The sequence below is a fragment of the Chelon labrosus genome (assembly GCF_963514085.1).
Source record: "Chelon labrosus genome assembly, chromosome: 8".
Taxonomy (NCBI): domain Eukaryota; kingdom Metazoa; phylum Chordata; class Actinopteri; order Mugiliformes; family Mugilidae; genus Chelon; species Chelon labrosus.
Genome location: NC_140358.1, coordinates 30,353,204 through 30,425,292, shown reverse-complemented (window position 1 = coordinate 30,425,292; position 72,089 = coordinate 30,353,204). Strand labels below are relative to the sequence as shown.

The 72,089-nt window shown below is 42.7% G+C and overlaps 2 protein-coding genes across 6 annotated transcripts in view; one reads left to right on the top strand and one right to left on the bottom strand.

The window, feature by feature from the left end:
* The window catches only part of tbc1d2 (TBC1 domain family, member 2), a 13,020-nt gene extending 3,877 nt beyond the window's left edge, over positions 1–9,143 (bottom strand). For 2 of the 5 annotated variants that reach the window (XM_084550603.1, XM_084550607.1), the window contains exons 1-12: positions 8,923–9,143; positions 7,338–8,286; positions 7,120–7,234; positions 4,228–4,348; positions 3,982–4,157; positions 3,654–3,889; positions 3,314–3,583; positions 933–1,061; positions 687–797; positions 373–542; positions 185–296; positions 1–107 (exon numbers count right to left, since the gene is read on the bottom strand). The exon at positions 1–107 is cut by the window's left edge and continues 94 nt beyond it. In XM_084550603.1, the coding sequence (XP_084406729.1) occupies positions 1–107; positions 185–296; positions 373–542; positions 687–797; positions 933–1,061; positions 3,314–3,583; positions 3,654–3,889; positions 3,982–4,157; positions 4,228–4,348; positions 7,120–7,234; positions 7,338–8,282 (2,492 nt within the window). In that variant the 5' untranslated portion in view covers positions 8,283–8,286; positions 8,923–9,143. The remainder of the gene's footprint in view (positions 108–184; positions 297–372; positions 543–686; positions 798–932; positions 1,062–3,313; positions 3,584–3,653; positions 3,890–3,981; positions 4,158–4,227; positions 4,349–7,119; positions 7,235–7,337; positions 8,287–8,922) is intronic. The other 3 variants (XM_084550604.1, XM_084550605.1, XM_084550606.1) reach the window with 3 other exon arrangements.
* A 7,174-nt stretch (positions 9,144–16,317) lies between these two features.
* On the top strand, positions 16,318–32,298 carry LOC311491856 (NACHT, LRR and PYD domains-containing protein 3-like). Its single transcript, XM_084549895.1, has 12 exons — positions 16,318–16,427; positions 16,480–16,670; positions 20,525–20,550; positions 21,043–21,108; positions 21,254–21,482; positions 21,645–23,074; positions 23,382–23,743; positions 23,850–24,023; positions 29,937–30,110; positions 30,390–30,563; positions 30,718–30,764; positions 30,938–32,298. Exons 1-12 carry the CDS (start codon positions 16,342–16,344, stop codon positions 31,483–31,485), a joined length of 3,507 nt encoding a protein of 1,168 aa, XP_084406021.1. The 5' UTR covers positions 16,318–16,341; the 3' UTR covers positions 31,486–32,298.
* The last annotated feature ends 39,791 nt before the right edge of the window (positions 32,299–72,089 follow it).

Sequence of the window (72,089 nt, the reverse complement as noted above, 5' to 3'; positions counted from 1 at the left end):
CCACCGCGCACCAGACCTTTCAGCTCCGGGGAAGGACAGAGATCATGGTCCGACCTGCCGGCCAGGTACTGAGCCCAGCGGGTCAGCAGGGGGCGCTCCAGCCCCTCCTGCAGGACAACAAGGAGAGGAAAGGTTACAGGTGTGTGGTCGGTGTCTGCAGGTAGAAGCAGCGGAGGGTCCAGACCTGGTGCAGCAGGTTGTGGGAACGGATCTCCAGCGCCTGGATCTTTGCCAGCAGCTTCATGTCCTCCACCTCGTAGTCCGGGATGATCTTAAAGCCGTACTCGTCGTGATCCCTGCAGACACAGCGAAGGGTTTACTGGTCCCAACATAACATTAGTTAGGTGTGTCCTTCTCCTCAGGTGTCCTTACCTGTCCACGTTGAGTTTGAGGCTCTTCAGTTCTCCTCTTAGAGCATCCTCAATCATCTTCTGCACGGCCTCCCGCTGGACCGGATCCAAAGATTTGGTCTCCTGCAGCTTCCGCAGGACGCCCAGGTAACGGCTCTCCACCTGACAGTTCGCGGCCTCCAGGTAGGCACACTGCAGCCAATCAGAGAGCAGGACACAGAGACACCTTTAATGTGAACATGTGTCTTCCTGTCTGCTGGAGACAATTAAAATGTTGTCATCGCTAAGAGATCTGACTGTACCTGGACCTGGTTCTAGACCTAGACCTGGACCCACCTTCACCATGAGGCTCTTCTCCTGCTCTGAGCTCTTCCTCCACAGTTTAGTCAGCTGGTAGATCTCAGAGTTCAGGAACTTGTTCTGAGTCTTGTAGGCCTCGATGTCGTCCTGAAGAACACAAACGCAGTCAGGTCTCAGCAGAACCAGCAACACCAGAACCGACATGTCTACTTGCTCCTGTTGTGTTATAAATAAAGTCTGAACTCCTCCTGAACTTCATCAGCATCTGAGACCACACTTCACCTTTAGGTTCTCCACCTCCTGTTGAAGCTTGTTGAAGGTCTGAGAGTCCAGACCTCCACCAGACGATGAGCTGGAGGACCGGGTGTCAGACAGACGGGAAGTCACCTGATCAGACAGCTTCATGATCACCTGACAGGAAACACAAAGGGAGCACAGCTATAGACTTTTGGACTAGACTCAATCAAAGTACTCTTAGCCATCTCTACCTCTCCAGGGATGTCCCGATCAAGTTTTTTTGCCCTCAGATCTGATGCTGATATTTAAATATTGATTTAAACAGTTGGTCTCCTGTAGCTTCCTAAAGTCTGTCCTTGTCTTCATTGTCTTCTCCTAGAGTTGGTCTCCTGTAGCTTCCTAAAGTCTGTCCTTGTCTTCATTGTCTTCTCCTAGAGTTGGTCTCCTGTGTCTTCCTAAAGTCTGTCCTTGTCTTCCTTGTCTTCTCCTAGAGTTGGTCTCCTGTAGCTTCCTAAAGTCTGTCCTTGTCTTCCTTGTCTTCTCCTAGAGTTGGTCTCCTGTAGCTCCCTAAAGTCTGTCCTTGTCTTCCTTGTCTTCTCCTAGAGTTGGTCTCCTGTAGCTTCCTAAAGTGTGTCCTTGTCTTCCTTGTATTCTCCTAGAGTTGGTCTCCTGTAGCTTCCTAAAGTCTGTCCTTGTCTTCCTTGTCTTCTCCTAGAGTTGGTCTCCTGTAGCTTCCTAAAGTCTGTCCTTGTCTTCCTTGTCTTCTCCTAGAGTTGGTCTCCTGTAGCTTCCTAAAGTGTGTCCTTTTCTTCCTTGTCTTCTCCTAGAGTTGGTCTCCTGTAGCTTCCTAACGTCTGTCCTTGTCTTCCTTGTCTTCTCCTAGAGTTGGTCTCCTGTAGCTTCCTAAAGTGTGTCCTTTTCTTCCTTGTCTTCTCCTAGAGTTGGTCTCCTGTAGCTTCCTAACGTCTGTCCTTGTCTTCCTTGTCTTCTCCTAGAGTTGGTCTCCTGTAGCTTCCTAAAGTGTGTCCTTGTCTTCCTTGTCTTCTCCTAGAGTTGGTCTCCTGTAGCTTCCTAAAGTCTGTCCTTGTCTTCCTTGTCTTCTCCTAGAGTTGGTCTCCTGTAGCTTCCTAAAGTCTGTCCTTGTCTTCCTTGTCTTCTCCTAGAGTTGGTCTCCTGTAGCTTCCTAAAGTCTGTCCTTGTCTTCCTTGTCTTCTCCTAGAGTTGGTCTCCTGTGTCTTCCTAAAGTCTGTCCTTGTCTGTCCTTGTCTTCTCCTAGAGTTGGTCTCCTGTAGCGTCCTAAAGTCTGTCCTTGTCTTCCTTGTCTTCTCCTAGAGTTGGTCTCCTGTGTCTTCCTAAAGTCTGTCCTTGTCTTCTTTGTCTTCTCCTAGAGTTGGTCTCCTGTGTCTTCCTAAAGTCTGTCCTTGTCTTCCTTGTCTTCTCCTAGAGTTGGTCTCCTGTAGCTTCCTAAAGTCTGTCCTTGTCTTCCTTGTCTTCTCCTAGAGTTGGTCTCCTGTAGCTTCCTAAAGTGTGTCCTTGTCTTCCTTGTCTTCTCCTAGAGTTGGTCTCCTGTAGCTTCCTAAAGTGTGTCCTTGTCTTCCTTGTCTTCTCCTAGAGTTGGTCTCCTGTAGCTTCCTAAAGTCTGTCCTTGTCTTCCTTGTCTTCTCCTAGAGTTGGTCTCCTGTAGCTTCCTAAAGTCTGTCCTTGTCTTCCTTGTCTTCTCCTAGAGTTGGTCTCCTGTGTCTTCCTAAAGTCTGTCCTTGTCTTCCTTGTCTTCTCCTAGAGTTGGTCTCCTGTAGCTTCCTAAAGTCTGTCCTTGTCTTCCTTGTCTTCTCCTAGAGTTGGTCTCCTGTAGCTTCCTAAAGTCTATCCTTGTCTTCCTTGTCTTCTCCTAGAGTTGGTCTCCTGTGTCTTCCTAAAGTCTGTCCTTGTCTTCCTTGTCTTCTCCTAGAGTGGACTGGATTCAGTCCAATAAATCTTTCAGTCAAAGTTAATGTAGTGTGGAGAGGGTAGCTGGTACCTTGTGTTCTCTACTCCAGAAATGTTCTGGTCATCCAACGCTGCCATAAACTCCCTAACCCTCTCTGGAAGATGTTTCTCCTTGACGCTGTCTCCAGGAAACTTTTCTCTTCTTTTAAACGTTCAGTGTTTGTTGTTGTTGTTTGGGTGCAGCCTTTGACTGAGTGGACTCCATGGATTCTGTTTAGATGATCAACTACTACCACCTCACCTCACATCCACATTACACTAGTCACTGACTAACAGAGGACTACCTTCATTTACACACTGGGTTCTAGTTCTTCTTCTTCTTTGATTTTTGGTAGCATTGACGCCAGTCAACCACTGTTAAAACAGAAGACGACGATGTTGCGACGCAACAGGGACGTGGTTTTGGTTTACGTCCCTACTGGAGACCCAACTGTCCTCACCTCCTTCTTGGCGTTGTTCTTCTCCATCAGCATCCCGACTTTCTCCTGCAGCTCGGCCAACTGTCCGTCCCTCTGAGCCAGACTCTTCCTCGCCTCCTCTACCTCCATCTTGGCGTCCTCCAGCTGCCGCCGCAGGTCGGCCGCCTGGCGCTCGCGATGTCGCAGCAACTCCAGACGCTCCTGCTCGTCCTTCTCGGCCAGAAACTCAGCACAGGTGCGCTTCTCCAGCTGAGCTGCCTCCAGGGCTTTGTGGAGGATCCAGACCAGCTCCTGGACATGGCCACAGTACCGTTAATACATGAACACAACCTGGACCCGTCTGATCTGACTCCCTGATCACCTTCTGAGTCTTGACCTCCTCCATCAGCATCTGTTTCTCCTGCTGTAGGCGGGACGTCCGGTCTGAGGACGAGGATGCTGCGTCTCTGTGGAGGACCGGTGGCAGGGTGGACGAGCTGCGAGTCTTTGTCTTCCTGCTGAGAGTCTCAAACAGCGACGGTGATGCTCTGCCTTCAGCCGGAGACACCTGACCTGCTGGATCAGCCAATGGGAAGGTAGAAGGCGGAGTCCTGAGGGCTGAGGAGACATGTGACAGGAAGTGGTTAAAGAATACTACTGTGGTGGTGTAGTTACTACAGCACTGTGTGGTGATGTAGTACTGTGTGTACAGGAGGAGCTGGTGGTGGAGCTGGTGGTGGAGCTGGTGGAGGAGCTGGTGGAGGAGCTGGTGGTGGAGCTGGTGGCGTCTCCAGAGGTCGGAGGAATCCACGGTGGAGCTTCCACGTGAAAGTTGCTGTGGCTCCAGTCCTGAGACGACCTCTTGAGGAGACTATGGACAGAGTTCCTGTTCACGGAGACAACAAACATGACGACAACGTAACGACAAACTCTGTCAACGTGCCGACGGCTCTCACTGTATCTCGATGAGCGGATGTTTGATCGACATGTTGGTGAGCGGTGTTCGTTGGGACGACGCGTTAGCTGCCTCCTCTCCGACCAGACCCAGCGGGCTCTGCAGCACCGGCAGGAAGTCGTCTGCACAAACACGAAACAAAATTCAAATTGAAACAACACAAAACGCCACAATCATTTCTGAGGAACACACATTTTTACATTTCTTCATAAAAATGACACAAATCCTGAAAGTGGACAAAGAGAACCCAGCCAAACACATGAAACAGAAATATAGGACTAAAGTGAGCCAATATTACATATCAGAGAGGAGCTCCTCTAGGATTAAATCAGAGTCCATGTGTTTAGAAGTGTTTCCATCAATGTAATGAGACTCAGGTGTGGTTCAGTTCCTGGTTTAGTTTCAATCAATCAGGGATTTGTCTCAGTCTGATCTTCACAACACATGTTTGTGGACAAAGGAGCTTTCTGAGGAGCTCAGAGAAAGAGTTGTTGTTGCTCATCAGGCTGGAAAAGGTTCCAGAACCATCTCTAAAGAGTTTGGAACCCACGAATAATCCACAGTCAGACAGATTGAGAGCAAATATGTCAGTTGGATTTGTGTCACATCTCTTTGATTTGGGAGTAATGGCAGAGAAATTATTTATAACAATCACACTGACTTCACAGCAGAGATATCTGAAGTAGGCTTCTCCTTCCTCTGAGCTAAAGCAGATAATCAATGGCCTTAGAACCTGAACGCCTCGCTGAACAAGTCAGGACACGAGCAGCATACCTGAGACCTGTGTGAGCTGCAGCACTCTGCTGATTAATGATCAACACCAACAATCATAAATAGAGAAGTAGGGCGTAGTAAGTCATTTGAGCAAATCAGGGTTGACTTTAATATTCCTCGCTAAGATTTTTATAAGTATCTATAAATTCGTCACTTTATCGGGTCTCTCTTGAGGACAGGCGGGATCCACATGAGACTGTCAGAGCTGGAAAACGCTATAGTTCTGGCCAAATCTCCCAAAAGGACTGATTTCCTGATTTCATCCAGGAGGTCAAACAGTTTTTGCTGACTCCTTCTTTCTGTTTACTCTACTTTGCTCCAGACACCAAATCTCTGTTGATAATTCTTTTGTTTCTGGCTAAAAAATGTATCTTGCTGTGGTGGTCAGCTCCCCAGGTCCCTACAGTCGACATGTGGGTACCGTAGATTTCTGCTCTTACTCCTCTCGAGAAGTTGACTCATGAACTTAATCCCAATTTGGAAAAGTTTTGGAAGATCTGGATTGTCATCTGTTCATTGGTTCATGCGTAACAACACCAAAGCAAATTCCTTGTATGTACAAACATGCTTGGCAATAAAGTATTTTCTGATTCTGATTCTGATTCTGATTGGTTCATTTATCTCATTTATGTGCTTCTCGTTAACCTGTCTCCTGTCGCCTTTTTATTTATTTATTTTATGTATATATAGATATGTATAGTGCAGCGCTCACTGTTAGTTTAGGTTCGGACTTTTTTGTTTTGTATGTTGTGTTGTTTGCTTTGTTGTTTTTAATGTTTGTGTTCATAAAATTGAAAATAAAAATAAGTTCACCAGCGATCAGGACGTTCAACCACACAACAACCGACTCATGTAACTGAAGCCTCAATGTGGACGTGGAGCAGAGTCACTGAGCCATGAAGTCAGGGCAACAACAGGAAATGCTCCACAGAGCATTCTGACGCATCACTTCCTGTTTCCTGTTGCCCCGCCCCTCATTAGACACGCTGAAGGAACCGGTTCTTTGCCTCCAATCACATTACGTCCGCTGTTTCCTCTGAACACGTTCCTCCACTGACGCCATGTTTGTTTACTACTGTAACCATGGAAACGCTGGTCTGTATCACCTCCACCAGCACTAACGAATAAAAATACTCTCATCCTTTGGCTGAACGAAAAGCTGATCTCACCAAACTCTAATCAGGAGTTTTTTCATAGAAAAGTGAGTCAGGCTGAACCGCTCCCTCGTCTGGAGGAAGATTTGTTAGGGTTGTTAAGGACACGCCCCCTTCATGAACATGCAGGGTCGCCATAAGGTGACACACCTGGATCAGCTTCAAACTGCTTTCAGGTAAACTCACAGATAAAGAGCTGAAGGGACAGGGTCTGCCTCCACAGACCAGAGACCAGAGACAAGAGCTGCCTACAGAGACCAGAGACCAGAGACCAGAGCTGCCTCCAGAGACCAGAGACCAGAGACCAGAGCTGCCTCCAGAGACTAGAGACCAGAGCTGCCTCCACAGACCAGAGACCAGAGACAAGAGCTGCCTACAGAGACCAGAGACCAGAGACCAGAGCTGCCTCCAGAGACCAGAGACCAGAGACCAGAGCTGCCTCCAGAGACCAGAGACCAGAGCTGCCTCCAGAGACTAGAGACCAGAGCTACCTCCAGAGACCAGAGACCGGAGCTGCCTCCAGAGACCAGAGACCAGAGACCAGAGCTGCTTCCAGAGACTAGAGACCAGAGCTGCTTCCAGAGACCAGAGACCAGAGTTGCCTCCAGAGACCAGAGACCAGAGCTGCCTCCAGAGACCAGAGCTGCTTCCAGAGACTAGAGACCAGAGCTGCCTCCAGAGACCAGAGGCCAGAGCTGCCTCCAGAGACCAGAGACCAGAGATGCCTCCAGAGACCAGAGACCAGAGCTGTCTCCAGAGACCAGAGCTGCCTCCAGAGACCAGAGACCAGAGCTGCTTCCAGAGACCAGAGACCAGAGCTGTCTCCAGAGACCAGAGCTGCCTCCAGAGACCAGAGACCAGAGCTGCTTCCAGAGACCAGAGACCAGAGCTTCCTCCAGAGACCAGAGCTGCTTCCAGAGACTAGAGACCAGAGCTTCCTCCAGAGACCAGAGTCTGCTCCTCACCTGTCGTGTTGTTGTTGTTGTTTGTCTGCTCTAAACAGCTGGACATCCGTCTGTGCTGCCAGCGCTTCACCTGCAGCTGCTGGAGCCAATAGAGCATCAGCTCCTGGGTCACGGCCTGTGGAGGAGTGGGTGCAGGTAAACTGGAAGTTATAGACTAGACACAGAAGACCCAGGCTGGGCCTGGCCCGGGCCAGGCTGGGCCGTATGTGGCCTCCTACCTTGAGTATGAAGGTGCGTTCAGGTGTCTTGATGTGGAACGTGCCCTTCTCAGCCTTCAGCGGGTAGGAGAGGGTGGCGCTGCTTAGCTCCACCCGGCCCAGCGGCGTCACATCCTGTGGCGTGCGGTAGTAGAACAGCTGGTTCTTCTTCTCCTCGTAGGTGAACCAGCGCTGCTTCCAGGCCCTCAGAGGCCCTCCCTGCTTCTGCAGGAAGCCACACAGTTTGGGCTCACCTGAAGAAGAATCCGCCGGGCAGGGTCCAACCTGGTCACAGAACGACTCAATGGTGAGGGGCGGAGCTAGCGGAGCCAGGTGTGACGCTACAGGTGGCGAGCACAGGTTGTTCAGGTGAGAGGGGGGAGGAGTCTGTTGTGAGTCCAGGGGAGAAGGGGGAGGAGCCTGCTGGGGGTTCAGGTGAGGATCTTGGGGGTCCTCAGGTGTGGTTGTAGGGAGTTTCTCTGGACCCTGGTTGTCGTGCTGGTCTGTGGATCCAGAGACGTGGATCTGGTTCTGTGTTGAACTGAGAACAGTCAAATCCTTCTGAGTTCCCTGGTTTGTAAGACCTAAATCCTTCATGTTGAGGGGGTCCTGGGACTCCTCTGGTTCTTCTCTGGGATCTCCTGGTTTTCTCTGATCTGTACAAAGTGGATCTGGTTCTGGTTCATCTGCTGGAACAGGAGGTTGCTGTACAGCAAGAGGTTCTAGTTTATGTGGAGAGAGGCTTTCTGCTTCTGGTGGTTCTGGATCATCTTTTGAAGAAGCTGAACCTTCAGGTTTCTGGTCTGGGCCCGTCTGCTGGCTCTCCGCTGGACTCTGGAGCGACTGGTCTTCCTCCTGAGGCTCTGAGATCTGGTGGTCTGGTTGCGGCGTCCCCTCGTCATCATGGGCAGGAAGTGAGCGAGACGAGGCAGCGCTGGGATTTCCTGCCGCGCTGCTTTCATCCATCCTGCTAAAAAAAGAAAGAGGGAGAGAGAACAGGAAGAAACAGGAAGAGGAGAGAGAGACGAACTGAGACCTGACCTGAAAACGTTCAAACCTGCAGCTGATCAGGTGACATGGATAGGGAACAGCTGACGGCTCCAGAAAAGCTGCTTATGAACACAAATACACACAGATACACACAGATATACACAAATACACACAAATACACAGATATACACATAGATATAAACAAATACACACAGATATACACAAATACACACAGACACACACAAATACACACAAATACACAGAAATACACAGAAATACACACAGATACACACAAATACACACAGATACACACAAATACACACAGATCTACACAAATACACACAGACACAAACGGATATACTCATAAATACACATAAATACACACGAATACTCCCAAATACTCATGAATACATATGAGTACTAAGTATAAATACAAATATTTAAATATTTACGAATTTAAAAGTGTACTTTTACTGCTGACACTAGTGTACTTTTACCACTGATACTAGTATAATATAGGCAGTGGGCTACTGTACTTTGATGAAAGTATTTGTTGTACTCACTCCTTCACAGTACATGCAGACATAAGTGTGGTTGTTTTCTAACGTCCGTTTACCTGAAGGGGCGTGGCCGAACACACCTGGTGGGGTTTGATAGTTTTTAACTGACAGTTGAATCAGTTGAAGAAAACGAACTAACCCCCAGAGTTCTTCTTCTTCTTCTTCTTCTTCTTCTTCTTCTTCTTCTTCTTCTTCTCTGGATCGTGTCTCGCTCTCTCCAGGTTTCTCTTCCTGATCCGTCTCTCCTCCGACCGCACTCCCTTCTTCTTCTTCTCAGAACTCAACAAGACGTCGTGACAACACGCGTAATTTCCGGTTCTTCTTTCAAAATAAGAGCAGGGTTTTATGGTTATGTCTTCAAAATAAAAGCATATTTTTCCGTGTTTAAGCTGAACTAAATAAAAAGCTGCAAACAAACTGTTTACTGAACACATCATTATTCAATAACTTATATCTTATACATCTCACTATATACTTTACACAACATACAGCTATACTAGTATCTATACTTTCATATCCACATCCATCTATCTATCTATCTATCTATCTATCTATCCATCTATCTATCTATCTATCTATCCATCTATCCATCTATCTATCTATCTATCTATCTATCTATCCATCTATCTATCTATCTATCTATCTATCTATCTATCTATCTATCCATCCATCCATCCATCCATCCATCTAGTAGAGGACAGGAGCTCAGACCATCAGCCCTCAGGCCCATAGCAGCATCACTAAGGGATGGTTCAGTCTAACTATACCTCCGTGAAGACCAGACCCTCAATGAAGACCAGAACCTCCATGAAGACCAGACCCTCAATGAAGACCAGAACCTCCATGAAGACCAGTTTTAGAGCAGGACTGGTTTATTGGTAGTTTACAACTGCTGCTCTGTTGCACACTACTTTTCTCTCTATAATGTATTTAACCCTGTTGTGTCTTATTTTTGTACATACTTTAGTATTTGTGTATTTATATCTTATGTAATGACTTAACATTGGCCCTATGTCTGATAGTAGATGGGCCCTATGTCTGACAGAAGATGGGCCTATGTCTGATAAAAGATGGGCCCTATGTCTGACAGAAGATGGGCCTATGTCTGATAAAAGATGGGCCCTATGTCTGATAGAAGATGGGCCCTATGTCTGACAGAAGATGGGCCCTATGTCTGACAGAAGATGGGCCCTATGTCTGATAGAAGATGGGCCCTATGTCTGATAGAAGATGGGCCTATGTCTGATAAAAGATGGGCCCTATGTCTGACAGAAGATGGGCCCTATGTCTGATAGTAGATGGGCCCTATGTCTGACAGAAGATGGGCCTATGTCTGATAAAAGATGGGCCCTATGTCTGACAGAAGATGGGCCTATGTCTGATAAAAGATGGGCCCTATGTCTGATAGAAGATGGGCCCTATGTCTGACAGAAGATGGGCCCTATGTCTGACAGAAGATGGGCCCTATGTCTGACAGAAGATGGGCCCTATGTCTGATAGAAGATGGGCCCTATGTCTGATAGAAGATGGGCCCTGTGGTTGTGCCAAATACAAAACAAAGCTAAAGACCTGACATATCTAAGAAAAGACATTTTAAAAACACAGAAGACAAACTCAAGTACGTTACCATGGTAACACTGGACATCCTGTTGTTCCATGTTTGAAGAGAATAATGTGAGTCTGGTGTTTGTTGAGAGAATGAAGAAGAAAAATGTTCAGGTAAATGTAGACTGTAGGAAATCATTTCATTCATAAACTCCACTAAACTCTGAAAAATCACCTGGTGCATGTGAGTGTGATTGGTTGTCTGTCTCTCTGTGTTAGCCCTGCGATGGACTGGCGACCTGTCCAGGGTGGACCCCGCCTCTTGCCCAATGACAGCTGAGATAGACTCCAGCAGACCCCGCGACCCTTAACAGGAATAAGTGGCTACAGAAGATGAAGAAAAATCACCTGAAGAAAAAGACCTTTAACAGTACATGGACCTGGGTCTGGACCTCTAACAGTACCTGGACCTGGACCCAGCTGTGTGTCCATGAAGACTGACCAGTCAAAGGATCTTTTTGTTCATATCAGTCAATCTGCTGATGGAAGGTCAGAGCTTCAAACTGACAGAAAGTTAGTTGTTGTGTTCATTCACAGCTTGAAGATACTTTTCATCAGTTTTTATCCAACATGTACATTTATCTGTTCTGGTTTAGTTCCAGGATCTAGCAGCAGAGACCAGAGCCTCCTGAACCAAGCCGTCTGTCCTTCAGGAGTGACCAGTCCAACCCAAGAATCATTAACTTTAAAGGAGGACGTCCATCAGCTGATCAGATGTAAGCTGTAACTGACAGTCAGAGTAGAGTTATTCTAGAAGAGAACCAGTTTGTACGATGTGTTGACCTGGTGATGAGAGCTAATTGTTGATGATTGGTCCACAGAGTCCACCAGCAGAGCTCAGAGGTTCTCAGTGGTCAGTCTGCCCAGCAGCATCAGACACACCTGGACTCCATCTTTCTGGTCTGTACATGTACAACAACTACTTTCTATCATCTCCATGCTGTACTTTGTAGACCAGTGGATTGTCAGTGTGTCCAACATGGATCTGATGTTTGTCTCCATGATTTCAGTCTGCTCGTGTCATTCATATGGTATTCTGTTCCAGCTGCTGGAGGACAACATCATCACTTTTGTGAAGAACGAGCTGAAGAAGATCCAGAAGGTTCTGAGTCCAGATTACCCAGAATGCTCAGAGAGTCAGAGGGAGGATGAGGAGGTGTACGTGTGGTTTTCATTTGATTCATGGGAACAAAGCAGCACACATAGATGAGTCAATACATGAACACATGATGGATCAGAAGAAGACTAATATGAAATAGCTTCATGGAAAATGTAATATTTCTTCAGCACTGCAGTGATTTCTGGTCCAGCCTGATAAAATTAAAGTACTCTCCTCTCCACACCTTGTCACAGGTGAGCTGTTTCCTAGAATGACTCAATGAAGCTGCAGCAACTCTAAGAACTTGTCCTGTTTTCTTGACTCGACTTCTCATGTCTAGTTTTTATTCTTTATTCCTATTTCCACTCGTATTCATATTCCAGCCTTAATGATTCAATTATTCTTAGTTCTTCATGATTTATGTGTTTTTTATTCTGCTGTAACACCAGAAGATGAACTCCTCTGGTCTGTTTCATCTTCACATGGATGGAAGTAAACTCTAAGAGTGACAGACATGATCACTGCCCTCCAGTGGTCACTGTCAGTACCTACAGCTCTCCACATGCATCACTGACAGCATGAGAGGTTTGAAGGCATCAGTCGTAAACCAATTACTAAGTTGTACTTAACAACTACATATGTGAAATCTGAATTTCTTTAAACTGAGTTACTCCATGTTTCGAATGTCTGACATATAAATGCTCCTATAAAATGCCTTGTTTAAAATCAGCTGATGTTTGGACTCATTTTATGTAGAAATGTAGAAATGTAGTAAAATAATCACAGAGTGGGCTGGCACAGAGGAGATCAGGTGGACCGAGCCCGTCCAAGACCATACCTGTCTGAAAACATGGTTCATATTCACTCTGGGGCGTTGAAATAGTTTTTCTGGGTACATGGCTGCAGGCAGGTACCTGTGGTGTGGTAGGGAGCAGTGGGTGTTGGATGATCAGGTGCTAAATCAGCTCGTAGTGCTTCTTCCTGTGGTACTTGATAGTTATTGAGGAGAAACTCTCACCACATGAGAATGGATTAGGGGTTAGGGTTACCTGTTTTGTGATGAACTTCAGACACTTGAAGCAGCATTTATTCTATTCACTGGATGATCAGAGACAAAGGAAGCCTTCTGATTGGCTGGGCCCAAGAGCCAAGTGTCTGAGGCCAAGCCCACCTAGACCCACCCACAGCTATGCAGCACACTGAGTAGTTTCATGTAGTGTAGGTACGCCTGTATACGTTAAAGGGCACATACAGTAGAGTCCTAAAGTTCAGGTCAGATGGTATGAATTCATTGTGATCCAACAGAGCGGTGCATTATTTAGGAGAACAGTAACGTCCTGGAACCTTCTTAGAAATCACACACAAACAGTCAGAGGCCTGAGTCTGTTATTGGTTCATAACAATGTCAGTGTCAGAAGCGAGTACATTTACTGAGGAACAGCTGATCATTCTCTGGAGGTTCATCCTGAACATTAAACTTCACACATGCTGACTGGAGCTGCTGTCATTCTGATTCAGCTTTAAAATCATCATCAACGACACCGGATGAATGTCTGGTTAATGTTTTGGTGCAAAGAGACAAAGTCCAGACAAACATGATCTGAGCGGTAGCATTCCAGGAAGCAGCTCACCTGTCACAAAGGTGTGGAGAGTTTCTGACTTCAACACGTTGGACTGTAAATCAGCTGTAAGTTTTCTTTTCTTTCATATTCATACTGACTGAAAACCTTCTAAACTATCCAGGAAATGACTGAACTCAGTGTTGATGTGAAACTCCAACTCTTTCATGTGACAGTTTGCTGATGGATGATAACTTGAATGTGTTTGAATGATTTGGAGGTTTGGACTGTTGGTCAGAATCAAAGTCTGAGTCACCGTGGGCTCTGGATGTTAGAACAGTCTGGACTGCTGTGGTGAGAAAATGCTGGATTCATTCCACGTGTTGAAAACCATCAGACAGCTTCACCTTCAGCTGAAGCAGTTTGTTCATCCATCTGTGACTCAATGGTTCAAAGAAGAAGTCAGATGGGTAAAAAGCAGTCTGGCATTAGAAACAGGACTTTACGAGTGGAATTATAAAAGATCAGTGAAGGTTGTTAAAGAGAAGCAGCGACGTCATCTGCCCCCATGGTTTTGTTAATGTGTATAATTTTAAGATAAGATGGACTTTTATTGTTGCCTCGGTGAAGTTCAATGTTACTCTCCTCCTCTCTCATCCTCTCTCCTCCTCTCTCCTCCTCTCTGTCCCCCTCCCTCCTCCTCTCTCCTCCTCTGTCCTCCTCCCTCCTCCTCTCTCCTCCTCTCTCCTCCTCTGTCCTCCTCTCTCCTCCTCTCTCCTCCTCTCTCCTCCTCTGTCTTCCTCTGTCCTCCTCTCTCTATGGAGAGATGTCTCCCTCCATATGAGCTGGATCTGCTGGTTTCTTCCTGTTGGAAGGAGTTTTTCTTGTCACTGTCGTCTTAGTGCTGCTCTGGAGGTTTCAGACTCTGGGTTCTGTTCATGAAAACATCCAGAGGTGTGGAATACTGTCTCTCCTGGTCCCACAGGGCTACATATATGCAGACATGACATAGACAGTAACTACTTCTACACAAACAACAAGAACACACACTGAGAAACACCAAACAATGCAGACTGAGAACTCCCAGGGCAGATAGTATGGCCTCATCCCGATGGGCAGCCATTCAACATCAGGACTGGAGGCTTTTGTCTTCATGGGGACATCCAAAAACATTTAAGAAAGGCAAACGAACTTGTAGAGTTTCATCCAAGTAGCTTCTCCAGTTCTAAGGGACTGGTGGGATGTTGAGGTTTAAATAGGAAACTCTGTGAGTGTAGCCCATCAGGAAGTTGCCTGACTTAGTTTGGGGGGGGCATGTCCTGGGTTTTACCATTTGGAGAGAACAAAGACAACAAGTCCTGTCTTTCTTACTGCTCTTTTTCTCCATGCCGCGACCCTTAACAGGAATAAGCGGGTACAGAAGATGAATGAATGAATGAATGTTTCTCCATGTCTGCTAGAAACCAGAGCAGTCTATTTTCCTGTCATATCTCAGTCAGACTTACGCACTAACCAGGACCGTCAGCTCCTCCATGTTGTTCCTCACTGAGTGTCCATCTCCATAGCAACAGATGGTTTCAGTGTCCATTTCTTCTCCATCTTCAGTTCCTCTGTTTCCTTCACTCCTCTGGAAGGACCTTGGTAACGGGACATGAAGACACGAAGCTTCAGTCATATCCAGATTCATTCATTAATTTCAAAGCTCATATGAAACGATCCTTGGGCTTCTTCTTCATCTCCATGTTGGTCATCAGTCCAACTGAATCAACAGTTTCTTTGTATCAGCTGATCAGATTATTTCCTTTGTGATGTCAGGGTTATTATGTGGTTTCATATGAAAAGTTTCCACACATGGGATTAGTTCAACAGCAGTTTCTGACCATTAATGGGTCATTAGTGGACACCACCCACAAATGTTCCTGATAAAAACCTAAACTCTGCACCAGTCATTCAGAGCTGAAGACTTGGAGGAAACGTCTTCTCAAAACACAACAAGTCCTGATGTCTTTGGTTCAGCTTTGTTTTTTGGATGAACCAGGACCTGGGTGACTGAGACCAAATTCATTCATTCATCCTCAAAGAAAACATCCTCTCATTCCTCAATGTGTCACATTTACTCTCAGTGATTAGTTTGGAATGTTGAGTGTATGAAATATAAGAAGGTAGAGAAGTTAAACCTTGATCTGGATGGAGGCTTCACTGTAGCTTCCACTACTGTACACTGTAGTATTTACTGAAATACTTAGAGCCTCATTTATTTCTCATCTCCTCTAAAACACAGTTGTTATTGTCTTGTTCTCCACAGTTTTGTTTCCTTCCACTGAACCTACATTTAAACACCAGCTCATTATTTTATTGGCAGCAGATTCATTTGATGAAAGGATTGAATCAAAGGTTAGATTATAAAGTGGTACAGATATGTCTCTTATGATAATCAGCTGTTTGAGAAACTGAAAAGATGAAGTGATAAAAATAAGAACCATTTCAGTTCAGGAACATCTGTGCAGGTTTCATTCACAGTAAATTACATCCAAACTATTTTCAGACTTTGTGTGGAATCACAGAAAACAGGATTCAACCTGTAAACGAAACATTTCTAGTTTAAACATCCAGAATCAGATTCATTTGTCATTTCTATGTTTTCTTCTTCAGTGTTGATGTTGTCAAACATTAAAGATCAGATCAGATGAATTGCTCTTGTGATGAGAAACTCTCATGTTTCATCTGTGCTCTCAGTGTTTCCTCTCCAGATGAAGGCAGAACGTCTCTGGGAGATGATGTGGATGTGAATTCAGCAGCATCTGCCAAGGTAACAGGATTCAGTCATGATTATTGGACTAGCTGCCACTGAAGCTTCTGATTAGATAGAGGAGACTTGGACAAAGAACATTTCAAATGTTGAAGAGCTTTTTAAAGTCAAATAGAAATGAAAAAGCAAAGAAAAGCAAAGATAAATCAGCATGAAGTGTATTCCTGTAGTCTTCAAACAATCCCAAAGACTAAAGAGTGTTCTTAGATATGTCAACAGCATCTGTACTCTGAAACTGTCAGAGTGTATTTAGTATTGAAGTGAACGTGCTGCCCCAAAGCTTGATGGGTTTCCTCCAGTCAGAGCTCTGTGTGTTTGTCATGTGACTGAGAGGAACCAGGAGAAATAATGTGTGAGCTCTCCCAGCAGGTTTCTGTGTTTGTATGAAGGTGTGGACTCTGCTATGAATCAGGAGGACAGACAGGAGGGAGTCCCTCCCTCTAAAACCACTATGTGTGGGGGACATGAGATCCAGACCAAAGCTCAGAGGTGAGGTGACCATCTCTAACTGTCTATGACTCTTCTCCATGTCAGAGCTCAGCACTCACATCACTGCACCATCACTATTTGCTCTCAAAGGTCTGACTCTGCTGGACCTGGTCCTGGACCTGGACCTGGACCTGGACCTAAACCTAAACCTAAACCTAGACCTAGACCTAAACCAAGAGATAGATCTGGACCTGGACCTGGACCTGGACATGGACCTGGATCTGGATCTAGACCTGGGCCTGGGCATGGGCCTGGGCCTGAACCTGAACCTGAACCTGGACCTGGACCTGGACCTAGACCTGGACCCAGCTGTGTGTCCATGAAGAGTGACCGGTCAATGGATCTTCCTGTTCATTTCAGTCAATCTGCTGATGGAAGGTCAGAGCTTCAAACTGACAGAAAGTTAGTTGTTGTGTTCATTCAGAGCTTGAAGATACTTTTCATCAGTTTTTATCCAACATCAGAATCAGAATCAGAATCAGAAAAGACTTTATTGACAAGCATGTTTGTACATACAAGGAATTTGCTTTGGTGTTGTTACGCATAAAATAAAAAAATAAAATAAAATAAAAAACTATATATATATATAGAAACTATATATAAAATACAAAAATATATACACAGTATATATATATATATATATATATATATATTCCAGCAGAACATTTACTGTGGGATGGTGGTGGGCTTGATGTGTTCATGGGGGGGGGCTTGGCATTGTTCAGCAGACGCTGTGGATGGGAAAAAACTGTTCACCATGTGAGTGGTCCTACACTCAATGGATCTCAGCCATCTGCCAGAGGGGAGTCTGTTAAATAGTCCGTGTCCAGGGTGAGAGGGATCAGACACAATCTCAGATGCTTCAGAGTCCTGGAAGCGTTCAGCTGGTCTAGAGACGTCAGACTGCAGCCAATCACCTTCTCTGCAGAGCGAATGACACGCTGCAGTCTGCTCTTGTCCTCAGCAGAGGCTGCAGCAGACCAGGTGGTGATGGACTCAATGATGGCAGTGGACAAGTCAACCATCATTGTCTTTGCCAGGTTGAATTTCTTCAGCTGCTACAGGAAGTACATCCTCTGCTGAGCTTTTTTAATTAGGGCGCTGATGTTCAGCTCCCATTTGAGGTCCTGGGACATGATGGTTTCCAGGAAACGGAAGGACTCCACAGTGTTGACTGTAGAGTCAGACAAGATGATGGGGAGGAGTGGGGCTGTGTTCTTCCTGTAGTCCACAATCATCTCCACTGTCTTGGAGGCATTCAGCTCCAGGTTGTGGCGGCTGCACCAAGTCACCAAGCGGTCAATCTCCAATCTGTAGGCGCTCTCATCTCCACCTGAGATGAGCCCGATGAGGGTGGTGTCATCCGCAAACTTCAGGAGCTTGACAGACTCGTGACTGGAGGTGCAGCTGTTGGTGTACATGGAGAAGAGCAGAGGAGAAAGGACACAGCCTTGAGGGGAACCCGTGCTGATGGTACGGGAGTCTGAGATGTGTTTTCCTCACATGCTGCCTCCTGTCAGACAGGAAGTCTGTGATCCACCTGCAGATGGAGTCAGGCACGGTCAGCTGGGAGAGTTTGTCCTGTAGTAGAGACGGGACGACTCTGAAATCCACAAACAGGACCCTGGCATATGATCTGGGGGAGTCCAGGTGCTGGAGGATGAGGTGGAGGGACAGGTTGACAGCGTCATCCACAGATCTGTTTGATCTGTAGGTGAACTGCAGGGGGTCCAGGAATGGGTCTGTTAAATCCTTAAGGTGAGAAAGCACAAGGCACTCAAACGACTTCATCACAACTGATGTCAGGGCAACAGGGTGGTTGTCATGGAGACCAGTGGTCCTTGGCTTTTTGGGGACTGGGATGATGGTGGAGGCCTTGAAGCAAGCTGGCACGTGACATGACTTCAGTGAGATGTTGAATATATCCGTGATCACTGAAGACAGTTGATCAGCACAGTGCTTCAAGGTGGATGAAGACACAGAGTCTGGTCCAGCAGCCTTGGGGGGTTCTGCCTCATAAACAGCCTCTTCACGTCCTTCTCCAGGATGGTGAGAGGTGAGATGGAGATAGATAGATAGATAGGTTTTTATTTGTCACATGTACAATGTGACAATGTACAATTTATACACAGTACAATGCACAGTGAAATGTATTGTTGTACCTGCAGCCAGTAGTATAAAAAATAAAGAATATAAGTACTACAGTAAACAGTAGTTTCCACACAAGATAAGCAATATAAGTGTAATGTACACCAATAGAGAAATAAAATATAAAATAAAAATAAGAATAAAAATATAGACTGAATAAAAATATAGACTGGTAAACTTAGAGGGGGTGTAGTTGTATATGTACATAAGGGAGGGAGGCTCTGAGTCCACTGGCTGTGAGGGAGCCTTGGCCATTGTTGTTGTCGGGGAGGAGGGGGGCACTGGTGTGAGGGCCTGTGAGGTTTCACAGATACCAGTGCTGGTGGGAGAGGTGTCATCGTGGGGGGGGCGGAGGGGGGGTGGTTGTCATACTGTCCCATTGTCTTTCATTCATTCAGGTTGTTGGCCAGGCGTGAGTCGTTCACAGAGTGGGGGGGGGGGGGGGGGGGGGGGGTTGGGCTTGTAGTTGGTGATGTTCTTGAAGCCCCTCCAGACAGAGCTCGAGTCGTTGGCTGCAAACTGGCTCTGCAGCTTTTCTGACTACTGTCGTTTAGCTTCCCTCACTGCTTTGCTAAACTTGTACTTTGACTCTTTTCTCTCTGTCTCCTGAATGCCTTCTCCTTCTCCAACCTGAGGTGCCTGAGTTTGGCTGTGAACCAGGGTTTGTCATTGTTATAACTCACCCTGGTGCGTGTTGGGATACAGCAGTCCTCACAGAAGCTGATGTATGACATCACTGCTTCTGTGTACTCATCCAAACTGTTTGTTGCCGCCTTGAAAGTGTCCCAGTCAGTACAGTCCAAACATGTCCTCACTGGTCCACATCTTAGATGTCCTCACAGCAGGTTTACAGAGTTTAAGTTTCTGTCTATATGCTGGAATCAGGTGGATCATGACGTGGTCTGATTCTCCCAGTGGCGCACGGGGGACAGCGTGAAAGGCATCTTTGACTGTGGTGTAGCAGTGGTCCAAAGTTCTGTCTTCCCTGGTGGGACAGCTGATAAACTGTTTATATTTAGGGAGAACGTGGGAGAGATTTACCTTGTTAAAGTCACCGAGGACAATAACTAAGGAGTCCGGGTTAGTTTTCTCCACGTGTAGAATCTGGTCGGCCAGCGCGCGCTGTGCGTCATGGACGTTGGCTGCCAGCGGAATGTAAACACGGACCAGAATGAATGAAGAAAACTCGCGGGGGGAGTAAAAGGGTTTTATGAAAAGTAATTCCAAGTCTGGGGAACAGTACTGCTGGATCACTGTCACGTCGGTACACCAGCTACAGTTTATGTAAAAACACAGACCTCCACCTTTCGTCTTGCCGGAGAGCTCTGTGTGGCGATCTGCTCTGAAGAGTTGGAATCCTGCCAGCTGCAGCGCGGAGTCCGGTATTAATCCACTCAGCCAGGTCTCGGTGAAGCAAAGGACTGAGGCCCCGTTTACACGTACATGGTTATTTTGAAAAACTGAGACATTTACCTTCGTTTGAGCCCTTCGTTTACATGCAAACGGAGAATTCGCCTATGAAAATTAGCTTTCTAAAAACTCCGGCCAGAGTGCATATTTTGGAAAACTTCGGTTGCACGTTTGCATGTAAACTGACAAAAACGAAGGTTTAGGCAGCCGACGTCACAGTATGCGCCGGAAGGTGCACCTGCATGCTCCAAAAGTGCGACCTATGTTTATGTTTATTCATCGCTTGCTTTCTATTTTCAGGATTCTGATTGGCTAACGTGGGCTTGAGCTTCTCGTTACACTGCCACCTACAGGGTTGGCATGCTCTTGACGGCATATACACGGGTTCGTGTAAACGAAAACTTTTCTGAAAACTGATAGGTGTGCACGATGTTATTTTTGAAAACGGAGAGGGTGAAATGTCCATTTATGAAAATAACCGGCCACGTGTAAATGTAGTCTGAAGATGTAGAAAGGTCTCTGTTTTTCCCCATCCGTAGCTGGAGTTCTTCTGTCTTGTTGCACAGTGAGCGCACATTAGAGAGGAAAATGTCCGGCAGCAAAGTGCGATGTCCACGCTGACGAAGGCGTACCAGTGCGCCAGCACGCTTTCCTCTCCTGCGTCGTTGCGGGCGTATTGCGTTGGCAAAGGTGAGCGCACCTTTGACCAATATGTCCAAAATATCACAGGATGGAGCAATAAAATCCGGAAATAAGTCCAATGGTGTTGTAGTTATGATATTCAGCAGGTCATCCCTTGTGTATGTGTTCCTCACACAACAAAAAACAGGATTAACAAGCAAAAAAGCAAAACAAAGTAGAGCGCACCAAAACAACCAGTGACTGGTCCAAACACAGACCCTTTGACTTTAAAGGAGGACGTCCATCAGCTGATCAGATGTAAGCTGTAACTGACAGTCAGAGTAGAGTTATTCTAGAAGAGAACCAGTTTGTACGATGTGTTGACCTGGTGATGAGAGCTAATTGTTGATGATTGGTCCACAGAGTCCACCAGCAGAGCTCAGAGGTTCTCAGTGGTCAGTCTGCCCAGCAGCATCAGACACAGCTGGACTCCATCTTTCTGGTCTGTACATGTACAACAACTACTTTCTATCATCTCCATGCTGTACTTTGTAGACCAGTGGATTGTCAGTGTGTCCAACATGGATCTGATGTTTGTCTCCATGATTTCAGTCTGCTTGTGTCATTCATATGGTATTCTGTTCCAGCTCCTGGAGGACAACATCATCACTTTTGTGAAGAACGAGCTGAAGAAGATCCAGAAGGTTCTGAGTCCAGATTACCCAGAATGCTCAGAGAGTCAGAGGGAGGATGAGGAGGTGTTGGAGGGTGAGGACGAAGAACAGAGGAGGAGCAGCAGAGATTTATTTGTGAAGATCACAATGAACTTCCTGAGGAGAATGAAGCAGGAGGAGCTGGCTGACTGTCTGCAGAGCAGTAAGAGGATTTCTCTAAACATTGAAGCTGCTGGAGAAATGGGACATTTACTAATGTCTCCAGAGATGAACCAAGATATATTCACACACTCATTCTTTAGAGCAATGACATGTTGGACTATTTACTGGAGAGTTTATTCATTCATCTTATTTCTTGTTTCAGGACTTGGAGCTGCAGTTTGTGGACGTAAAGTTAAATCTGCTCTGAAGGAGAAGTTCCAGTGTGTGTTTGAGGGGATTGCTAAAGCAGGAAACTCAACCCTTCTGAATGAGATCTACACAGAGCTCTACATCACAGAGGGACGGACTGCAGAGGTCAATGATGAACATGAGGTCAGACAGATTGAAACAGCATCCAGGAAACCACACAGACCAGAAACACCCATCAGACAAGAAGACCTCTTTAAAGCCTCACCTGGAAGACATGGAGTGATGACAAAGGGAGTGGCTGGCATTGGGAAAACAGTCTTAACACAGAAGTTCACTCTGGACTGGGCTGAAGACAAAGCCAACCAGGACATCCTCTTCATATTTCCATTGACTTTCAGAGAGCTGAATGTGTTGAAAGAGAGAAAGTTCAGCTTGGTGGAACTTGTTCATCACTTCTTTACTGAAACCAAAGAAGCAGGAATCTGCAGCTTTGAAGAGTTCCAGGTTGTGTTCATCTTTGATGGTCTGGATGAGTGTCGACTTCCTCTGGACTTCCACAACACTGAGATCTTGACTGATGTTACAGAGTCCACCTCAGTGGATGTGCTGCTGACAAACCTCATCAGGGGGAAACTGCTTCCCTCTGCTCGCCTCTGGATAACCACACGACCTGCAGCAGCCAATCAGATCCCTCCTGAGTGTGTTGACATGGTGACAGAGGTCAGAGGGTTCACTGACCCCCAGAAGGAGGAGTACTTCAGGAAGAGATTCAGAGATGAGGAGCAGGCCAGCAGGATCATCTCCCACATCAAGACATCACGAAGCCTCCACATCATGTGTCACATCCCAGTCTTCTGCTGGATCACTGCTACAGTTCTGGAGGGTGTGTTGGAAACCAGAGAGGGAGGAGAGCTGCCCAAGACCCTGACTGAGATGTATATCCACTTCCTGGTGGTTCAGGCCAAAGTGAAGAAGGTCAAGTATGATGGAGGAGCTGAGACAGATCCACACTGGAGTCTAGAGACTAGGAAGATGATTGAGTCTCTGGGAAAACTGGCTTTTGATCAGCTGCAGAAAGGAAACCTGATCTTCTATGAATCAGACCTTAAAGAGTGTGGCATCGATATCAGAGCAGCCTCAGTGTACTCAGGAGTGTTGACACAGATCTTTAAAGAGGAGAGAGGACTGTACCAGGACAAGGTGTTCTGCTTCGTCCATCTGAGCGTTCAGGAGTTTCTGGCTGCTCTTCATGTCCATCTGACCTTCATCAACTCTGTTGTCAACCTGATGGAAGAACAACAAACTACATCTCTGAAGTCTAAACTCTTTAGAAACAAACCTAAACTAACACGTCTCCATCAGAGTGCTGTGGACAAGACCTTACAGAGTCCACATGGACACCTGGACTTGTTCCTTTGCTACCCACTTTGCCACGGTGGCACAGTGGGTAGCGTTGGTGCCTCACAGCAAGAAGGTCGCTGGTTCAAATCCCCGGGGCGGAGGCCTTTCTGTGTGGAGTTTGCATGTTCTCCCCGTGTCTGCGTGGGTTTTCTCCGGGCACTCCGGTTTCCTCCCATCATCAAAACATGCTAGGTGTTAGGCACCGGTCAGGTTGGCCCACAGTGGCGGCGCGCGCGAGTGCAGCGGCTCAGGACCAACCCTCCATGTCTGACCATGCAATCTCGTTATATGATACTTGTATAATATAATGACAAATAAAGGCTCTCTTTATCTTTATCTTTCACTGCAGACCAATAAGGCTCTCCTACGAGGTCTGCTGACACAGACAGGAAGTAGCTCACAGACCAATCAGGAAACAGTTCAGTACATCAAGAAGAAGATCAGTGAGAATATGTCTACAGAGCAAAGCATCAATCTGTTCCACTGTCTGAATGAACTGAATGATGGTTCTCTAGTGGAGGAGATCCAACAGTCCCTGAGATCAGGAAGACTCTCCACAGATAAACTGTCTCCTGCTCAGTGGTCAGCTCTGGTCTTCATCTTACTGTCATCAGAAGAAGATCTGGAGGAGTTTGACCTGAAGAAATACTCTGCTTCAGATGAGGCTCTTCTGTGGCTGCTGCCAGTGGTCAAAGCCTCCAACAAAGCTCTGTAAGTAAAGAGAGTTTGATTCATTCACAACAATTTATTCTTCTATCCCTTTTGAAGAGGAGAGAAAATCAACCGATTCTTCTCCTTTTTCTCTTTGTCTCTTCAGGCTGAGCAGTTGTAACCTCTCAAAGAGAAGCTGTATAGCTCTGTCCTCAGTTCTCAGCTCCCAGTCCTCCAGTCTGAGAGAACTGGACCTGAGTAACAACAACCTGGAGGATTCAGGAGTGAAGCTGCTGTCTGCTGGACTGGAGAGTCCTCACTGTAAACTGGAAACTCTCAGGTCAGATCAAGTCTGTTATGAAATATCTTAACAATAAATTAAACACACCTGTTTTAAGGCAAAAACAGATAAAATGAAATATTGTTGGATAAACTTTTAGATATTTTCAGTCCAGTTGTTTTCAGTAGGTTTTTAGAACCTGTAAATATTTTCCATGCACAGATTTTATATTTTTATTACATCACAGATGATCTGGTAGTGGTTACCATGGCAGCTGGTCTGCTGTAATAACACTTCTGAATTAAAAACATCTGTGTGGTTCTAAACACTTGCCTTCACAATGAAACAAATCCTTCACGACCTCTAAATATGTCTGTGAAGGTTCTCAGTCATCCAGGTCATGGTATATCCAACAAAGGTTCAAAAAAGGCAACTGGACTGTAGAGTTTTTTTTTTTTTTTTTTTTTTTTTTGAGAAGACGTTTCACCACTCATCCGAGTAGCTTCTTCAGTTCTAGGGGACTGGTGGGAAGTTTGAGGTTTAAATAGGAACTCCTCCTGAAAAAACTTGCTTGTTATGCTAATAACCAGAAACTGGTGCAGGTAATTTCAATTAACGACTGGGTACTTACCTGTTGTTGAGGGGGGACTGTTTTGTCCCTGTCCTCTTCCCTATGAATGGTTCTCTAACGACACTTGTCCGTCAGAGGCTCCAGTGTCAAGGTGTGAATGAGATTGAAACTTCTTGGGGACAGAAGTTAAAACTGTATTGTAAATAGATGTCAGATTAAATCTCAGTCCACCTCCTCTCTTTAGTGAAGGTTTTTCCAGTCTGATGTAACACTTACAATAGAATATTCCTATTAAATAATACACAATAGATATGAAGAATAAGAATAATAATTTGCTAGGCTACTATATGTAATTTTGGGCTAAGGTTCGACTCATGGAGCTGTGTGAAGATCAATGAAGCACATGACACAGTACTGATGTTACCGGTATTGTATTGAATATTCTTAGAACAAAAAATACTTGAAATGCATCAAGAAAAACAATGAGCAAAATTATAAAGCCAAAACAATAACACAAAAATCTCACAGTTGCAATGCAATAGGTTATATTCAGTCCTACTAGTAGCGGTTTCAGTAAAAGTTCATTAAATGCACCTCTAAGTCTCAAATTCAAACCTTTCAATCACTTAAATCAAAAGCAATATGAATTGGCAGTTCTTTGTTCATGAGGTGAACAGTGGATGCAGTGTAGGATGTGATGTTCCTACCACACCATTGAGAAAGGGCATGAAGCAGGTAGGCTTGAGGTCTGCCAATAGGTGGGGTGGGTGAATGGGTGAATCCTCGAATCCTTCAGAAGTTGTCCAGTTCTTTCAAAGGGGTAGCTCGCCATCAATCTCAAATCTCTCCATCCATAAAAGCCTAACCTGTTTTGCAAACAGGCATTATTAGAATCATCATCATCATCATCAGTCTTTCCACATTAAATATATGCGCTTTTCCTCAGTCTCACCAGTGTTCAGCCAAAAGTCACTATCCAGAAATCCAAGGCAGCAGTAGAAATGGTTGGGTAATGGAATGGTGGAGGCCTGTTAGCATTAGCATTTGTTAGCTCTGATACTGAACAGTTTCCAACTTGTTTCAGTTGAGATGTGACTCACCAATCCAAGGAGAAGTCCTGTTTCCAAATTCCTGCTGGTTTACAATACAGATTCTGATGTGGAGTGATATGGTGCGATCGAGTGGCTGCTGTGTATCTGAATGAAGCTGAGTTCACTTCAAACAAAGGAAGGGGTGAATACCAGGTGGAAAGGACTGCAGGTGATTAGCAAGACTGCAGGTGATTGGCTCAGGTGACAATGAGGAAGTCCAGTGCTTTGAAGGTGTCTGATTGGCTGTTTCCTGTTCCTGTTTTCCTTCAGGTTGTGATTTGGGTTGGCCAACAATAAACTATGGCAGAGTGACTTAAGTTACCAGTGCTACACTGACATAGATGGCTTCCTTTACTCCTCTTTCAAACCATCGGTCTTCTCTGGCTAAGATTTGGACGTTGTTATCTCCAAAGGAGTGTCCTTTGTCCTTCAGGTGTAAGTGGACCGCTGAATCGTTTCCTGATGAGCTGGCTCTCCTGTGCTGGTACATGTGTTTATGGATGGGTTGTTCAGTTTCCCCAATGTATAAATCTGTACACTCCTCACTGCACTGAACAGCGTACACCACATTACTCTGTTTCTGCCTGGGTGTTTTGTCTTTAGGATGGACCAGTCTTGGCCTAAGTGTGTTTCCTGGTTTGAAATAAACTGGAATACGGTGATTTCTGAAAATTCTCCTGAGTTTCTCGGACACTCCAGCCACGTAGGGGATGACGATGTTTTTCCTTTTGCTGCTCTCCTCCTCTCTGTCCTTTTTGGGGTATCTTCTTGAGCCTTTTACAAAGGCCCAGTTGGGATATCCACATGTCTTAAGTGCCCGTTTAATGTGTTTTTGCTCCTTCTCCTTGCCATCCAGTCTTGTTGTATTGCTTGTATTGACTGATCGGAGAAAATAATCAGCAGATGAATTGATAATGAAAATAACTGTTAGGTGCAGCCTTGGTTCAGTTTCTCAGTTAATTATAATCAATTATATACATATATACTGAGGTTCAGGAACAGAACCACGCCTCAAATTATCCGCACCTGCCTATATAGGCACATCTAACCTCTTCTCGCACGTTTGTCTCAGTTCTCAAACGTGCTTTCAAGAGCACAGAAGAAAACTAGATCACCTTCACTATGGACCATGAGTTGGTCCTCGATGCGTCCGACAGCAAAGCAATCGATTTCCCGTCGATCATCCCAGATTCTCCTATTCCGTCTACTTCATTCCAACTGCCCTCCGTCGTCCAAGTTCCTCAAAACCTCGTACATTATCCTCCATCCAGTGACTCCTTTAATTTCCTTCGGGATCAATAAAGTACCTATCTATCTATCTATCTCTCTATCTCCGACCTCCATTCTACACCTCCTCCACCACGTCGCAGTACTCTGCGCCACTCACCTGAGCCACATCCACCCAGAAACCGCCGTAGCCAGCCGGCAACAAGACGTCGTAACAGCCGCCCTTCCATCACTTCACCTCCGGCCAGCACTCCACGCCCGACTACCATTGCAGACTGGACAGTCGCACGTCTCCAGCGCGTCTTGAGAGAGAAGGGCATCCCATTCCACCGCAATGATAACAAGGCAAACCTTTTTCGAACTGCTTCAAGACTCCATCTCCTCCACCAGACAAACAACACGCTTTGACTCAGGTCTTCCGGCTCGACCACAACACGTCATCACGTCCATGCACGCTGACGTCATCACGCAGCCCACAGCATCAAGTCGGATCCTAGTTCCACCAGCCATATCACTGGCTTTTATCGGAGTAGCATGGAAAGGGTCCTACTACTTCGTAGTTCGCCTCACCTTCGGTTGCAAAAGCAGTCCAAAAATATTCGACTCCCTTTCAGAAGCCCTCTGCTGGATCCTCATTAACAACCACAGGCTCCCTTTCGTTGTACATCTGCTGGATGACTTCCTTACCATCACACCCTCATCCTCACCCCCATCCCACGGTCTCATCACACTCATATCTGCTTTCACAAATCTCGCTGTTCCCCTTTCCAAAGAGAAAACAGAAGGTCCCCACACCTCCCTAGAGTTCCTTGGCATTACTCTGAACTCTATTTCATACCAAGCCTCTTTGCCACCAGAGAAACTCCACCGTATTTCTTTGATTATTTCCAATTTCCTCCTAGCCCCCAGCTGTTCAAAACGTCAGCTTCTCTCTCTTCTCTGCCATCTTAATTACGCCATTCGCATCATTCCCCATGGTCGACCTTTCCTTTTGCACCTCCTGTCACTGGCCTCCGTCGCTCCTTCCCTTCTTGATTCCATCATCCTCGACCCAGCCTGCAGGTTGGAACTAAAAATGTGGCATCATTTCCTGTCTTCTTGGAATGGTATTTCTTTTTTTTTATGACAACTTCATCTCCCAGCCCAATGACATCCAGCTTTATACAGATGAAGTGCCCTCTGTTGGATTTTGTGCAAGTTATCCTTCCAGCACTTGAGGTCGGCAGATTTAAAAATATCCCAGAGGAACAGAGACTTTGTGAACTTTGTGATTTACGAGAAGTGGAGAATGAATCACATTTTCTTTTATACTGTCCCTTCTATGATGAACTAAGAGTACCTGTTGTAAATGAACTGTTTGCTCAAAACCCTGAAATATTTTGGAGTAATGATGATGTCAGGATGGAATGTTTGTTTACTTTTAATGTTTATAAGTTAGCCTCTCTTGTTACTAAAGCCTGGATGAAACGTCAGGATAGTTTATATCGTTAATGTTAGTATTGTTTAGCATCTACTTTTGTTTTTTGGTCTGTCAACACCAATTCATCATACGTGCAAGCCACGTTCCAGGTCACATGAACGCGATTGCTGATTCTCTGTCTCATTTTTCTTTCTCATTTCCTATTCTCAGCATATTAACCAAAGGCTTATGCAAGGCAGAACCCCGGACAGCTCCAAAACGGCTAGCTTTCTCAGTAGATCTCCTGACTCGTTGTATCCAAACCCTCAGAGCAGGTTAATTGCCACCTCCTATCAATTCTACTCTTGAAGCCATGTTTCTCCTAGCTTTTTTCGGGTTCCTGCAATGTTCTGAATTTACTGCTTTCTCATCCTCGTACGATCCATCCCGCCAGGCCAGTCTTTCAGACATTTCCTTCTACCCTCCTGACACTATAGTGTTCAACCTCAAAAGAAGCAAGACCGACCAGTTGGGACTCTCGCATCCAATCTACCTCTTCCGTCTTAACTCTTTCCTAAGCCCGTTCGAACCCATGCAAAAATATGTGAATGCCCGACTAGTCTTCCATGCATGCCCTCTTGATCCATTATTCACCACCGAATTAGTAGCTACACGATTCTGGTTTCACCATAATTTTCGCTAGGTTTTGGCCAGATCTGGGATTCCACATGATCACTACTCCGGCCACTCATTCAGCATCGGAGCCGGATCCACTGCTTCTTGTCAATGTATACCCGACCACCTCATCAATTCAATTCAGGTTTGAGTCAAATAGTTAAAAAATCGTTTCACACACAAAAAAAAGGGCTTAAAAAATTCACCATGCCGGGAAGGGTGAAGGCATTCAGGTTGGCCGGCCCTGCCAATGAGGTGTCCCTTATTTATTTTTCAGGGAGTTGGTAACCCTATACACAACACTTCAGCAACCCAGGATATAAATAACATTTATTACAATAGGCTACTGTTGCGAGCTTGTTTTTTTGTTGTGGTAAGGGTTAACTAACGTTAGCTAGAAGCATGCAATCAGCTCAAGCTGACATTAACGCCTGGTCTGGCAGGCTGCTATTATAATTCATAAAGTTAGCCAACAACATTTCTTGACCATAAGTCTTACCTTATAACTATTCAATATTGTAATTGTTTCTCTGCCTCTTGTTGGGTGGATGGTATCAAAACTGACCGCTGTTTTCAGTGGTGAAACGCACTAAAGGATCTGACTAGAATGTTGAGCCACGCGCATTAGTTCCGCTTTTTGCACTGGCGCAATATCACAATTTTAATAATTACTGTATCATTGTCGTTCGGAGGGGGGGCCACAGGGGGGTCCAGACTCATTGTTACGGGGGCACTGGCGCCTGTTGCTCTAGTGGACTAGTGCTCTTGATGACTGTTTCCTCTGCAGAATCACCTAATATACTAAATTAGTGCAATTTTGTCTTTGCACTTCATGTCAGAAATGAACCAGCCTGCTCCAAGTGTACTTAATGCTTTTTCATCTGTTCTGTATGAATTAAAGACTTTCAATCCACCACCTGTGTCTTTGGTCACGCATTTGAGTTTAGGTCCTCCTCAACCAGTTCATGTTATAGAGATGATCTGACACGTGTTGTTTTGTGTGTCTGCAGGCTGTCAGGTTGTCTGATCACAGAGGAAGGATGTTCTTCTCTGTCCTCAGTTCTCAGCTCCCAGTCCTCCAGTCTGAGAGAGCTGGACCTGAGTAACAACAACCTGCAGGATTCAAGAGTCGAGCTGCTGTCTGCTGGACTGGAGAGTCCTCATTGTAAACTGGAAACTCTCAGGTCAGATCATGTCTGTTCTGAAATAGCTTAACAATAAATTAAACACATCTGTTTTAAGGCAACATTATTATTGTGAATTTACACTGTTAAGAAAACCTTGATTTACTCCGACGTCTTTAAGTATAAGGTCAGATAACGGCGAAGCAGTCAGTGGAAGCATTCAGTTTAAAGACGACAGCGACTGGTTGGCTGATTGATGATGGTCATAAACACACCACCTTCCCACTCCTGCAGTAGCTTCAGATGATCTGACACATGTGTTGTTTTGTGTGTCTGCAGGCTGTCAGGTTGTCTGATCACAGAGGAAGGATGTTCTTCTCTGGCCTCAGCTCTGAGCTCCAACCCCTCCCATCTGAGAGAGCTGGACCTGAGCTACAACCATCCAAGATACAGGGGAGTGAAGCTGCTGTCTGCTGGACTGGAGGATCCACTCTGGAGACTGGAAACTCTCAGGTATGGACAGGTCTGCTGCAGCCACAGACAATGTCTGATAGAGGAGGAACAGCTGGAAATGTTTTCTCTGTCAGTGCTTCATGTGGACATAGAAGAAGTGAAGTGAGTGAATGAGAGTGATGCTGGTCTGACCCCCCCCCCCCCCTCCTTTCAGGGTGGAGCCTGCTGGAGTCCAAGGGTTGAGATCAGGTCTGAGGAAGTGTAAGTGTGGTTTTCATTTGATCGATGGGAACAAAGCAGCACACATTCACCCATCTTCAAACTGTCCCATCACTCATTCACATCTCTGATGATGGGTCCTCATCAAAGAGTCAATACATGAACACATGATGGATCAATAACAGCAGCTGTATTGTGTTTGTTCTCTCCATCAGTTTTCTGTGAACTCACAGTCGACACAAACACTGTGAACAAGAAACTCAAACTGTCTGACAACAACAGGGAGGTGACACGTGTGGAGGAGGAGGAGGAGGAGGAGGAGCAGCCATATCCTGATCATCCAGACAGATTTGATTGTCCTCAGCTGCTGTGTAGAAATGTTCTGACTGGTCGCTGTTACTGGGAGGTTGAGTGGAGACGAGATGTTTTTATATCAGTGAGTTACAGAGGAATCAGAAGGAGAGGAGACAGAGATGACTGCGTGTTTGGATGGAATGATCAGTCCTGGAGTCTGAGCTGCTCTGATGCTGGTTACTCTGTCTGGCACAATAACATAAGAACATCCATCTCCTCGTCCTCTGTCTCTAACAGAGTATCAGTGTATGTGGACTGTCCTGCTGGAACTCTGTCCTTCTACAGAGTCTCCTCTGACAAACTGATCCACCTCTACACCTTCAACACCACATTCACTCATCCTCTCTATCCTGGGTTTGCAGTCTGGTTTCCTCCTTCTGGTTCTTCAGTGTCTCTGTGTTCTCTGTAGTTTAAAGAGAAACTCTCTCACTGCTGACTAGATACTTCAGTCTGTACAGTTCAGGTTTTCTTCCTGTATCTCAGATCCAGATTCATGTAGAGTGTCCATGGTAACAGAGGTAGATCACCATGGTAACAGAGATGGTTTGGTTGGTTGAGGTTCTTCTCCACAGTCAGTGTGTTACCAGCATGAAGACGAACAATGAACTGATGTGGATTCATCAGAAAAACTTATTTTAACGTTGAACAAGGTCCAGAGTGTGATTCTCTGAGTGAACAGCAGGAGGCAGCAGAGCCTCATGTTTCTCTGCAGAACATCTGTTGGTCTGTTCCTCCAACACAAGTTCATCATGTTCACTGGTGGAAGAATAAAAGTTCAACATTTAATACCACAGAGAGCTTCAATAAAGTGATTTTATTTCTCCTGTCTCAGTGTTTCCTTCACTACATTTATTCAGTGATGGCAGGAGAACATGAGGAACAGTTAATATGAACATGAACAACATGTGAAAGTGAAAAGAAGAAGCTGACAACAGGAACACTGCTGCAAAGACACAAACTTCAAGTCCAAACAAACATCACATCCAAGATAACCAAGAGACAAAGTGTCTCCCAGAAAAGACAGAGAGTGGATGGTGAATGTTGTTTCCTCCAGTTTAAATTCTGTCTGTATATCAGTGTAGAAATGATCGAATGCTTTCCAGCCGACTCGTAATCTAATAAAAACAGAAGCTCTTTGTAAATCTCTGGAATATTCTTCTGAATACACTGACCTGACTGACAGTCACATAGAGTTTGTTAATCTAGATAAGTCATTTATATCCTACATACATCATCAATGAAAAGCACATTGTCTCATATTTGGCTGATGATCCAGACAAGGCAGCTCTATGAATACAGCACATTTCAGCAAAGGCAAAATAAAATTAGATCAGATCAGAGAGAATGAAAATGAAACAAGAAGGATGAAATGAAGTCAAAGAGATAGAAACTCAGAGCAGGTCCACATTGAGAGTTGTGTCATCTTTATGGAGATTCAATTGTTTGTATCCAGACAGTAGAGGAGAGGTGAGAGCAGCCAGCCCTGTAGTGTTCCTGTACCAAGAGTACAGCAGCAAGAGGCTGGGTGATTAAAATAAGGAGCTCACTGTTACATTACCAATAATAGGCAAAAATGTGAATATGTTTACGTGATCTACAAATATGTAAAAGAATAATAGAGTACTGCAGTTACCCATGTTGCTGTTTGCAGACTATTTTAGATTCTGTGAAATCACAGAAACGTTCCGTGTAGAGCAATGAATTCTTACACATCTTTTACTCAACCACTTGTCCTCCATAGATCCTTCTGAATCAACTTTGGTCTGTTAACTTTAGCGGGTTAGCCTACTCTGTCTCCCTCTGCTTCTCCTTCTCCCTCCTACATGTCCTGTCACATGTTTAGTTACTCCTCTGTCTCCTTTAACAGTAATGGTGCTTGTAATAAATGTAGTTTATTCGTAGCATTGGAGGCGAGGCTCTCTGAATTGGAAGAACGGCTTCACACCATGGAAAACAGCTAGCCAGGGTCGTGTAGCCGACTGAGACTAGCTCCTGTTAGCGTAGCTCCTGTTAGCTTCCCCATCAGCCCCAGGATATTGAGGACCTGTGCAAGCCAGATGTCTGCTGTTCACCAGCATCTCTTCAATCTAAGCCTCAGCCTGGAGAGTGTGCCACTTCTCTGGAAGACCTCCTGCCTGGTTCCTGTGACCAAGAAGTCTTCTCCATCTGGCCTCAGTGATTACCGTCCAGTCGTCCTTACATCCCATGTGATGAAGGTGCTGGAGAGGTTGGTGTTGGCCCACCGAAAGCCAAGTCTGGGGGTGAATGACGCTGTCATCTATCTGCTGCAACGAGGTCACTCACACCTAGATGGTGGTGGAGGCTCAGTGAGGATCACATTCTTTGATTTCTCCAGTGCCTTCAAGACAGATAGATAGATAGATAGATAGATAGATAGACAGATAGATAGATAGATAGATGGAAGGTTCCCGCAGGGAAATTGACATCTGTATCACACACAGCACTGTTGGCCATACAGTCAGGTCCATAAATATTGGGACATCGACACAATTCTAATCTTTTTGGCTCTATACGCCACCACAATCGATTTGAAATGAAAGGGTATTTACATCCAAATCAGGTGAATGGTGTAGGAATTACAACAGTTTGTATATGTGCCTCCCACTTTTTAAGGGACCAAAAGTAATGGGACAATTGGCTGCTCAGCTGTTCATGGCCAGGTGTGTGTTATTCCCTCATTATCCCATTTACAAGGAGCAGATAAAAGGTCTAGTGTTCATTTCAAGTGTGCTATTTACATTTGGAATCTGTTGCTGTCAACTCTCAATATGAGATCCAAAGAGCTGTCACTATCAGTGAAGTCAGCATCATTAGGCTGAACAATCAAAACAAACCCATCAGAGAGATAGCAGAAACATTAGGTGTGGTCAAATCAACTGTTTGGAACATTCTTAAAAAGAAAGAACACACCGGTGAGCTCAGCAACACCAGAAGACCCGGAAGACCACGGAAAACAACTGTGGTGGATGACGAAGAATTCTTTCCCTGGTGAAGACAACACTCTTCACAACAGATGTCCAGATCAAGAACACTCTCCAGGAGGTAAGTGTATGTGTGTCAAAGTCAACAATCAGGAGAAGACTTCACCAGAGTGAATACAGAGGGTTCACCACAAGATGTAAACCATTGGTGAGCCTCAAAAACAGGAAGGTCAGATTAGAGTTTAGAGCCAAACAACATCTAAAGAAGCCTTCACAGTCCTGGAACAACATCCTATGGACAGATGAGACAAAGACCAACTTGTACCAGAGGAGTGTGGAGAAGGAAAGGAACTGCTCATGATCCAAAGCATCCCACCTCATCAGTGAAGCATGGTGGTGGTAGTGTCATGGCGTGGGCATGTATGGCTGCCAATGGAACTGGTTCCCTCGTATTTATTGATGATGTGACTGAGACAAAAGCAGCAGGATGAATTCTGAAGTGTTTCAATATTATCTGCTCATATTCAGCCAAATGCTTCAGAACTCATTGGACGGCACGTCACAGTGCAGATGGACAATGACCCGAAGCATACTGAGAAAGCAACCAAAGGCAAGGCAAGGCAATTTTATTTATATAGCACATTTCATACCAAAGGCAACCCAAGGTGCTTTTACACAAATAAAACGAAGAATGCACATTGATTCACAGACACAAGTACTAGTCAGTAGGTTAAAAATAAAAATTTAAAAAAGATTAAAAGATAAAACTGTAAAATAAGCAATAAAAAAAACCAAATAAAACCAAATAAAAAGACTAAAAGACTAAAAGCAGATGAAACGGAAAGATGATTTAAGAAAAGGCAACAGAAAAAAGATGGGTCTTGATTCTGGTTTTAAAGCAATCAATTGAGGGTGCCGTTCTAATTGAAATGGGAAGCTGGTTCCACAGCTGAGTAGCATAAAAACTAAAAGCGGCTTCACCACTTTTGGTTCTGACAGTTGGTTTTGATAAAAGCAGTCTGTCTTGGGATCTAAGGGGTCTAGAGGGGGTGTAATATTGAAGGAGGTCTACAAGACAAGTGGGCCCTCTCCCATTTAATGGTTTAAAAACAAGGAGCAGTACTTTAAAATCTATTCTTTGACTGACTGGTAGCCAGTGTAGAGTTTTAAGTAGAGGTGTGATGTGGTCTGACCTCTTTGCTCTTATAAGGACCCTTGCAGCTGCATTCTGGATCAGCTGGAGCTGCCTGATATTTTTCTTGGGTAGGCCTGTAAGAAGACCATTACAGTAGTCAAGCTTGTTGGATATAAAGGCGTGAATGAGTTTCTCGAGATCCGATTTTGTCATGAGACTTCTTAATTTAGATTTTTTTTTTTTTTTTTTTAGACAAAGAAGTGGAATGTTATGCAATGGCCAAGTCAATCACCTGACCTGAATCTGACTGAGCATTCATTTCACTTGCTGAAGACAAAACTGAAGGGAAAATGCCCCAAGAACAAGCAGGAAGTGAAGACAGTTGCAGTAGAGGCCTGGCAGAACATCACCAGGGATGAAACCCAGCGTCTGGTGATGTCTATGACTTCCAGACTTCAGGCTGTAATTGACTGCAAAGGATTTGCAACCAAGTATTAAAAAGTGAAAGTTTGATTTATGATTGTTAAATTGTCCCATTACTTTTGATCCCTTAAAAAGTGGGAGGCACATATACTAACTGTTGTAATTCCTACACCGTTCACCTGATTTGGATGTAAATACCCTCAAATTAAAGCTGAACGTCTGCAGCTAAAGCACATCTTGTTTGTTTCATTTCAAATCCATTGTGGTGGTGTATAGAGCCACAAAGATTAGAATTGTGTCGATGTCCCAATTTTTATGGACCTGACTGTACATGTACAAAATATGCAAAATACAAACAAAAATACCCCAAGTACCCAACAGCAAATAAAGATTAAAAAAATATTATGATTGTAGTGATTGTACATGGCGTTTGTTATCGCACATTATGAAGAAAACCAACCTGTTGGTCTGTTGGCCAATCAGACTGACCTACAGTTCCTTTCTTTTTCCTCACCAGGCTTCTGTACTCCTCCTCTTTGTCGTCTCTGATACGCCCCATGATGGCCGTGTCATCTGCAAACTTCTAGATGTGACTCATTTCAGAGTTGTAGCAGAAGTCTGCGGTGAATGATCCAATCCCAACTAAATTGCTCAAAGAAGTTTTTCCATTAATTAACACCTCCATATTGAACCAGATAAATTTATCTTTATTAACAGGATATGTGCCTCAGTCTTTTAAGGTTGCTGTAATTAAGCCCTTACTCAAGAAAGCCACTCTAGATCCAGATGTTTTAGCCAACTATAGACCAATCTCCAACCTTCCTTTTATTTCCAAAATTCTAGAAAAAGTTGTTGCTAATCAGTTGTGTGACCATTTAAACAGGAATGGTCTGTTTGAAGAGTTTCAGTCAGGTTTTAGAGTTCATCATAGTACAGAAACAGCTTTGGTTAAAGTTACCAATGATCTCCTCATGGCTTCAGACAGTGGACTTGTCTCTATACTTGTTCTGCTAGATCTTAGTGATGCATTTGACACTATTGATCATAATATTTTACTACAGAGACTTGAAAGTGAGGTCAAGATTAAAGGAACTGCATTAGACTGGTTTGAATCCTATCTATCTGACAGATTCCAGTTTGTTCATGTCAATAATGATTCCTCTACTTATACAAAAGTAAGTTATGGAGTTCCTCAGGGTTCTGTGCTAGGACCAATACTCTTCACGTTATACATGTTGCCATTAGGCAAGATTATTAGAAAACATGGCATAAACTTTCATTGCTATGCAGATGACACCCAGCTATATTTATCTATGAAACCAGATGAAACTAATCAGCTGGTTAAACTCCAAGCATGCCTTAAAGACATAAAGGCTTGGATGACCTGTAATTTCCTACTCTTAAACTCAGACAAAACAGAAGTTATTGTATTTGGTCCTAAGCATCTCAGAGATTCATTATCTAATCACATGGTGTCTTTGGATGGCATTACCTTGGCCTCCAGTACTACTGTAAAAAACCTTGGTGTTATATTTGATGAGGATATGTCCTTTAAATGTCACATAAAGCAAGTGACCAGGACTGCCTTCTTTCACCTGCGTAATATCGTCAAAATTAGGAACATCCTGTCTCAGAGTGATGCTGAAAAACTAGTTCATGCATTTGTGTCGTCCAGACTGGATTATTGTAATTCATTACTGTCTGGCTGTCCAAATAGCTCTTTAAAAAACCTCCAGTTGATTCAAAATGCCGCAGCAAGAGCATTGACAGGAATTAGCAAGAGAGATCATATTACTCCAGTTTTAGCTTCTCTTCACTGGCTCCCTTTAAAGTCTAGAATAGAATTTAAAAACCTCCTCCTTACATACAAGGCCCTTAAAGGCCTAGCTCCATCGTATCTTAAAGACCTTATTGTACCATATCATCTCAGCAGATCACTTCGGTCTGAAAGTGCAGGCCTACTTGTGGTTCCTAGAATTTCAAAAAGTAGAATGGGAGGTAGAGCTTTCAGCTATCAGGCTCCTCTCCTGTGGAACCAGCTCCCAGTTTGGGTTCGGGAGGCAGACACTCTCTCTATTTTTAAGGTCAGGCTTAAGACTTTCCTTTTTGATCAGGCTTATAGTTAGGGCTGGACTAAACCATCCCTTAGTTATGCTGCTATAGGCCTAGGCTGCTGGGGGACGATGCACCAAACACATGTCCTCCTTCTTTCTTCTCTCTCCTCTCTCGCATCCTCCACTTTCTTTTCTCTGGCACAGAGCTCTTGCCCTCTAATTTCCTATATACTACTAGTCATACAATTCTGTGCTATTACTATGTAGAATGTTTACTGCTGTGTGTGTCCCCCCCCCCCCCCCCCCTTCCCCCCCCTTCCCCCCTCTTCTTGTGAGTATCTCTGGCCTGGAGTGGTGTGTTTCCTGTGGAGCTCTATACTACATCTGTTGTCGTGGTCTCATCAGCCTGCCCAGTCTTCATGGAATCCTGCAGTTATCCACTCCTACCTGAATGAACAATTCTCCAACCTGCCTATGATTCCTCTTACATTTTCAAACTGTCATGTAACATCATCAGTTTGTATCATAAGATTCCACATGTACACTTTAGTCAGATATGTGTATCTATGACAGATGTATGTTTATCTTGCTGTTCTCTTCTCTTCTCTCTTTGCTGTTCTCTTCTCTCTTTCTTCTGTCTGTACCCGGCTGGCCTTAGGCAGATGGGTCCCTCCATATGAGCTGGGTTCTGCTCGAGGTTTCTTCCTGTTAAAAGGGAGTTTTTCCTTGCCACCGTTGCCTTCAGGCTTGCTCTGGGGGTTTCAGGCCGGGTTTTTGTAAAGCGTCTTGAGACGATTTGTATTGTTATTGACGCTATATAAATAAAATTGAATTGAATTGAATTGAATTGAACAGAGTGAAGAGGAAAAGGGAAAGTACAGTCCCCTGTGGAGCTCCAGTGCTGCTGACCACAGTGTCAGACGTGATGTCCTTCAGCCTGACGTACTGTGGTCTATCGGTGAGGTAGCTGGATATCCAAGCAACCAGGCAGGGGTCCACTCGCATTCTGGAGAGTTTTTCCTGGAATACAAGGGGCTGGATTGTGTTGAAGGCACTCGAAAAGTCCAGGAAGGTAATCCTGACAGCGAAGCTTCCCATGTCCAGATGCAAGTAGGCTCTGTGCAAGAGGTAGAGGATGGCGTTGTTGGGATCTGAACCTGGTGGTGAGCTATGGAAGCTCACCATGCATAACTAAGTTAACCACATGTCTTGGAAACAAAGGGAAGCACCAGAACTCTAAGTCCCACAATCCTCCAGGTGTGAAAACTGACCAAGCAGTTCACTGGCTGACAGTGGCATGTGACCTCTGAGGTCATCAGGTCATATAAAATGCACCGTTTGGCCTTTGTTCTCTCTCTTATTCTCTTATCCTCTTACCCTCTACAACTCCACACCTCCACGTGGAGACCCCCAGCTGCTCGGCTGCAGCTGGGTGCCAGGCCTGTTCTCCTTACAGCAGCGAAGCGAGATCCTGCTGAGGAATCTACACCAGGTCTTTTAGCCAACAAACAGAAGGTTTGCAGGCTAAACTCCCAAACAACAGGAGCCACACGGCTAGTTAGCACCGAGCTGCTTACAAGCCACTTCAAAGGACTTCAAGGAGCGGCCAGTTTCCCTCCATCGTCTGCCATCAGGAACACACAGCAAGGACTACAACTTTTCCCAGTTTGGTCTTCCATCAGGAACTGCCAGCTAAAGGAGCAACACACCAGAAATGGACTTTCCACCAACTGGTAGTATGACCTGGGCCTAGTCAAGCTAAGCTAAACATAGACTAGAAATGCTGATTTGATGTGATGTTTGTTTTATTGAGTTGTTTGAGTATTGTGATTAGATGTTAGTTTAGATTATGCAACACATAGACTCAGGGTCTTGCATGCTTAACTAACCACTCTTCCTCTAACCTGGCACCTCATAAAACCCTTATCACATTCCACATATCTACTAGCCAGCACATGGTCTGAGTGCCCCCACTCAGCAGCCATTGTTTCCTTTGTGTTCAAGACCTCAAGGCCCCAGCGGCCATCTTGGCACGCCCACAACCGGCGGCCATCTTGGCACGCCCACAACCGGCGGCCATCTTGGCACGCCCACAACCAGCGGCCATTTTGGCACGCACACACACACACGCCCACACACACACACCTGTATGGAGTAGACTGTAGTTAGATTGTATGTTTACTTTTATTCTTGTTAATAAATGTCTTTTAAACATACCTGTCTGTTTAATATTGCACAAGAGCAGGGGCGGATGGTGTATAGGGGCGATTTGGGCGACGCCCTACCAGCTGGGAGAAAGAGGATTTTTTTTTTTACAAATTCTATCACAGCAAAAGTAGTTTTCAGTGGTCTAGACATATTATCTGTCATCAGAATCGTCAGGTTCAAGTCGCGTTTCAAATGGTCCCGCCTCTCTGGGCGAATTCATCAACGTGGAAAATCGCCCCAGCTTCTCCCATTGACTCTCATGTTAAAACTTTTTTTTTCGGAAAATGAGCCTTCAATGCATTTTCAATGAGGATTTGGGGCTCGCCCTAACGCGCTTGAGTCATACGTAACTGAGCAAAGAGATGGCTGCTTGATTGGACAATTCATCAATCAATCACGTCCATCAGGAAGCATTCGCGCAATTTTCGTCGGTCGGCTGAATTGACTGTATATACTAGGTCGGCTGTGGAGAAGAAAAGGGTGAAGGAGTTGGGACCCGACTGTCCGGACTTAAACATTTCGCAGCAGGCTAGCCTACTGATTGTGGGAGGACATACACAAGGAGCTTCACCTCAAACGTGTATGCTAAACGGCTTTTTTGTTTCCCCTGCGTGCTGTTTCAAAGTCCCGGGACAGAGATGTTATGGACTACAACGGGGATGAAGGACTTAAAACTAGGGCCGGGACTTTAACTTGTTAATTAAGATTAATTAATTACACAAAAATAACGGGTTAATCATTTTTTACGCATTTTAATCACACTTATTTTTGCACCGCGGAACGTATCTCACTGGATGAGTTCGGCGGACCGATTATACTGGAGCACCAACTAGCGTTCATTACTTCAGATTACAAACCACAGTGAACATGAACGAAGAAGCTGATGAAACCGCTTTGGTTGGCCCCTTGGATGGGAAATTTAGTCATTATTCAATGGTATACTAAAAATCCATATGAAAAAATAACTGTTCTCAGGTCAAATATTTATATGCGATTAAAATGTTTGATGTATTAGCATTTTTAAACTTGCTGGATTTTACAAGGCAAATAAATTAAGTTAAAACTTAGTTCCATGGCCCCATTTGTCTTTGTAAGGAGATGTTCTATTTTGTCTTTATTATTTTGTCAGAATGCACCAGAATGCTTAGTTTGTACGTGAAAATCACAAAAATCTACTGGGGGAGGATGCCCCCAGAGCCCCCTACAGGGGTTTGATTTACAAACTTTGCGCCCCCCCTAATACAAAATTCACCAGCCGCCACTGCACAAGAGTGAATATTGCCAACCTCTACACTGTCAAGAACTCCAAATTCCTTCTACTTTAACTAGTTGTTAACATGGTAATTTTGGTTATAGTTATGAAGTTAATTATTAATCCGAACTCCAAATTGACAATTTAGTATAATTTATGAGACTGTTTTGATTAATTGGCTATCTTTTCCCTTCCTAGAAGGGTGGTGCCCCGAGGTGATCTAGTAATTCAGATTCAATTATTTAATAATAAATAATTATTTTTGATAATTATTAATTATTCATGATAGCCAAACCCCAATACTGAGTGCCTTAGTACCCAGGCCCAACAGCGTCCTCTACACCAACCTCTGCCTGGTCGGCAAACTGTAGAGGGTCCTCAGCGTGCTGCACCAGAGGCCTGAGGAGCTTGAGGAAGAGCCGCTCCAGAGTCTTCATCAGATGTGATCTGAGTGCCACCGGTCGGAAGTCATTCAGCTCGCTAGGCCGGTTCTTCTTTGGAACAGGAACAATGCATGATGATCAAAAAGGAAAGTCTTAAGCCTGACCTTAAAGGTAGAGAGGGTGTCTGCCTCCACTGCCTAAATAACTTTGTCTTTTGGGGGCAGGCCTTGTCCATGAGCTATTTCAACTGATGGTGCCTTAACTTCAGCACATTTAAGAAACAGTTAACAGCACTGTGATGTTATTCATTCATTCATTATACACTTAAATGGAATACCATTCTTTTTGAATAATGCTAAATTCTTTGTTTATTTCAAAGCGTCTAGCTCAAACATAGATGATGTCATGGGATGCAACAGATTATAGCTCTAAGCTAATTAGCATCTGTAAAAACAAAAAGAAATTAAAGCTGCAAGCAGCGTTGGACGGGCCCTCGCAATCCACGCCAGTCGGCGTCCGGCAAGGACGGGGTCACCGCAGATCTCAGGGGAAACAGAGGAGTAACAACGCACCGTGGCACGATAGCTAACAGTTGTCCAATGAGAGGCAAAGTGTTCTTGCTTCAAGGATTTATTTTGTCACTCCCAATTGAAGTTTACCGTAAACTGAAATACATACAACAAAAGATGATGAAATATAAAATTAAGAATACATCTTAAGTATCTCTAAGTATCTCTTACTTCCCTTTACATCTAGTAAAGACTGACAAATACTATAAATGTATGTACATATACAACTATCCCCCCTTTAATTTTACCAGTCTATATTTTTATTTGTATTTCATTTTATTTCTCTATCGGTGTACATTACACTTATATTGCTTACCTTGTGTGCAAACTACTGTATACTGTCGTACTTATATATTTTTTTTTTTACTACTGGCTGCAGGTACAACAATACATTTCACTGTGCATTGTACTATGTATAACTGTGCATGTGATAAATAAAACCTATCTATCTATCTATCTATCTATACATCTATCTATTTATCTATCTACCTACACATACATCTATCTATCTCTCTCTCTATCGATCTATAACAACGACGGATAATCTCCGCTAGCTTAATGCTAATGTACAATGCGAAACACCATAGACAGGCTAACGGAACTAGCATCGCCGTAGCGGCGGGAACATCAAACGACCGCGACCTTATATAAGCAGGTTACAGCAACACACATGACTACGCATTTATAATACTCACAGACATATGTTCTCTTAACTCCTGAACGATCATTAAGGCTGAAGTTTAGCTGCAAAACGACTTCTTCTCTTGAAACTACTACAATTGCAATCGCCACACTGCCACCCTCAGGTGGAGACGTGCATGCCAGAAGCGGCAGCACAGATAGTCTCGGCTCTGATTTAGTCTATATTTTTATTTTTATTTTATTGTATTTCTCTATCGGTGTACATTACACTTATAGGCTATTGCTTACCTTGTGTGCAAACTACTGTTTACTGTAGTACTATATATTTTTTACTACTGGCTGCAGGTACAACAATACATTACACTGTGCATTGTACTATGTATAACTGTGCATGGGACAAATAAAACCTACCTATCTACCTATCTATCTACCTATCTATCTATCTACCTACATATCTATCTATCTATCTATCTATCTACCTACATATCCATCTATCCATCCATCTGTCTACATATCCATCTATCCATCCATCTATCTATCTATCTCTATCTATAACGGCGATGAATAAACTCCGCTAGCTTAATGCTAACGTACAATGCGAAACACCATAGACAGGCTAACGGAACTAGCATCGCCATAGCGGCGGCAACACCAAACTCTTTTGAATGTATTCTCTCCGTGGCATCAACAAACAGTTGTATAATTATTCTCTCTGTGTCATCAAAGTATGTTAAAACAGCCTCACCAATCATTAGAAGTTTAACCAACACACACACACACACACTGACATTCAGCCAGCAGAGAGAAATGATTTGGCTCCATCTGCTGGACAAAGTAGCGAACTACGTGTGCACTGATGATGAAATGAGGGAGAAAGAGCAACTTTTCACTTTCACTACCATAAAAGGCCCTAAAGTTTAACGAAAACTCACAATCTTCGCAGGGAGTGACCATGAAGATCATAAGTATGTCGTGATAACATCTGAAGACAATAAAAATCATCCCGACAGGAATGGCAGCTCATACAACAGATTCTATTTAAATCAGACATTTCCTGCCCACAATAGGTGGCGCTACAATAATTGCATGAATATTGACATATGGATGTGTTCAGTTAGGGACCAGTAACAATACTGTAAAGTTTCATGCACTTTGGACTGAATTAAAGCACGTTTAAAGCACGTTTAATGCAACTTCCTGTTTCATGGCGGGTCAAAAAAACTGTCAGGGGCCATTAGACCCACGCCACTTCGATGAAAAGTATATGCGCCTATTTTAGTTTTTGTTCATCGAGATTCCACCTACGTAATTCCATGGTTTTGAAGTCAATCTGATAAGATTTAATACCTCATTTACAAACTCTAAGAAACGCTGTTTTTGTCCAATTTTCACAAATTTTCACACTTTTAATCAAAATAGCAGACTTCCTGTTGGGTTTAGAATATGGCTCCAAGAGACTTTTTTGTGCGTCCCGGGATGTTACATATATGTGACATATTTCCAGATTTTTAGACGCAACGGGCTTCAGGGGCTGGTCCGTAGAAATTTTGTAGGTGGCGCTACTGAGCCATTTTGCCACGCCCGTGCTCGAGGCCCTGATACATTAAAGTTTTCGGGCGAACGAATCTTTCTGCACATTTTCAGGAGTTTTCGTGCATGTTTAGACACCGAAAGGATTTTCCAAAAATCCAAATAAGAATAATAATAATTAAAGCTGCAAGCAGCGTTGAACGGGCCCTCGCAATCCACGCCAGTCGGCGTCCGGCAAGGACGGGGTCACTGCAGATCTCAGGGGAAACAGAGGAGTAACAACGCACCGTGGCACGATAGCTAACAGTTCTCCAATGAGAGGCAAAGTCTTCTTGCGTCAAGGATTTATTTTGTCACTCCCAATTGAAGTTTACCGTGAAACTGAAATACATACAACAAAAGATGATTAAATATAAAATTAAGAATATATCTTAAGTATCTCTAAGTATCTCTTACTTCTCTTTACATCTAGTAAAGACTGACAAATAGGCCGACTGTAAATGTATACATATACAACTACTCCCCCTTTAAGTTTACTAGTCTATATTTTTATTTTTATTTTATTTTATTTCTCTACCAGTTACACTTATAGGCTATTGCTTACCTTGTGTGCAAACTACTGTTTAATGTAGTACTTATATATTTTTTTTACTACTGGCTGCAGGTACAACAATACATTTCACTGTGCATTGTACTATGTATAACTGTGCATGGGACAAATAAAACCTATCTATCTATCTATCTATCTATAACAACGAAGAATAAACTCCGCTAGCTTAATGCTAACGTACAATGCAAAACACCATAGACAGGCTAACGGAACTAGCATCGCCATAGCGGCGGCAACACCAAACTCTTTTGAATGTATTCTCTCTGTGTCATCAAAGTATGTGGCTGCAGGTACAACAATACATTTCACTGTGCATTGTACTATGTATAACTGTGCATGGGACAAATGCAACCTATCTATCTACCTACCTATCTATAATAACGACGGATAATCTCCGCTAGCTTAATGCTAATGTACAATGAGAAACACCATAGACAGGCTAACGGAACTAGCATCGCCATAGCGGCGGTAACATCGAACGACTGCGACCTTATACTAAGAGGTTACAGCAACACACATGACTACACATTTATAATACTCACAGACAAATGTTCTCTTAACTCCTGAACGATCATTAAGGCTGAAGTTTAGCTGCAAAACGACTTCTTCTCTTGAAACTACTACAATCGCAATCGCCACACTGCCACCCTCAGGTGGAGACGTGCATGCCAGAAGCGGCAGCACAGATAGTCTCGGCTCTTTTGACTGTATTCTCTCTGTGGCATCAACAAACAGTTGTATAATTATTCTCTCTGTGTCATCAAAGTATGTTAAAACAGCTAAAATCATCATTACACGTTTAACACTAGAAGTCCCAGCATTTTTTGCTCTACCTATAAAACCCAGAGGGCAGCCGATCGGCTGGAAGGCTTTTAGCTAATATCCTAATCACCTGTGAACCCTCCTTTAGTTATGTAAACAAGGCAATCACTGGGGCACCACAGGAGGGGACATGCTGAGCCACTTCAAGGAAACCCGTGGGGAGGGGAGGGGGAGTGGGCCCAGAGAGCTTATGGGGGAGAGGGTGGCTGTTCACTTCTAACCTGGCAACACCTTGAGACAGAAACTGGTTCATCCCAAAGACAAAACACCTTGACATAAAATGGGGGAGGTGGAGAATCGGAGAGGAGCAGGATTGCTGGGGGTTTGGAGGCCAGAGTGTGTGGGGGAGGGAGGCACACCTGAGGGCTGTGAACTCATTTGCTCTGTCCGGGCTGCTAGTGACTGTCTGTCTTTCACCAGTTTCACCAGGTGGCAGCCTGGGCAGAACAAATGAGCTGAATCAAAATGTAATATATGTAGAAGGATGTAGAAGTTATCAGGACCCTACAACACTGGGCTTCCAACATCCCCACCAGACACATAGGAAAAGTAAAAGAACAGAACCACATCAAAAAAGCACTCAAAATCTGTGGTTATCCCAACTGGGCCTTCGTGATATTTACAAATAATAATAATAAAAAAAATGCATTATCAGGATACAGTGTTAGAGAGTGGAAGTGAGTGAGACTTAGACTTAGAACTTAGACTTAAAACTTTATTGATCCCTTTGGGGTGACTCCCTCAGGGAAATATGAGTTTTCTGCAGCAGCAAGCACACAGAGCAGTTTGCAGACAAACAACAGCAGTGGTTTGCAAATAGTTATAGAAAAAGTGATTGAATAATAAAATGGTGAACATTAAATAATGAACGGTGAACTTCCTTTGAGTGGGATTAAAATAAGCTGTAGTAAAACTCTAGTAGGGAAAAATAAACAGTAAGTAACAGTGAGTGAGGTGAGTACATTTCAATAATCACGCACAATGCTGGCACTGCCAAGCCATCTCCTTTCTGCATGCCTCCCGGTGCATGCTTGATAGAGCACATATGCATTCAGTGCTGCCATATCAATCATGTTATAGAACACAGCGACTGGCCAGCGCCGTGTTCCTGTGCGGACAGTGTACCGCACCATCTGGTCCATCACATCAACGCCGCACTTTGTGGTGTTGTAAAGGGTGACAGTGTTTGGCTTCCTTTTGGTGGTATTCTCAGTCTGAACCACGCTGTGTATGCTGCTGAGAATGTACAGTCCCTGACAAAAGTCTTGTCACTTATCCATTTTGTAGAAACAACAGTTTATAACCTGACTTTTAATTAATCCATTGGTTTTAGAAATGGCTCATATGAAAGCTAAAACCCTCCCAAATTATGTTTGATATACTAAAATAAATTTGCTTCACTGAAGAAAGATTGATCATTTAATGAACACAGAAAGGTCAGATTTTGGCAAGACAAAAGTCTTGTCGCTTGGGTACAAGTTGACCCTAAGTGCCCCTCAAATATATGTATTATCAATTTGTTTTACAAGCAATGGCTAATTACAATCCCAACAGCTTTTGAAATAATGTTTTGGTGCCAAACAAAACTGCTGAAAAGCATTCTAACGTTCACAGCTTGGTAAAGCCCACTGAGTCAGTTTTTGCAAAGACAAAAGTCTTGTCGATTGTCATATGATGCACCCAATCCTAGATTACAGCCTCAAAGAATAAGAAAAAGATTTGAAGAGACTGGAGATGTTTTTGACAAGCCCAGGTCCGGCAGACCCCGCAAGACAACTGCTCGGGAGGACCGTTTGTTGGCTCGAAAATCCAAGGCCAGCCCCTTTTCCACTGCAGCAGAGCTCCACCAGGCCTTGTCACCTCAAGTCCCCGTGTCAACCAGAACAGTTTGTAGAATTCTGTCTCGAAATGGCCTCCATGGTAGAATCAGTGCCCAGAAACCAGCACTAAACAAAAGGCAATTAAAAAAACGTGTGGCACCCAAAACTTGATCCCAAACTTGTCAGGTTTTGTCGCGAGTCTTTGACGGGAAAAGCTGTTCATCAATGGTGATGTGTCGACCAGGGTTGTAGGATGTGATGCAGTTGGTGACAAACGATCCCCACACACAGGAAATTGCAGCAAACTTATCTGTCTTTGCTCGCTCACTGCGGGTGTCCTTGTCATCAAAGCGTAGGTGTCGCATGATGTCTTGGAAGCGATTTCGGGACATAGTTGCAATGATCTGGGGGTTTCCCAGGTTTGCTGACCAGCAGTCACGCAGTGATGGAACCTTGGTCAGCCCCCGCAAGATGACAATAGCAATAAATGCCATTAGTTCAAGGAGGGCCATGAACCAGTCCACATGCTCCGTTTGCTGTGTGTGTTCAACAGTACAGTCTCGAATGGAACCAAGCATTTCCAGAGTGATAAAACACAGGAAGCTCTGAAGACGACTCAAGATGGACCTCCTGGCCTTAGCCGTTGGCTCTCCATCTGTGTCGTATGGAGATGGAGGGGTGAAATGGAGACTTGTCCCCACCTGTTCTTCACACTACACTGTGCCATCTTTCGCCCGTCTCTGTCCGGTCAGTCCCCACCCGAGCTTACTGTTACTTACTGTTTATTTTTCCCTACTAGAGTTTTACTACAGCTTATTTTAATCCCACTCAAAGGAAGTTCACCGTTCATTATTTAATGTTCACCATTTTATTATTCAATCACTTTTTCTATAACTATTTGCAAACCACTGCTGTTGTTTGTCTGCAAACTGCTCTGCGTGCTTGCTGCTGCAGAAAACTCAAATTTCCCTGAGGGAGTCACCCCAAAGGGATCAATAAAGTTTTAAGTCTAAGTTCTAAGTCTAAGTCTCACTCACTTCCACTCTCTAACACTGTATCCTGATAATGCATTTTTTTTTATTATTATTTGTAAATATGTGTAAATATCACGAAGGCCCAGTTGGGATAACCACAGATTTTGAGTGCTTTTTTGATGTGGTTCTGTTCTTTTACTTTTCCTATGTGTCTGGTGGGGATGTTGGAAGCCCAGTGTTGTAGGGTCCTGATAACTTCTACATCCTTCTACATATATTACATTTTGATTCAGCTCATTTGTTCTGCCCAGGCTGCCACCTGGTGAAACTGGTGAAAGACAGACAGTCACTAGCAGCCCGGACAGAGCAAATGAGTTCACAGCCCTCAGGTGTGCCTCCCTCCCCCACACACTCTGGCCTCCAAACCCCCAGCAATCCTGCTCCTCTCTGATTCCCCCCCTCCCCCATTTTATGTCAAGGTGTTTTGTCTTTGGGATGAACCAGTTTCTGTCTCAAGGTGTTGCCAGGTTAGAAGTGAACACTGCTCTGTGTGCTTACCCCGTCCCCCATAAGCTCTCTGGGCCCACTCCCCCTCCCCTCCCCACAAGTTTCCTTGAAGTGGCTCAGCATGTCCCCTCCTGTGGTGCCCCAGTGACTGCCTCGTTTACATAACCAAAGGAGGGTTCACAGGTGATTTAGGATATTAGCTAAAAGCCTTCCAGCCGATCGGCTGCCCTGTGGGTTTTATAGGTAGAAAAGCCAAATGGCTGCTCTCTGGGACTTCTAGTGTTAAACAACAAACACACACACACTAAAAGCCAGCCAGCAGTGAGAAATACTTTGGCTCCATCTGCTGGACAAAGTAGCGAACTACGTGCAATCATTATGGAATGAGGGAGATGGTGACACTCTTCACTTTGAGTAAAATAAAAGGCACTAAAGTTTAACGAAAAGTCCCAGTTTTCGCAGGGAGTGATCACGAAAGACACAAGTATGACATGACACAATCCAAACATCCTGACAGGAACAGCAGCTCATACAACAGACACCTGAAAAAATCAGACATTTTCTGTCCACAATAGGTGGCGCTACAATAATTGCATGAATATTGACATACGGATGTGTTCAGTTAGGGACCAGTAACAATACTGTAAAGTTTCATGCACTTTGGACCAAATTTAAGCACGTTTAAAGCACATTTAATGCAACTTCCTGTTTCATGGCGGGTCATGAAAACTGATTTAGGCCTGGACACCCACGCCACATCGACGAAAACTCAAATAAACTATATTTTCATGTTCATCGAGATTGCAACTATCTAATTCAATAGTTTTTGAAGTCAATCTGATAGGTTTAATGCCTTTCATACAGACTGTAAAAAACGCTGTTTTTTGTCCAATTTTGACTGTTTTAATCAAAATATCAGACTTCCTGTTGGGTTTAGAATATGGCTCCAAGAGACTTTTTTGTGCGTCCTGGGATGTTACATATAAGTGACATATTTCCAGATTTCTAGACGCAACTGGCTTCAGGGGCTGGTCCGTAGAAATTTTGTAGGTGGCGCTATAGAGCCATTTTGCCACGCCCGTGCTCGAGGCCCTGATACATTTAAGTTTTCGGGCGAACAAATCTTTCTGCAAAGTTTCAGGACTTTTAGAGCATGTTTAGGCACCGAAACGATTTTTTAAAAATCCAAATAATAATAATAATAATAATAATTAAAGCTGCAAGCAGCGTTGAACGGGCCCTCGCAATCCACGCCAGTCGGCGTCCGGCAAGGACGGGGTCACCGCAGATCTCAGGGGAAACAAAGGAGTAACAATGCACCGTGGCACGATAGCTAACAGTTGTCCAATGAGAGGCAAAGTCTTCTTGCGTCAAGGATTTATTTTGTCACTCCCAATTGAAGTTTACCGTAAAACTGAAATACATACAACAAAAGATGATGAAATATAAAATTAAGAATACATCTTAAGTATCTCTAAGTATCTCTTACTTCCCTTTACATCTAGTAAAGACTGACAAATACTATAAATTTATGTACATATACAACTATCCCCCCTTTAAGTTTACCAGTCTATATTTTTATTTTTATTTCATTTTATTTCTCTATCGGTGTACATTACACTTATATTGCTTACCTTGTGTGCAAACTACTGTTTAATGTAGTAGTACTTATATATATTTTTTTATTTACTACTGGCTGCAGGTACAACAATACATTTCACTGTGCATTGTACTATGTATAACTGTGCATGTGATAAATAAAACCTATCTATCTATCTATAACAACGAAGATTAAACTCCGCTAGCTTAATGCTAACGTACAATGCAAAACACCATAGACAGGCTAACGGAACTAGCATCGCCATAGCGGAGGCAACACCAAACTCTTTTGAATGTATTCTCTCTGTGTCATCAAAGTATGTGGCTGCAGGTACAACAATACATTTCACTGTGCATTGTACTATGTATAACTGTGCATGAGACAAATGCAACCTATCTATCTACCCATCTATAACAACGAAGAATGATCTCCGCTAGCTTAATGCTAATGTACAATGAGAAACACCATAGACAGGCTAACGGAACTAGCATCGCCATAGCGGCGGTAACATCGAACGACTGCGACCTTATACTAAGAGGTTACAGCAACACACATGACTACACATTTATAATACTCACAGACAAATGTTCTCTTAACTCCTGAACGATCATTAAGGCTGAAGTTTAGCTGCAAAACGACTTCTTCTCTTGAAACTACTACAATCACAATCGCCACACTGCCACCCTCAGGTGGAGACGTGCATGCCAGAAGCGGCAGCACAGATAGTGTCGGCTCTTTTGACTGTATTCTCTCTGTGGCATCAACAAACAGTTGTATAATTATTCTCTCTGTGTCATCAATGTATGTTAAAACAGCTAAAATCATCATTACACGTTTAAACAACACACACACACACACACTGACATTCAGCCAGCAGAGAGAAATACTTTGGCTCCATCTGCTGGACAAAGTAGCGAACTACGTGCAATCATTATGGAATGAGGGAGATGGTGACACCTTTCACTTTGAGTGAAATAAAAGGCACTAAAGTTTAACGAAAAGTCCCAGTTTTCGCAGGGAGTGATCACGAAAGACACAAGTATGACCTGACACAATCCAAACATCCTGACAGGAACAGCAGCTCATACAACAGACACCTGAAAAAATCAGACATTTTCTGTACACAATAGGTGGCGCTACAATAATTGCATAAATATTGACATACAGATGTGTTCAGTTAGGGACCAGTAACAATACTGTAAAGTTTCATGCACTTTGGACTGAATTAAAGCACGTTTAAAGCACGTTTAATGCAACTTCCTGTTTCATGGCGCGTCAAGAAAACTTTGAGGGGCCATTACACCCACGCCACTTCGACGAAAAGTATATGCGCCTTTTTAGTTTTTGTTCATCTAGCCTCCAACTACCTAATTCCATAGTTTTGAAGTCAATCTGATAAGGTTTAATACCTGCTTTTACAAACTCTAAAAACACCACGTTTTTGTCCAATTTTCACACTTTTAATCAAAATAGCAGACTTCCTGTTGCGTTTAGAATATGGCTCCAAGAGACTTTTTTGTGCGTCCTGGGATGTTACATATACGTGACATATTTCCAGATTTTTAGACGCAACGGGCTTCAGGGGCTGGTCCGTAGAAAATCCGTAGGTGGCGCTAGAGAGCCATTTTGCCACGCCCATGCTCGAGTCCCTGATACATTAAAGTTTTCGGGCGAACGAATCTTTCTGCAAATTTTCAGGACTTTTCGTGCATGTTTAGACACCGAAAGGATTTTTTAAAAATCCAAAGAATAATAATAATAATAATAATAATAATAATTAAAGCTGCAAGCAGCGTTGAACGGGCCCTCGCAATCCACGCTTGTCGGCGTCCGGCAAGGACGGGGTCACTGCATTTCTCAGGGGATACAGTGGAGTAACAGTGCACCGTGGCACGATAGCTAACAGTTCTCCAATGACAGGCAAAGTCTTCTTGCTTCAAGGATTTATTTTGTCACTCCTAATTTAAGTTTAATATAAATAAAACCCATCTATCCATCTATCTATCTACCTATCTACCTACCTATACATCTATCTATCTACCTACCTATACATCTATCTATCTACCTACCTATACATCTATCTATCTATCTATCTATCTATACATCTATCTATCTATCTATCTATCTATCTATCTACCGACCTACCTATACATCTATCTATTTATCTATCTACCTACACATACATCTATCTATCCATCGATCTATCTAACTATCTATCTACCTACCTACACATCTATCTATCTATCTATCTACCTACCTATCTATTTATCTATCTACCTATCTATACATCTATCTATCTATCTATCTACCTATCTACCTACCTACCTAACTATACATCTATCTATCTATCTATCTATCTACCGACATATCTACCTACATATCTACCTACATATCTATCTATCTATCTATCTATCTACCTGTACATCTATCTACCTATCTACCTGTACATCTATCTATCTATCTATCTATCTATAACAACGAAGGATAATAATCTCCGCTAGCTTAATGCTAATGTACAATGGGAAACACCATAGACAGGCTAACGGAACTAGCATCGCCATAGCGGCGGCAACACCAAACTCTTTTGAATGTATTCTCTCTGTGGCATCAACAAACAGTTGTATAATTATTCTCTCTGTGTCATCAAAGTATGTTAAAACAGCCTCACCAATCATTAGAAGTTAAACCAACACACACACACTCTGACATTCAGCCAGCAGAGAGAAATGATTTGGCTCCATCTGCTGGACAAAGTAGCGAACTACGTGTGCACTGATGATGAAATGAGGGAGAAAGAGCAACTTTTCACTTTCACTACCATAAAAGGCCCTAAAGTTTAACGAAAACTCACAATCTTCGCAGGGAGTGACCATGAAGATCATAAGTATGTCGTGATAACATCTGAAGACAATAAAAATCATCCCGACAGGAATGGCAGCTCATACAACAGACTCTATTTAAATCAGCCCACAATAGGTGGCGCTACAACAATTGCATGAATATTGACATATGGATGTGTTCAGTTAGGGACCAGTAACAATACTGTAAAGTTTCATGCACTTTGGACTGAATTGAAGCATGTTTACAGCACGTTTAAGCACGTTTAATGCAACTTCCTGTTTCATGGCGCGTCAAAAAAACTTTGAGGGGCCAGCAGACCCACGCCACATCGACGAAAAGTCAAAAAGAAAATATGCTCATGTTCATCAAGGGTTCAACTACCTAATTCCATAGTTTTTAAAGTCAATCTGATAGGTTTAATGCCTTAAAAAAAATGGATGATTAATTCCAATTTTCTCCAATTTTCTCCAATTTTCACACTTTTAATCAAAATAGCAGACTTCCTGTTGGGTTTAGAATATGGCTCCAAGAGACTTTTTTGTGCGTCCTGGGATGTTACATATACGTGACATGTTTCCAGATTTTTAGACGCAACGGGCTTCAGGGGCTGGTCCGTAGAAAATCCGTAGGTGGCGCTATAGAGCCATTTTGCCACGCCCATGCTCGAGGCCCTGATACATTTAAGTTTTCGGGCGAACGAATCTTTCTGCAAATTTTCAGGACTTTTCGTGCATGTTTAGACACCGAAAGGATTTTTTAAAAATCCAAAGAATAATAATAATAATAATAATTAAAGCTGCAAGCAGCGTTGAACGGGCCCTCGCAATCCACGCCAGTCGGCGTCCGGCAAGGACGGGGTCACTGCAGATCTCAGGGGAAACAGAGGAGTAACAGTGCGCCGTGGCACGATAGCTAACAGTTGTCCAATGAGAGGCTAAGTCTTCTTGCTTCAAGGATTTATTTTGTCACTCCCAATTGAAGTTTACCGTAAAACTGAAATACATACCACAAAAGATGATGAAATATAAAATTAAGAATACATCTTAAGTATCTCTAAGTATCTCTTACTTCCCTTTACATCTAGTAAAGACTGACAAATACTATAAATTTATGTACATATACAACTATCCCCCCTTTAAGTTTACCAGTCTATATTTTTATTTTTATTTCATTTTATTTCTCTATCGGTGTACATTACACGTATATTGCTTACCTTGTGTGCAAACTACTGTTTACTGTAGTACTTATATATTTTTTTTTTTACTACTGGCTGCAGGTACAACAATACATTACACTGTGCATTGTACTATGTATAACTGTGCATGGGACAAATAAAACCTATCCATCTATCTATCTATCTATCTATCTATCTATCTACCTACCTACATATCTACCTATCTACCTATCTATCTATCTATCTATCTATCTATCTACCTGTACATCTATCTACCTATCTACCTGTACATCTACCTATCTATCTACCTATCTATCTATCTACCTACATATCTATCTATCTATCTCTATCTATAACAGCGATGAATAAACTCCGCTAGCTTAATGCTAACGTACAATGCGAAACACCATAGACAGGCTAACGGAACTAGCATCGCCATAGCGGCGGCAACACCAAACTCTTTTGAATGTATTCTCTCCGTGGCATCAACAAACAGTTGTATAATTATTCTCTCTGTGTCATCAAAATATGTTAAAACAGCCTCACCAATCATTAGAAGTTTAACCAACACACACACACACTGACATTCAGCCAGCAGAGAGAAATACTTTGGCTCCATCTGCTGGACAAAGCAGCGAACTACGTGTGCACTGATGATGAAATGAGGGAGAAAGAGCAACTTTTCACTTTCACTACCATAAAAGGCCCTAAAGTTTAACGAAAACTCACAATCTTCGCAGGGAGTGATCATGAAAATCATAAGTATGTCCTGATAACATCTGAAGACAATAAAAATCATCCCGACAGGAATGGCAGCTCATACAACAGATTCTATTTAAATCAGACATTTCCTGCCCACAATAGGTGGCGCTACAATAATTGCATGAATATTGACATATGGATGTGTTCAGTTAGGGACCAGTAACAATGCTGTAAAGTTTCATGCACTTTGGACTGAATTAAAGCACGTTTAAAGCACGTTAAATGCAACTTCCTGTTTCATGGCGGGTCAAAAAAACTGTCAGGGGCCAGCAGACCCACGCCACATCGACGAAAAGTATATGCGCCTATTTTAGTTTTTGTTCATCGAGATTCCAACTACCTAATTCCATAGTTTTGAAGTCAATCTGATAAAATTTAATACCTCATTTACAATCTCTAAGAAACGCTGTTTTTGTCCAATTTTCACAAATTTTCACACTTTTAATCAAAATAGCACACTTCCTGTTGGGTTTAGAATATGGCTCCAAGAGACTTTTTTGTGCGTCCTGGGATGTTACATATATGTGACATATTTCCAGATTTTTAGACGCAACGGGCTTCAGGGGCTGGTCCGTAGAAATTTTGTAGGTGGCGCTACTGAGCCATTTTGCCACGCCCCTGCTCGAGGCCCTGATACATTACAATTTTCGGGCAAACGAATCTTTCTGCCAATTTTCAGGACTTTTCGTGCATGTTTAGGCATGCGTAGGATTTTCTAAAGTTCCTGAAAAATAATAATAATAATAAGAAACAGTACGAAAACAATAGGGTCCTTGCACTTCGTGCTCGGGCCCTAATTAAAGCTGCAAGCAGCGTTGAACGGGCCCTCGCAATCCACGCCAGTCGGCGTCCGGCAAGGACGGGGTCACCGCAGATCTCAGGGGAAACAGAGGAGTAACAGTGCACCGTGGCACGATAGCTAACAGTTCTCCAATGAGAGGCAAAGTCTTCTTGCATCAAGGATTTATTTTGTCACTCCCAATTGAAGTTTACCGTAAAACTGAAATACATACAACAAAAGATGATGAAATATAAAATTAAGAATACATCTTAAGTATCTCTAAGTATCTCTTACTTCCCTTTACATTTAGTAAAGACTGACAAATACTATAAATTTGTGTACATATACAACTATCCCCCCTTTAAGTTTACCAGTCTATATTTTTATTTTTATTTCATTTTATTTCTCTATCGGTGTACATTACACTTATATTGCTTACCTTGTGTGCAAACTACTGTTTACTGTAGTACTTATATATTTTTGTTTTGACTACTGGCTGCAGGTACAACAATACATTTCACTGTGCATTGTACTATGTATAACTGTGCATGTGATAAATAAAACCTATCTATCTATCTATCTATCTACCTATACATCTATCTATTTATCTATCTACCTACCTATACATCTATCTATTTATCTATCTACCTACCTATACATCTATCTATCTATCTATCTACCTACCTATACATCTATCTATTTATCTATCTATCTATCTATCTATCTATCTATCTATCTATCTATCTATCTACCTACCTATACATCTATCTATTTATCTATCTACCTACACATCTATCTATCTATCTATCTATCTATCTATCTATCTATCTATCTACCTATACATCTATCCACCTACACATACATCTATCTATCTATCTCTCCATCTATGACAACGAAGAATAAACTCCGCTAGCTTAATGCTAACGTACAATGCGAAACACCATAGACAGGCTAACGGAACTAGCATCGCCATAGCGGCGGTAACATCGAACGACGGCGACCTTATATAAGCAGGTTACAGCAACACACATGACTACGCATTTATAATACTCACAGACATATGTTCTTTTAACTCCTGAACGAGAGGTAAGACTGAAGTTTAGCTGCAAAACGACTTCTTCTCTTGAAACTACTACAATCACAATCGCCACACTGCCACCCTCAGGTGGAGACGTGCATGCCAGAAGCGGCAGCACAGATAGTCTCGGCTCTTTTGACTGTATTCTCTCTGTGGCATCAACAAACAGTTGTATAATTATTGTCTCTGTGTCATCAAAGTATGTTAAAACAGCTAAAATCATCATTACACGTTTAAACAACACACACACACACACAATGAAAGCCAGCCACCAGAATGAAATACTTTGGCTCCATCTGCTGGACAAAGTAGCGAACTACGTGCAATCATTATGGAATGAGGGAGATGGTGACACCCTTCACTTTGAGTAAAATAAAAGGCCCTAAAGTTTAACGAAAACTCCCAGTTTTCGCAGGGAGTGATCACGAAAGACACAAGTATGACATGACACAATCCAAACATCCCGACAGTAACAACAGCTCATACAACAGACACCTGACAAAATTGGACATTTCCTGTCCACAATAGGTGGCGCTAGAATAGTTGCATGAATATTGACATATGGATGTGTTCGGTTTGGGACCAGCAACAATACTGTAAAGTTTTATGCACTTTGGACCAAATTTAAGCACGTTTAAAGCACATTTAATGCAACTTCCTGTTTCATGGCGGGTCATGAAAACTGATTTGGGCCTGGACACCCACGCCACATCGACGAAAACTCAAATAAACTATATTTTCATGTTCATCGAGATTGCAACTATCTAATTCAATAGTTTTTGAAGTCAATCTGATAGGTTTAATGCCTTTCATACAGACTGTAAAAAACGCTGTTTTTTGTCCAATTTTGACTGTTTTAATCAAAATATCAGACTTCCTGTTGGGTTTAGAATATGGCTCCAAGAGACTTTTTTGTGCGTCCTGGGATGTTACATATAAGTGACATATTTCCAGATTTTTAGACGCAACTGGCTTCAGGGGCTGGTCCGTAGAAATTTTGTAGGTGGCGCTATAGAGCCATTTTGCCACGCCCGTGCTCGAGGCCCTGATACATTTAAGTTTTCGGGCGAACAAATCTTTCTGCAAATTTTCAGGACTTTTAGAGCATGTTTAGGCACCGAAACGATTTTTTAAAAATCCAAATAATAATAATAATAATAATAATAATAATAATAAACAGTACGAAAACAATAGGGTCCTTGCACTTCGTGCTCGGGCCCTAATAATAATAAACAGTACGAAAACAATAGGGTCCTTGCACTTCGTGCTCGGGCCCTAATAATAATAATAATAATAATAAACAGTACGAAAACAATAGGGTCCTTGCACTTCGTGCTCGGGCCCTAATAATAATAATAAACAGTACGAAAACAATAGGGTCCTTGCACTTCGTGCTCGGGCCCTAATTAAAGCTGCAAGCAGCGTTGAACGGGCCCTCGCAATCCACGCCAGTCGGCGTCCGGCAAGGACGGGGTCACTGCAGATCTCAGGGGAAACAGAGGAGTAACAATGCACCGTGGCACGACAGCTAACAGTTCTCCAATGACAGGCAAAGTCTTTTTGCGTCAAGGATTCATTTTGTCACTCCCAATTGAAGTTTACCGTAAAACTGAAATACATACAACAAAAGATGATTAAATATAAAATTAAGAATATATCTTAAGTATATCTAAGTATCTCTTCTCTTTACATCTAGTAAAGACTGACAAATACTGTTAATTTATGTACATATACAACTACCCTCCCTCTAAGTCTGTATTTTTATTCAGTCTATATTTTTATTTTTATTTTTTTTTATTTCTCTATCGGTGTACATTACACTTATATTGCTTACCTTGTGTGCAAACTGCTGTTTACTGTAGTACTTATATATATTTTTTTTTTACTACTGGCTGCAGGTACAACAATACATTACACTGTGCATTGTACTATGTATAACTATGCATGGGACAAATAAAACCTATCCATCTATCTATCTATCTACCTATCTATCTACCTATAAGAACGAAGAATAAACTCCGCTAGCTTAATGCTAATGTACAATGGGAAACACCATAGACAGGCTAACGGAACTAGCATCGCCGTAGCGGCGGCAACATCAACCGACCGCGACCTTATATACGCAGGTTACAGCAACACACATGACTACGCATTTATAATACTCACAGACAAATGTTCTCTTAACTCCTGAACGATCATTAAGGCTGAAGTTTAGCTGCAAAACGACTTCTTCTCTTGAAACTACTACAATCGCAATCGCCACACTGCCACCCTCAGGTGGAGACATGCATGCCAGAAGCGGCAGCACAGATAGTCTCGGCTCTTTTGACTGTATTCTCTCTGTGGCATCAACAAACAGTTGTATAATTATTCTCTCTGTGTCATCAAAGTATGTTAAAACAGCTAAAATCATCATTACACGTTTAAACAACACACACACACACACACTGAAAGCCAGCCACCAGAATGAAATACTTTGGCTCCATCTGCTGGACAAAGTAGCGAACTACGTGCAATCATTATGGAATGAGGGAGATGGTGACACTCTTCACTTTGAGTAAAAATAAAAGGCACTAAAGTTTAACGAAAAGTCCCAGTTTTCGCAGGGAGTGATCATTAAAGACACAAGTATGACATGACACAATCCAAACATCCTGACAGGAACAGCAGCTCATACAACAGACACCTGAAAAAATCAGACATTTTTTGTACACAATAGGTGGCGCTACAATAATTGCATGAATATTGACATACACATGTGTTCAGTTAGGGACCAGTAACAATACTGTAAAGTTTCATGCACTTTGGACTGAATTAAAGCATGTTTAAAGCACGTTTAATGCAACTTCCTGTTTCATGGCGCGTCAAGAAAACTTTGAGGGGCCAGCAGACCCACGCCACTTCGACGAAAAGTATATGCGCCTTTTTAGTTTTTGTTCATCTAGCCTCCAACTACCTAATTCCATAGTTTTGAAGTCAATCTGATAAGGTTTAATACCTGCTTTTACAAACTCTAAAAACACCACGTTTTTGTCCAATTTTCACACTTTTAATCAAAATAGCAGACTTCCTGTTGGGTTTAGAATATGGCTCCAAAAGACTTTTTTGTGCGTCCTGGGATGTTACATATACGTGACATATTTCCAGATTTTTAGACGCAACGGGCTTCAGGGGCTGGTCCGTAGAAAATCCGTAGGTGGCGCTAGAGAGCCATTTTGCCACGCCCATGCTCGAGTCCCTGATACATTAAAGTTTTCGGGCGAACGAATCTTTCTGCAAATTTTCAGGACTTTTCGTGCATGTTTAGACACCGAAAGGATTTTTTAAAAATCCAAATAAGAATAATAATAATAATAATAATAATAATAATAATTAAAGCTGCAAGCAGCGTTGAACGGGCCCTCGCAATCCACGCCAGTCGGCGTCCGGCAAGGACGGGGTCACCGCAGGTCTCAGGGGAAACAGAGGAGTAACAATGCACCGTGGCACGATAGCTAACAGTTCTCCAATGACAGGCTAAGTCTTCTTGCTTCAAGGATTTATTTTGTCACTCCCAATTGAGGTTTACCGTAAAACTGAAATACATACAACAAAAGATGATGAAATATAAAATTAAGAATACATCTTAAGTATCTCTAAGTGTCTCTTACTTCCCTTTACATCTAGTAAAGACTGACAAATACTGTAAATATATGTACATATACAACTATCCCCCCCTTTAATTTTACCAGTCTAAATTTGTATTTTTATTTCATTTTATTTCTCTATCGGTGTACATTACACTTATATTGCTTACCTTGTGTGCAAACTACTGTTTACTGTAGTAGTTATATATATTTTTTTTAGTACTGACTGCAGGTACAACAATACATTTCACTGTGCGTTGTACTATGTATAACTGTGCATGGGACAAATAAAACCTATCTATCTATCTATCTATCTATCTATCTACCTATCTATCTATCTATAACAACGAAAAATAAACTCCGCTAGCTTAATGCTAACGTACAATGCAAAACACCATAGACAGGCTAACGGAACTAGCATCGCCATAGCGGCGGCAACACCAAACTCTTTTGAATGTATTCTCTCCGTGGCATCAAAGTATGTGGCTGCAGGTACAGCAATACATTTCACTGTGCATTGTACTATGTATAACTGTGCATGGGACAAATGCAACCTATCTATCTACCTACCTATCTATAATAACGACGGATAATCTCCGCTAGCTTAATGCTAATGTACAATGAGAAACACCATAGACAGGCTAACGGAACTAGCATCGCCATAGCGGCGGTAACATCGAACGACCGCGACCTTATACTAAGAGGTTACAGCAACACACATGACTACACATTTATAATACTCACAGACATATGTTCTCTTAACTCCTGAACGATCATTAAGGCTGAAGTTTAGCTGCAAAACGACTTCTTCTCTTGAAACTACTACAATTGCAATCGCCACACTGCCACCCTCAGGTGGAGACGTGCATGCCAGAAGCGGCAGCACAGATAGTCTCGGCTCTTTTGACTGTATTCTCTCTGTGGCATCAACAAACAGTTGTATAATTATTCTCTCTGTGTCATCAATGTATGTTAAAACAGCTAAAATCATCATTACACGTTTAAACAACAAACACACACACACTAAAAGCCAGCCAGCAGAGAGAAATACTTTGGCTCCATCTGCTGGACAAAGTAGCGAACTACGTGCAATCATTATGGAATGAGGGAGATGGTGACACTCTTCACTTTGAGTAAAATAAAAGGCACTAAAGTTTAACGAAAAGTCCCAGTTTTCGCAGGGAGTGATCATTAAAGACACAAGTATGACATGACACAATCCAAACATCCTGACAGGAACAGCAGCTCATACAACAGACACCTGAAAAAATCAGACATTTTCTGTACACAATAGGTGGCGCTACAATAATTGCATGAATATTGACATATGGATGTGTTCAGTTAGGGACCAGTAACAATACTGTAAAGTTTCATGCACTTTGGACTGAATTAAAGCATGTTTAAAGCACGTTTAATGCAACTTCCTGTTTCATGGCGCGTCAAGAAAACTTTGAGGGGCCAGCAGACCCACGCCACTTCGACGAAAAGTATATGCGCCTTTTTAGTTTTTGTTCATCTAGCCTCCAACTACCTAATTCCATAGTTTTGAAGTCAATCTGATAAGGTTTAATACCTGCTTTTACAAACTCTAAAAACACCATGTTTTTGTCCAATTTTGACTGTTTTAATCAAAATATCAGACTTCCTGTTGGGTTTAGAATATGGCTCCAAGAGACTTTTTTGTGCGTCCTGGGATGTTACATATAAGTGACATATTTCCAGATTTTTAGACGCAACGGGCTTCAGGGGCTGGTCCGTAGAAATTTTGTAGGTGGCGCTAGAGAGCCATTTTGCCACGCCCGTGCTCGAGGCCCTGATACATTTAAGTTTTCGGGCAAACGAATCTTTCTGCAAATTTTCAGGACTTTTCGTGCATGTTTACACACCGAAAGGATTTTTTAAAAATCCAAATAAGAATAATAATAATAATAATAATAATAATTAAAGCTGCAAGCAGCGTTGAACGGGCCCTCGCAATCCACGCCAGTCGGCGTCCGGCAAGGACGGGGTCACCGCAGATCTCAGGGGAAACAGAGGAGTAACAATGCACCGTGGCACGATAGCTAACAGTTCTCCAATGAGAGGCTAAGTCTTCTTGCTTCAAGGATTTATTTTGTCACTCCCAATTGAAGTTTGTCATAAAACTGAAATACATACAACAAAAGATGATGAAATATAAAATTAAGAATACATCTTAAGTATCTCTAAGTATCTCTTACTTCCCTTTACATCTAGTAAAGACTGACAAATACTGTTAATTTATGTACCTATACAACTATCCCCCCCTTTAATTTTACCAGTCTATATTTTTATTTTTATTTCATTTTATTTTTCTATCGGTGTACATTACACTTATATTGCTTACCTTGTGTGCAAACTACTGTTTACTGTAGTACTTATATATTTTTTTTTACTACTGGCTGCAGGTACAACAATATATTACACTGTGCATTGTACTATGTATAACTGTGCATGGGATAAATAAAACCTATCTATCTATCTATCTATCTATCTATCTATCTACCTACCTACCTACCTACCTATACATCTATCTATTTATCTATCTACCTACACATACATCTATCTATCTATCCAGCTCTCTCTCTATCTATCTATAACAACGAAGAATAAACTCCGCTAGCTTAATGCTAACGTACAATGCGAAACACCATAGACAGGCTAACGGAACTAGCATCGCCATAGCGGCGGCAACACCAAACTCTTTTGAATGTATTCTCTCCGTGGCATCAACAAACAGTTGTATATCTGTGAAGTCCAGTTGCCTTTTTAAACCATTTTTGGATAAACAGTTGTATAATACAATAGGGTCCTTGCAACTCCGTTGCATGGCCCAAAATAAACTCCGCTAGCTTAATGCTAATGTACAATGCGAAACACCATAGACAGGCTAACGGAACTAGCATCGCCGTAGCGGCGGCAACATCAACCGACCGCGACCTTATATAAGCAGGTTACAGCAACACACATGAGTACGCATTTATAATACTCACAGACAAATGTTCTCTTAACTCCTGAACGATAGGTAGACTGAAGTTTAGCTGCAAAACGACTTCTTCTCTTGAAACTACTACAATCGCAATCGCCACACTGCCACCCTCAGGTGGAGACGTGCATGCCAGAAGCGGCAGCACAGATAGTCTCGGCTCTTTTGACTGTATTCTCTCTGTGGCATCAACAAACAGTTGTATAATTATTCTCTCTGTGTCATCAAAGTATGTTAAAACAGCTAAAATCATCATTACACGTTTAAACAACACACACACACACACACTGAAAGCCAGCCACCAGAATGAAATACTTTGGCTCCATCTGCTGGACAAAGTAGCGAACTACGTGCAATCATTATGGAATGAGGGAGATGGTGACACTCTTCACTTTGAGTAAAAATAAAAGGCACTAAAGTTTAACGAAAAGTCCCAGTTTTCGCAGGGAGTGATCATTAAAGACACTAGTATGACATGACACAATCCAAACATCCTGACAGGAACAGCAGCTCATACAACAGACACCTGAAAAAATCAGACATTTTTTGTACACAATAGGTGGCGCTACAATAATTGCATGAATATTGACATACACATGTGTTCAGTTAGGGACCAGTAACAATACTGTAAAGTTTCATGCACTTTGGACTGAATTAAAGCATGTTTAAAGCACGTTTAATGCAACTTCCTGTTTCATGGCGCGTCAAGAAAACTTTGAGGGGCCAGCAGACCCACGCCACTTCGACGAAAAGTATATGCGCCTTTTTAGTTTTTGTTCATCTAGCCTCCAACTACCTAATTCCATAGTTTTGAAGTCAATCTGATAAGGTTTAATACCTGCTTTTACAAACTCTAAAAACACCACGTTTTTGTCCAATTTTCACACTTTTAATCAAAATAGCAGACTTCCTGTTGGGTTTAGAATATGGCTCCAAAAGACTTTTTTGTGCGTCCTGGGATGTTACATATACGTGACATATTTCCAGATTTTTAGACGCAACGGGCTTCAGGGGCTGGTCCGTAGAAAATCCGTAGGTGGCGCTAGAGAGCCATTTTGCCACGCCCATGCTCGAGTCCCTGATACATTAAAGTTTTCGGGCGAACGAATCTTTCTGCAAATTTTCAGGACTTTTCGTGCATGTTTAGACACCGAAAGGATTTTTTAAAAATCCAAATAAGAATAATAATAATAATAATAATAATAATAATAATAATTAAAGCTGCAAGCAGCGTTGAACGGGCCCTCGCAATCCACGCCAGTCGGCGTCCGGCAAGGACGGGGTCACCGCAGATCTCAGGGGAAACAGAGGAGTAACAATGCACCGTGGCACGATAGCTAACAGTTCTCCAATGAGAGGCTAAGTCTTCTTGCTTCAAGGATTTATTTTGTCACTCCCAATTGAAGTTTGTCATAAAACTGAAATACATACAACAAAAGATGATGAAATATAAAATTAAGAATACATCTTAAGTATCTCTAAGTATCTCTTACTTCCCTTTACATCTAGTAAAGACTGACAAATACTGTTAATTTATGTACCTATACAACTATCCCCCCCTTTAATTTTACCAGTCTATATTTTTATTTTTATTTCATTTTATTTTTCTATCGGTGTACATTACACTTATATTGCTTACCTTGTGTGCAAACTACTGTTTACTGTAGTACTTATATATTTTTTTTTACTACTGGCTGCAGGTACAACAATATATTACACTGTGCATTGTACTATGTATAACTGTGCATGGGATAAATAAAACCTATCTATCTATCTATCTATCTATCTATCTATCTACCTACCTACCTACCTACCTATACATCTATCTATTTATCTATCTACCTACACATACATCTATCTATCTATCCAGCTCTCTCTCTATCTATCTATAACAACGAAGAATAAACTCCGCTAGCTTAATGCTAACGTACAATGCGAAACACCATAGACAGGCTAACGGAACTAGCATCGCCATAGCGGCGGCAACACCAAACTCTTTTGAATGTATTCTCTCCGTGGCATCAACAAACAGTTGTATATCTGTGAAGTCCAGTTGCCTTTTTAAACCATTTTTGGATAAACAGTTGTATAATACAATAGGGTCCTTGCAACTCCGTTGCATGGCCCAAAATAAACTCCGCTAGCTTAATGCTAATGTACAATGCGAAACACCATAGACAGGCTAACGGAACTAGCATCGCCGTAGCGGCGGCAACATCAACCGACCGCGACCTTATATAAGCAGGTTACAGCAACACACATGAGTACGCATTTATAATACTCACAGACAAATGTTCTCTTAACTCCTGAACGATAGGTAGACTGAAGTTTAGCTGCAAAACGACTTCTTCTCTTGAAACTACTACAATCGCAATCGCCACACTGCCACCCTCAGGTGGAGACGTGCATGCCAGAAGCGGCAGCACAGATAGTCTCGGCTCTTTTGACTGTATTCTCTCTGTGGCATCAACAAACAGTTGTATAATTATTCTCTCTGTGTCATCAAAGTATGTTAAAACAGCTAAAATCATCATTACACGTTTAAACAACACACACACACACACACTGAAAGCCAGCCACCAGAATGAAATACTTTGGCTCCATCTGCTGGACAAAGTAGCGAACTACGTGCAATCATTATGGAATGAGGGAGATGGTGACACTCTTCACTTTGAGTAAAAATAAAAGGCACTAAAGTTTAACGAAAAGTCCCAGTTTTCGCAGGGAGTGATCATTAAAGACACTAGTATGACATGACACAATCCAAACATCCTGACAGGAACAGCAGCTCATACAACAGACACCTGAAAAAATCAGACATTTTTTGTACACAATAGGTGGCGCTACAATAATTGCATGAATATTGACATACACATGTGTTCAGTTAGGGACCAGTAACAATACTGTAAAGTTTCATGCACTTTGGACTGAATTAAAGCATGTTTAAAGCACGTTTAATGCAACTTCCTGTTTCATGGCGCGTCAAGAAAACTTTGAGGGGCCAGCAGACCCACGCCACTTCGACGAAAAGTATATGCGCCTTTTTAGTTTTTGTTCATCTAGCCTCCAACTACCTAATTCCATAGTTTTGAAGTCAATCTGATAAGGTTTAATACCTGCTTTTACAAACTCTAAAAACACCACGTTTTTGTCCAATTTTCACACTTTTAATCAAAATAGCAGACTTCCTGTTGGGTTTAGAATATGGCTCCAAAAGACTTTTTTGTGCGTCCTGGGATGTTACATATACGTGACATATTTCCAGATTTTTAGACGCAACGGGCTTCAGGGGCTGGTCCGTAGAAAATCCGTAGGTGGCGCTAGAGAGCCATTTTGCCACGCCCATGCTCGAGTCCCTGATACATTAAAGTTTTCGGGCGAACGAATCTTTCTGCAAATTTTCAGGACTTTTCGTGCATGTTTAGACACCGAAAGGATTTTTTAAAAATCCAAATAAGAATAATAATAATAATAATAATAATAATAATAATAATAATAATAATAAACAGTACGAAAACAATAGGGTCCTTGCACTTCGTGCTCGGGCCCTAATTAAAGCTGCAAGCAGCGTTGGACGGGCCCTCGCAATCCACGCCAGTCGGCGTCCGGCAAGGACGGGGTCACCGCAGATCTCAGGGGAAACAGAGGAGTAACAATGCACCGTGGCACGACAGCTAACAGTTCTCCAATGACAGGCAAAGTCTTTTTGCGTCAAGGATTCATTTTGTCACTCCCAATTGAAGTTTACCGTAAAACTGAAATACATACAACAAAAGATGATTAAATATAAAATTAAGAATATATCTTAAGTATATCTAAGTATCTCTTCTCTTTACATCTAGTAAAGACTGACAAATACTGTTAATTTATGTACATATACAACTACCCTCCCTCTAAGTCTATTTTTATTCAGTCTATATTTTTATTTTTATTTTTTTTTATTTCTCTATCGGTGTACATTACACTTATATTGCTTACCTTGTGTGCAAACTGCTGTTTACTGTAGTACTTATATATATATATTTTTTTACTACTGGCTGCAGGTACAACAATACATTACACTGTGCATTGTACTATGTATAACTATGCATGGGACACATAAAACCTATCCATCTATCTATCTATCTACCTATCTATCTACCTATAAGAACGAAGAATAAACTCCGCTAGCTTAATGCTAATGTACAATGGGAAACACCATAGACAGGCTAACGGAACTAGCATCGCCGTAGCGGCGGCAACATCAACCGACCGCGACCTTATATACGCAGGTTACAGCAACACACATGACTACGCATTTATAATACTCACAGACAAATGTTCTCTTAACTCCTGAACGATCATTAAGGCTGAAGTTTAGCTGCAAAACGACTTCTTCTCTTGAAACTACTACAATCGCAATCGCCACACTGCCACCCTCAGGTGGAGACATGCATGCCAGAAGCGGCAGCACAGATAGTCTCGGCTCTTTTGACTGTATTCTCTCTGTGGCATCAACAAACAGTTGTATAATTATTCTCTCTGTGTCATCAAAGTATGTTAAAACAGCTAAAATCATCATTACACGTTTAAACAACACACACACACACACACTGAAAGCCAGCCACCAGAATGAAATACTTTGGCTCCATCTGCTGGACAAAGTAGCGAACTACGTGCAATCATTATGGAATGAGGGAGATGGTGACACTCTTCACTTTGAGTAAAAATAAAAGGCACTAAAGTTTAACGAAAAGTCCCAGTTTTCGCAGGGAGTGATCATTAAAGACACAAGTATGACATGACACAATCCAAACATCCTGACAGGAACAGCAGCTCATACAACAGACACCTGAAAAAATCAGACATTTTTTGTACACAATAGGTGGCGCTACAATAATTGCATGAATATTGACATACACATGTGTTCAGTTAGGGACCAGTAACAATACTGTAAAGTTTCATGCACTTTGGACTGAATTAAAGCATGTTTAAAGCACGTTTAATGCAACTTCCTGTTTCATGGCGCGTCAAGAAAACTTTGAGGGGCCAGCAGACCCACGCCACTTCGACGAAAAGTATATGCGCCTTTTTAGTTTTTGTTCATCTAGCCTCCAACTACCTAATTCCATAGTTTTGAAGTCAATCTGATAAGGTTTAATACCTGCTTTTACAAACTCTAAAAACACCACGTTTTTGTCCAATTTTCACACTTTTAATCAAAATAGCAGACTTCCTGTTGGGTTTAGAATATGGCTCCAAAAGACTTTTTTGTGCGTCCTGGGATGTTACATATACGTGACATATTTCCAGATTTTTAGACGCAACGGGCTTCAGGGGCTGGTCCGTAGAAAATCCGTAGGTGGCGCTAGAGAGCCATTTTGCCACGCCCATGCTCGAGTCCCTGATACATTAAAGTTTTCGGGCGAACGAATCTTTCTGCAAATTTTCAGGACTTTTCGTGCATGTTTAGACACCGAAAGGATTTTTTAAAAATCCAAATAAGAATAATAATAATAATAATAATAATAATAATAATAATAATAATAATAAACAGTACGAAAACAATAGGGTCCTTGCACTTCGTGCTCGGGCCCTAATAATAATAAACAGTACGAAAACAATAGGGTCCTTGCACTTCGTGCTCGGGCCCTAATAATAATAATAATAAACAGTACGAAAACAATAGGGTCCTTGCACTTCGTGCTCGGGCCCTAATAATAATAATAAACAGTACGAAAACAATAGGGTCCTTGCACTTCGTGCTCGGGCCCTAATAATAATAAACAGTACGAAAACAATAGGGTCCTTGCACTTCGTGCTCGGGCCCTAATAAACAGTACGAAAACAATAGGGTCCTTGCACTTCGTGCTCGGGCCCTAATAATAATAATAAACAGTACGAAAACAATAGGGTCCTTGCACTTCGTGCTCGGGCCCTAATAATAAAAAGAAACAGTACGAAAACAATAGGGTCCTTGCACTTCGTGCTCGGGCCCTAAAAAAGAACAAAAAGAAACAAGAGATTAGCTTCTTTAAAATCATGAAAACTTTCTGTGTATAGGGGTGAGTTCTTACACATATCTTGCTCAACCACTTGTCCCCCAGAACAATTCTTTCTGTTGTGGTGTATCGTCCACCTGCTCCTCACTCTGAGTTTTTATGTGATTTAGTTCTTAGAACAGATCAAGTCATTATAGTAGGTGACTTTAACATCCATGTTGATGTTGTCAGTGACAGCCTTAGCTCCTCATTTACACCATTATTAGATTCAATCGTCTTTTCTCAGAATGTAAACAGATCAACTCCCTGTTTTAATCCCACCTTAGATCTTGTCCTAACATAGAAACTGAAGGTTTAACAGTATTTACTCATAACCCTCTTTTGTCTGATAATTTCCTCATAACTTTTGAATTTACAATAATGGATTACGCAGGAACTGGAAAGATTTCATTACAGTAGACGCTTATCAGAGTTGCTCCTCTGATAAAGAAGGTGATGAATGGGAGGAGGCTAGCTCCCTGGTATAATTCACAGCTGATCAGTTCAAAGCAGACAGTCTGAAAGATGGAAAGAATTTGGCATTCCACTAATTCTGAAGAAGCTCACATAGCCTGGAAAGATAGTTTAACAACTTATAAAAAGCTCTCTGTAATATTAGAACAGCATATTATTCATCATTAATAGAAGGAAACAAGAACAAGCCCAGATTTCTTTTCAGCTCTGTAGCCAGGCTGACAAAGAGCCACAGCTCTGTTGAGCCATCTATTCCTTTAGCCCTCAGTAGTAATGACTTTGTTCTGTCCTGAATATGTTTAATATGTTCAAAAGACACTTAAAATGACTTTTGAAATGTTTATAGACTTTTGTGTTTATATGTATTCGCGGCGCCTTTATTTTGAAAATCTCCCGAACTACAGGAAGTAGGAAGTAAAGTATGTAAACAAGAGAAACAGAAAGTGATCGCATCGTGTCAGTGGCTGCGTCCAATCAGCGTCTCTCTCAGAAAACAATGGTCGTGAGTGCCAAACCTTCTTTACATGTTTGATAAGGTTCATGTTTTGTGAGTTTTATATTTTTATAAGGTTGATTAAAGTAGCAGCGTCGTGTTGTGGGACAGTTTAAGCTTAGATGCTAACCTGCTAATTTGCCTCGTTTCTAGCCTGCTGCGCTAAAACCTGTTGAGCTCGTGTTGATATTAAACAGCAGATACTTTACATGTACATGGCTGTTCATTAAGTCGTTTCCTTTGTGTCTTTGTTTTATAGTTTTACTCTGAATTCATCCTTTAAATGTAAAAGCACATTAACGGAGCGAAGGCCGCTCACTTCCTGCCTCATGAAGGAGGAGTTTGGCTGCCTGTTGGTCTGTGTCACGCTTTCAGGGCAAACACATAAACTGTTGGCATTAGAGAAAACATTCAAGGCATCCTTCCTCCAGCTGTCAAAGATGTAAGTACAGTGACATTAGAAACTTCTGGAAGACCTGATCAACATCTGGAATCCTTCTCCCCAGTAGATCTTCCTGAGCTCTCTTCAACAATTACAGCATCTAAACCATCAACCTGTCTTCTAGATCCAATCCTAACTAATTAACACCTCCATGTTAAACCAGATAAATGTTTCTTTAGTAACAGGATGTGTGCCTCAGTCTTTTAAGTTTGCTGTAATTGAAACTTTACTTATTAAACCTCCTCTAGACCTAAATGTTTTAACTGTAGACCGATACCCAACCTTCCTTTTAATTCATTAACTAATCATGTGACCATTTGTTTGAAGAGTTTCAGGTTTTAGAGTTCATCATAGTACAGAACCAGCTCTGGTTAAAGTTACCAACCATGTCCTCATGGCTTCAGACAGTGGACTTGTCTCTGTCCTCGTCCTTTTAGATCTTAGTGCTGCATCTGAATCTATTGATCATAATATTTGATTAAAGGTTTGAATCCTCTCTGTCAGATTACAACGATGATTCTTCTACTTTTACTAACGTTAGTTATGGAGTTCCTCAGGGTTCTGTGCTAGGACCAATACTCTTCACATTGTACATGTTTCCATTGAGAAGTATTATCAGGAAACATCAACCTCCATCTCTATGACACCAGCTATATTCATCTATCAGCTGGTTATTTATGTAACACCCTAATTTCCCCACGGGGATGAATAAAGTCCTGTCTTATCTTATCTTATCTTAAAATCTGGTAGAGTCATTGTATTTGGCTCTAAACATCTCAGAGGTTCATTATCTAATCACTTAGTTTCTCTGGATGTCATCACCTTGGTCTCCAGTTCTACTGCGAGA

Coding starts and splice junctions, on each gene's coding strand:
- LOC311491856 (XM_084549895.1), top strand. CDS start 16,342: ATGAATCAGGAGGACAGACAGGAGGGAGTCCCTCCCTCTAAAACCACT. Junction 24,024..29,936: donor TGTAAACTGGAAACTCTCAG/GTCAGATCAAGT, acceptor GTGTGTCTGCAG/GCTGTCAGGTTGTCTGATCA. Junction 30,111..30,389: donor TGTAAACTGGAAACTCTCAG/GTCAGATCATGT, acceptor GTGTGTCTGCAG/GCTGTCAGGTTGTCTGATCA.